Genomic DNA, 72,089 nt, shown 5'->3' on the forward strand with positions numbered 1-72,089 from the left:
TGGAGACGTGGAGTTGGTTGAGGAGACTGACGAGGCGGCTCTCGAGGCAGCCGGTGCCCGCGTCAGATGCGGCCTCGTTGGAGATGCGAGCCTCGCCAAGGAGATCGACAAGGCAGCTCGCCCTGCAGGCGTCGTCGATGCCTTGCAGCGCGTCGGGGCAAACGCCATCGGGCGTGCCGGGCTAGCTACGCTCGCGGGGGAGGAAGAGGGTTCCCGTCCAGAACAGGTCTCTGGACGACGGTGCACCTGGCCCCATGGTGGGCGCCAAATGTCGGGTGGTAGGTGCGACATATGCCAATAGGTGGCTTATCATTGTGGGAGCCAATAAGACGTCGCCGGTGCCTGGAAACGGGATAAGGCGAAGAAATGCACGCTGGCGAATCTTACCCAGGTTCGGGGCTCTCCGACGAGATAACAACCCTAATCCTGCTCTGCGGGGTCTCCGCATGGTCACTAGATCAACAAGTAGCTACAAGAGGCTCCTTGAGCTGTTTGGTGAGAGGAGGAAGAAGGGGCAGGGCTAGCTCTCTTCTCCTCTCGAAGTAGTGTCTAAAACTATCAGAGTCGAACCCTTTGCATGGGTGCCCCGGGGGGTTTATATAGGCCTACCCCCGGGGGTACAATGGTAATCCGGCTGGGCCTGGGCCCAGCCATCAGTGTCCACGCCGGCCGGCTTCTCGGCCAACAGCTGGGGCCCGCTGACTTGTGGGTCCCGCCGGCTGCCGGCTTCCTGGTAGACAGGAAGGCCCCACCGCTTGGGGGTCTTGTCGGGGGCTGGTTACTGTTGCTTCACCCTTGATGACGAGGGCTTGGTCGAGGTAAGCGTGGCTACAATGCCGCTGTCTTATGGGCGCTCACTGTAGCCTTACCTCGTCTTGTCTCCTTAATGAGGCTCATCCCTCGAGGGAGGGAATGATCCGGCTGGGGAGAGCCGGCTTCATCCCTGGCCGACTAGGGGGCATGTGGCCGCCCTCGGATGTCTCTCTGGCAGAAGGGGCCCGCCGCCGGCAGGCCGTACTGTCGGCCCATCGTGGGTGACGTCATGGTCAGCATGGCAACAGTGCCACGCCGGACGGGTCATGGCAGCCCCGTACGGCGTACTGTAGCCATGCGAACCCCAGGATTCGGGGGCGGCACCTTCACTGTAGCCACGCCCCGTCTCATCGCCATTACGCTGGTACAAACTTCAAGGGCCCGATTTAGGTCGCCTATCAGGGGCCGGCTTCTTGGAGTCAGCCATGTGGTGGCCGGCTTTCTTTAGGAGGATTTCTTGGTCGGGCCGCCTCCTGGTAGTCGGTCGATGGGGTAGCCGGCCGGGGGAAGGCGGCCCCGCATCTTGGATGCTCGATGGCTTTATCAGCCTTGTTATTTTTTCAGGAACTAGGGGGAGCCGGCTAGGCTACCCGTGGTCATTTACTCCGACATTCCTTCTAGTATAGATAGTCATTTCCATCGAAGACGGGAAACCTTTCAGAGTGTGAGGATATACCTGCAAGCGACATACTCAAAACTCCAAGGACGTTAGACCTTTAATAAAAAGAGGCAGGGAGAACATGACTCTGATACCAATTGATAGAACCGAGAGTATGTCGACCAAAGGGGGGCGTGAATGGGAGATTCAAATTTTCTTTTGAAATATTTGAAACTTAACCCAATCATAGCAGCAGAATAAAGTATCGAGAGAAAAGTACCGAATTAGTTTTCTTCATCAGAGGCATATTCATCGAGGAAAGCATTTACAACAGTACGAGCTTGATAGATCACATGTTTAACTACAATGAGGGTAATGCAACAAGCAAAGAGATGTAACATAATGAGACAGAGCATAGTTGAACCTGAGTAAATGCAACAGAAAGGCCTCACAAGTAAGACAAAGGTACATGATGGTAATGATCGAATGCAATCGAAGATAAAGATAGTGATGAGCACAGATGCACAGGATGAAGGCCACAAAACAACAATGATGAGGTAAACTATCAGCACAGAGCACGAAGAATAACTGCTGAAAGAAATGCAGTGGAGGAGACAACAGATTTGGTAGACCAGTTCACCCTTCTGCCAAAGGGATACATCTTGTTGTAGGGTCTGCGACTTAACACGGAAGATAAACTCTCTTGAGGTTCTCCTTCAACGCAGAGTTAGTCAAACTCACATTGATTTTACTCGTGGTAGATCCTTGTTGGTGATCTCCAAACCTTCGGTCGACCTTCGCGAACCACAATCACTCTTGGTTGTTGAAGATTAGGCTCAATAAAGACACCAACTCTTCATCACTCGAAAGCCAAACCTATCCGTCTAAAGAGTGCGCAGCTCTCAAGAGTAATAGGTACAAGAACTCTCACTTAGAACTGATGTGATGCTAAACCACTGTCTAAGTTTGGGCCCTTTGTTTTCTCTCGGTGGATCTTAAACTCAAATCACTTGGAGAGGAGTTTATCAAAATGAATCTTCTCAGAAATCTCAAGCGGAGCGAGGTGGCTATTTATAGCCACAGCCTTCCCTGATAGGAAATGACCAAATTAGACATCGGGCTCAGCCAATGGCCGAACAACACGATTCCAACGGCCGGATATGAGCAGAACGGTAACATTTCTTGCGGAGCAAGAAATGCTAACTCATTGGTCCGAGAAAAATCTCTTGCAGTGAAGAAGAACCCTATCTCTTGTTGACGAGTATTTGATTGGAGCAAAAAGAGATTTCTGTCACATCTTTCATAGGTTTTGGCTAAGCATCACAACGGATCTAAGCATTGACAACCTATACCTCTCTTAGTAGTACAGAGGTCCTATGACTCAAATGAAAGAAAGAAGAACAACTACATGAATGCTACGTCTTCACTTAGTCTTCCAGTTCCATCGCCGCAGTCAATTTCTTTGGACGACAGTACTGAATCAAAAGCTTCACTTCAGCAGTAAACCTTCGAGGGGTCGATTTCTTCTCATTAATCTTCTCGACTCTATCACTTCAACAAATATAGATCATTATTCTCTGCAATGCAGAAGTACTTCGATGAAGTTCCTCAAACTCAGCACCAAAGACAACATATTCTTCGGTTGTGTATGGATGTTTCTCTGTGTATGTACTAGCAAAGAAATTAGTCCATACTTGTTTATGTCAACAATCTCCAAAACACAAGGTAGGCAGATCTGGGTGAAAACCCTACTCTTGTCACGTTGCCAAGGTCGGCGATGCCGGCGTTTTTCTATGTCATCCCCTTCTTGTAGGCATCGTCGTGGAGAAGCTCTAGACCTCTATCCGCTAACTCTACGAGAAACCTTAGATCAGTCGATCGGATGACGGCGGCGCTCATGTGTCGTACCCCTATTGAGGGTGTCATTCTTGGAGGTGTGCATAGGCTCGAGGGACCAGTGGACAACATCTGCGGTGGAGCAGTGTTCATCGAGACCCAGCGACGAGATGCACCAAAGTCTCAACAAAGGATGCATGATGATGGATGCGCATAGGGAGGAGGCGTTGTATGGTGCCATGGGGGCGTCGACGGCAGGCCTGGCAAGGTCGATGTATCAATACCTGCTCTGAAGATGGATTGATGTTAAATGGTGGCGACGAATTTTGAGTGCATCCGACCGGTTGTGCCCTAGACGCGATATGTGGCTTGGTCGGGGCCTCCGGCTTTACATGTTAGGCTAGGTGAGAAGTCTGGGTATTCGGCTCACACTTTCTGCACCCCTTCATCAATGGATAGGAGTAGCGACATATGTTGCCAAGATGGTGGCTTCAGACGTATTAATGTATTACTTTGTAAGGTCTTTGTGAATAATTAATAAAGTCGTTGCATGCATCTCTGAGATGCAGAGGCCAGGGGTCATCCTCCTTTTCTAAAAAAACAAGGTCACAGTCTTCCGGTGAGAAGAATTGGTTACATTTTTGTCTCCCACACCAGTGCTTATTAACGTAAATGGTGTATGCAACTATAGAGAAAGAGGCACCACAAGCCCACATGAGAGATTTTCCACACAATTAGACATGCTATTTATTTGTTGGCTTTATTTTCTTGCTATCTCAAAACAAAAACAAGGATTCTCTCATAGTAAAAAATGCTTGGCCTACGAAAATTTTCTATGCACCCTAGGGGGCCCTGGCTTCTGAGGCCCATAGTCCCTGTCTTGCGTTGATTATTGCACCATAAATTCAGATATATTCAATAAAAATTCATGTAAATTTTTAATTCATTCCGGCTTCATGATCTTTTTGCCTCAAAACACAAAAACAATAGAAAACGGGAACTGACCTTTGGCACTGGGTTAACAGGTTAGTCCAAATAGCAATAAGATAAATTCTTTCGAAGAAATATGTAAAAGTGGTATGATAATAGCATGAAATAATAAAAAATTATAGATACATCAAACACATATCAATCACTTTCATTGATTCTTGTTGTTGAGTCAATGTTGTAGGGATGGAGCCTAACATAATGCATACCAAAATCATTGAATACATATACTTATCATCCTTCTCTCGACAAGTAACACAAATACCAGGATCTATTAAGGTAAATACCTAACCATATCTATAACTTCCCCTAGGGTCTCTATTCGCCCCTTATTGCACAACTCATTCATTGAGGGAACGACAATATCTGTCATTCCAACCTGCCATAATAAAATTATTATGGAATTATGCTCTTCTCTAGGCCCATATAGGTGAAGTCTCATGCAGTTGACGTTCTCATAACAACACTAGAGAATTACACTACAATATGATTAATCAACAACCTTTATTGCAAATAAATATGGCACTTGGTAACTAGCCTTCTCTCATATCCGTAGGAACACAAGGGAACCACTCACACCACATCATGGTGATCATGTTCAGTATGGTAATAATAATTATAACAATATGAAAGTAATGATCTTTCACCAATAGAACACAAGGCATCAACTACGATAACAAAAATTATCAACCACAAGTGAAAATAGTGATTCAACACCCATGCGGCCCTCTCCCAACCCTACCACTTGGAGCAGATTGAGTGGAAGGGACACCATGATGCAAATTCCCCCTAGAAATTCGCTCGTGTCACCTTGCCGAGATCTACCCAGATCCTCCGCGGGTGAGCCTTTCTTGGGTGTGTCGCCCGGATCTTCTGTGCCATAACTATAAATAACTACACCAACATCTACATGTGCACCACCAGAAACTCCTCTTAGGCACAATACCATGTCTCAATCTTGTATCTAAAAACCCAAAGAGTATGCTAACAGTACATTAAGGTATGATAAGCTTAGGACATGTGGATTCCTTACTAGTACAAGTGAACAGGTTCACTTGGATGATGCTCTTTCTCATGAGGAACAGAAAAAGGCTATGCATATGAGTACCTAGCACATATTAAAAATAAACCATGACTTCTAGTCCCGCCAAAAAATGCATAATTGTGATCGACTATGAATGCATTTACAAAATTAAAAGTAAATCAGGTGGGAGCATAGATAGGTACAAGGCTATACGAGTTGGAAATCGTTTTAAACAAAGTTTTGGTATAGACTATGAAGATACCTTTAGTCAAGTTGCTAAGTTTGCTATGATTAGACTTGTAAAATCTATTGTTGTATCTAGGGTGTTGTTTATGGAAACTAGATGTTCAAAACATGTTTCTTCATGGTGTTCTTGAGAAATAAGTGTTCACCCGACAACTACCAATATATGAAAGTAAAAGCATGCCTCCGATGTATGGAAGTTCTATAAAGCTTTGTATGGACTAAAGCAAGCCACAAGAGCGTGGTACTCAAGATTGAGCATGAAACTACAACAACTTGGGATTACTCCATCCAAAGTTCATACCTTTATAACAAAGCAAACAATATCATATTTATCCTTACATATGTTGATGGTACGATTCTTGCGACTTCCAGGCCAAAATGTCACTACCTGGCAACTTAGATATCTAAATTTGGAGTTTGCTTCCAACACTACAAAAAAAGACACATTCATGACATTTTGGGCCGAACGAATTTTTTCTATCATGCTTATGACACTTCTATGACGATAATTGTGACAAAACCCGGTATCATCATAGATGTGGTGGGCTCCTACTTCTATGACAAAAAAATCATGATAGAAAATGGGATTTTCATCCTAGGCGGGCTGGAGACGCAGCTGCATGACATTCTTTGGGCTGTCCATGACGGAAAAAACCGTTGTAGAAGCGAGGGCGAGGAAAATATCGGGAGTTCCCGGTTACGGTGGGAGGTTGGGGGCCGAGCGCTGCGCATTTCTCTCGTACACGTACGCGCAAGGGTGCGAGGCATTGGGCTCTAACTGAACCCGAGCAAGGCGTTCGCCTACCGAACTCGAGCGATTGCGCTGGAGGCTACGCGTTACTGAACCCGAGCGATTGATCGATCCCTGGCTGTTAACTGAACCCGATCGAGCGATTCCTTCGCTACTGCTGCTAACTGAAGCCGATCGAACCTGCTGGCTCTTGATGAACAGTGAGCATTGTTGGGGGTTGGATGAACAGTTCCCGGTGGGGTGGATGAACAGGACCCCGTGGGGTTGTAGAGGCCCTTGCCGCTGGATGAACAGGACCCCGATCGAGCCGGTTGGGGCTGGATGAACAGGACGACCCCATGGAGGGCTGGTTGAACAGTAGCCGGTGGAGGGCTGGATGAACAGTAGCCCATGAAGGGGTGATTGAATAGGACCCCGTGGGGAGGGTTGGTTGAACAGTAGCCGGTGGAGGAGTGGTGGAGGGTGGATGAACAGGAGCCTGTGGATGAGCGGTCGCAGGTGGAGGCTGGAGGAGGTCGACGGTGGATGAACAGTAGCCCATGGAGGCTGGAGGAGGTCGGCGGTGGAGATGAACAGTAGCCCGTGGAGTTCCGTTTTGCGGTACGCCACACCCGTCCCGATTAACAGGACCCATGTTTCGACCGTAGCGCTCCAACACAAGTCAATTTCCTCCGTTTTGGGGTACGCCACACCACTCCCGATCAACAGGACCCCGTTTCAACCATAGGCACTCGAACACAAGTCTGTTTCCTCCGTTTTGTGGTACGCCAGACCCCTCCCAATGAACAGGATCCCGTTTGGACCCTAGGTGGTCGAACACAAGGCCGTTTACTCCGTTCTGCGGTACACCATGCCTCATTTCGACCGGCTATTCCATCCAAGCTGGTTGCCTTCCGATGAATACGATGACATAGTTTGTCCGTTCTGACCCATCCGGTTGGCCACCGATGAACAGGATGCCGTCGCTGCCTCTCCATGTACACGATCCCTGGCCGTATGGGCGAGTAGGCATTCAAGACCCCGCCCATATGTACATACATGGCCATATTTACTTTCTTGCACCCTGGCTGTACGTATGTGTACATGTTACGTGCGCGCCTCTACTACAACACGTGCATGCCTCTTCTACGACATGTGCCCTTCCTTACTCGGCCATGGTCCATCGCTGCAGCCTGCAGATAGACCGATCGACAGTATGTACGTACACATTCAAGACCAGAATGACAACACTACATACACTTCGACCAGGTGGGTCCCGACTGTCAGGCACTTCCTTGCGTGCGAAGATGTAGCTGGTGGGTCCCAACAATCAGGTGCAACATTTTTTCATGAAATACAGTGGCCCGTCTGGTGGGTCCTTGCTGTCGGGTGGAGGAATCATTAGTTTGCCCGTAATAAGGAGGCACTTCCTTTCTGCGGCCGTGGACCCAGCTGTCAGCCTCTCCACGTATAGTACTCTTTCGATCGAAGTCATTCCTTGACTACATTGACCACACCGCGCCGAGAGCACCATGGCGATGGACGACGTCAAGGCCTAGGAAGGGGACAACACGGAGCCGGGGAAGACGCGGCAGTGGATGCCCATGCGGAGAGAAGTACGAGGGTTCATTGGTTCGGCTGCAGTGTGAGGCTGTCGTTGCCGCAGAATAACATGGGGTGTGGGTGAGTAGATGGATGGCCTGGCCAGCTGTGGGAGTAGTAGGGGGCGGTGAGGCCTCCGCGGCAGCACAGCCAGCCACGAGACGCAGGAGCACGCAGCATGACCGGCGCTGGTTTGGACGGCTGGAGCAGGAAGACCAGAGGTTGAAGAAGCACTACAGCCATTGGATGGACATCGTACAGTCACTGGTGCTAGAATCGTTGATATTTATTCACTAAGTTGACGAAGACCTCCGTCCGCGTCAACTTAGTAGGCCCACAAGTCAGCCTCCAACTATGGTGGGTCCTAGCTAGCAGGGGGAGTGTTCATTTTTTTGTGCGTAATAAGGAGGCACTTCCTCGCATGCGAAGATATAGCTGGTGGGTCCGAGCTGTTAGTGGGGGGTATGTTTTTTGCGAAATACAGAGGCCCTTCCGGTGGGTCCCATCTGTCAGGTGGAAGAATCATTATTTTTCGCATAATAAGGAGGCATTTCCTCGTGTGCGGCCATGGACCCAGTGAGGGAGTCCTGGATTAGGGGGTATCCAGACAGCCGGACTATATATCTTGCTCGGACTGTTGGACTGTGAAGATACAAGACTGAAGACTTCGTCCCGTGTCCGGATGGGACTCTCCTTTGCGTGGAAGACAAGCTTGGCGATCCGGATATTCTATTTCCTTCTTTGTAACCGACTCCATGTAAACCCTAGCCCTCTCCGGTGTCTATATAAACGGAGGATTTAGTCCTTCGAGACACAATCATAATCTTCATAGGCTAGCTTCTAGGGTTTAGCCTCTACGATCTCGTGGTAGATCAACTCTCGTAACACTCATATCATCGACATCAATCAACCAGGAAGTAGGGTTTTACCTCCATCGAGAGGGCTCGAACCTGGGTAAAACATCGTGTCCCTTGCCTCCTGTTACCATTGGCCTTAGACGCACAGATCGGGACCCCCTACCCGAGATCCACCGGTTTTGACACCGACATTGGTGCTTTCATTGAGAGTTCCTCTGTGTCATCGCTGTGAGGCTCGATGGCTCCCTCAATCGTTAACAACATGGTCCAGAGGGAGACCTTTCTCCCCAGACAGATTTTTGTGTTCGGCGGCTTCGAATAGCGGGCCAATTCATTGGCCATCTGGAGCAGATCGACAGCTATGCCCCCGGCCAACAGGTCAGGTTTGGAAACCTGACCTACACGGCCGATATCGGCGAAGACTTGATCTTCAACGGGTTCGGGCCTGTGGCAGTAGCGCCGGACAGTCACGATGAGCACGGCTTAGACCTGCTGTCGGACAATGCTCGGGATATCGCCCCTCCAGGAACCCTGGACCTAAATCCGGGGCAGATTGCGTCGCCCATGGATGGGTGGATGGACCCCGCCCCGGAGGCCGCACACCCGTTGGTGGTAGAGCCGAACACAGACTTCAGCCCCAAGGACGCCTGTGACACCGGACCCCCGGCCTCGTATCCGGTTGTAGGTTCCAGTCCGCGTGCCTCCAAGCCCGCCGAATCTGGTTGGGCTCCAATAATGGAGTTCACCTCTGTGGATATCTTCCAGCACTCGCCCTTTGGCGACATGCTGAACTCTTTGAAGTCCCTCTCTTTGTCAGGAGACTCTCGGCCGAACTATGTCCGGCTCGAGTGGGAAGCAGGCGACAAAGGAATTTGTTGCCCACCCACCACCCACTTCATTGCCACGATAGAGGATTTAATCGACGTGCTTGACTTTGACTCCAAAGACATCGATGGTATGGACGACGATGCAGGAGAAGAACAGGAACCACCGCCCATGGGGCGGTAGACAGCCACCTCCTCATATGATATATATATGGTGGACACTCTGAAGGAAACCAATGGCGATGAGGCAATGGAGGATAACCCCTCTGGGAAGAAAGCAAAGCACGGGCGTCGTCAGTGCCGCTCCAAGCCCCGCCACAACAATACCGGCACAGGAGACGAAAACAATCCGGATGGTGCCAAAGATGAATACAACCCCGGTGAGCCTGCCTTCGAGCAGGCCGAGAAGGAAGACTGGTAGGTTATCCCAGACGAACAGACGACGGACGGATATCTGGAGGAAGAAATCTACATGCCCCCCTCCTAAGACGAGATTAGCCTCGGCGATGACGAGTTCAGCGTGCCTGAGGACCCCGTGGAGCAGGAGCGCTTCAAGCACCGGCTTATGGTCACTGCAAGGAGCCTAAAAAAGAAGCAGCAATAACTCCAAGCTGATCAAGACCTACTCACAAACAGATGGACCGAAGTCCTGGCAGGTGAGGAATACAGACTCAAACGCGACACGGCTGACCGGCCACTTCGTGGCCAGGATAAAACGACATATCAGCCTGAATACCAGCCCGCACCCCCACGACAATACACTACGGGCCGGGGCAATAGGCAGGACCTGCAAGATATACTGGAAAACAAGGCAGGACAGCCAAGATCGATCTACGGATCACGGGGGCGCGCCCCAACACGTGACGATGATCGTCAAGACGGATACACTATGAACAAATCCGGCCGGGCCGAATACAGCCACCCAGACTCATTCAAACTGCGTAGCCACATAGCCCGGCATAGAGGCGCCACACACCCCTTCTGCTTCACTGACGAAGTGATGGATGATGAATTCCCAGAAGGGTTTAAACCCATAAACATCGAATCATACGATGGCACAACAGACCCCGCAGTATGGATCGAAGATTTCCTTCTCCACATTCACATGGCCCGCGGAGACGATCTACACGCCATCAAGTATCCCCCTTAAACTCAAAGGACCGGCCCGGCATTGGCTAAACAGCCTGCCGGCAAATTCCACTGGCAGTTGGGAAAACCTGCAGGATGCGTTCCTCGACAACTTACAGGGCACATATGTGCGACCACCGGATGCCGATAACCTGAGCCACATTACCCAACCGCCCGGAGAGTCAGCCAGGAAATTCTTGACTCGGTTCCTAACCAAAAAGAACCAAATAGTCGACTGTCCGGACGCTGAAGCCCTGGCGGCCTTTAAGCATAATATGGGTGACGAGTGGCTCGCCCGAAACCTCGGCCAGGAAAAACCAAAGTACATGGCGGCCCTCACGACACTCATCACCCATTTTGCGCGAGCGAGGACAGCTGGCTGGCCCGCAGTAGCACCACGCCTATAAATTCCGGCACCTCAGATGTCCGCGGCAATAACGGCAAGCCACAGCGCAATAGACATAAGCGACGGAACAACGACAACAACACTAAAGACACGGCAGTCAACGCCGGATTCAGTGGCTCCAAATCCGGTCAGCGGAAAAGGCCATTCAAAAGAAACAATCAGGGACCATCCAATCTGGACGTCATACTTGAACGCTCATGCCAAATTCATGGCACCCCGGATAAGCCAGCAAACCACACTAACAGAGACTGCTGGGTGTTCAAACAGGCCGGTAAAATAAACGCCAAAAACAAGGACAACGGGATGCACGGTGACGATGACGAGGAGCCCCAGCGACCGAACACAGGAGGACAGAAGAAATTTCCTCCCCAGGTGAAAACGGTCAACATGATCTACGCCACCCACATTCCCAAACGGGAACGGAAGCGAGCACTACAAGACGTCTATGCGATGGAGCCAGTAGCCCCAAAATTCAACCCATGGTTAGCCTGTCCAATCCTCTTCAATCGTAGGGATCACCCTACCAGCATCCGTCATGGCTAGCCGCATTGGTCCTAGACCCAATCATTGATGGATTCCACCTCTCGCGAGTCCTTATGGATGGCGGCAGCAGCCTGAACCTGCTTTATCAGGACACAGTGTGCAAAATGGGCATCGACCCTTCAAGGATCAAGCCCACCAAAACCACCCTGAAAGGTGTAATTCCAGGAGTAGAGGCCTGTTGCACGAGCTCCATAACACTGGAAGTAGTCTTCGGATCTCCGGGTAACTTCCGAAGCGAGGAGTTAATCTTCGATATCGTCCCTTTCCGCAGTGGTTATCACGCACTACTTGGACGAACCGCATTCGCTCGATTCAATGCGGTACCACACTATGCATACCTCAAGCTCAAGATGCCAGGACCTCGCGGGGTCATAACAGTCAACAGAAACATGGACCGCTCTCTCCGTACAAAAGAGCATACTGCAGCCCTCGCGGTGGAAGTACAATGTGGCCTTCTCTGGCAAACCACCAATCCGGCGACAACAACCCCAAACACCGTCAAGCAAGTCCGGAGTACCCCGCAACAAGATCGCCAGGCACGCCAAGAGCGCGACTAGCAGTCCGGCCTCCGCTCTAGTACCATCAAGGCAGCATTCGTGCCACGCGTACACAATTACACACTAAAAATACCATGGGCATAGGCGGAGGAACAATAAGGGACTCAGTCAAACAGTGCGGCTCAGGCGCAACATACTTTAATAACCCCCCTTTTCTTTACCTTTCAGGATACTGCTTTCGAGCAGCCTCTTCAGAAGAGCCGGATTGTCGGACTTGCACAGGAGAAAAAACCAAGGAGGCAACAGGCTTTGCACACAAAGGGGATACCCAGGTGGAATCTATTCACGATCGTTATACCTGTTTTATATAGCTACATGCAGCCCACCCTTGGATGGGACATGTCAAATAGTCCTATTTACTTCTGCTTAATGCATTCATTGTAAACATACACTTAGACATATTATTTATCAATGGGAGATAATACATAGCGTTAGCTTATTATTCCTATTTGCACATTTTTCTATAAATGTTTATTTAATATTGCATCCGTACACCTTGGTACGTTTAGTTTGCCAGGGCTCCTTATGGCGCCCCATAACACGGCAAGACAAGTCCGGACAATTTCAATAGTGCGGCACCCTAAAATTATAGCACTATATGCATCAGCTCTGAATCATGTCTTGGGTCAATATTTAGGTTTGCCCGGCTCCCTTGTTTTGGTACCTTACATTCCGTTATATCGGCTAAGGTAGCGCAGGGAGAACTACTGCGATTGTGTCCCGGTTCTTCTGGACGAGCACCTCAGTAGAGAAAGCCGAAAACTGACTCGCATGATCCGGCAAGAGCTGGTCCTGTTTGAGAGGTCTTAAAATCGTTAAAGATTTTTCCGCTTTAGGCGAGGTATCGGCTTCGTCCGTTTTAGGCGTATATAGCGCCCCAATTCAGCTTTCCGAATTCTATGGGCTTTGTTGAAATTTAAAATTGTAGACTTCTATGGCTAAGTGAAAGTTATAAAGCCGCATAGTCTGATTGCCTTGTTCGCTACGCCAAACACCTCCTTCAGGGACCAAAAATTTGGATAAAGAGTGTCTGGGTTTTTCTAGGAACACCCCTGTACTAGTTATGTGGGGGCAGAAGCCGACGACTGGCCTACTTTCAGAATTTTATAAATAGCCGCACAGATGGTAATATTTTAAATCAAAAAGCTCTATATAGCGCAAGTAACTTTGTCTTTATATTACAACAACGACAGAAGTACATTTCCTCAAGGATTTTGTCCTTGATACATTCATTGGCCACGAGACGAGCGCCTTTCATAACGCCATCATAATATTTTTGGGACAACCATGCGCCTTGCCCTCCGGCGGCCTGTCCTTCACCAGCTTCTCCGCATCTAGCTTGCCCCAATGCACCTTCGCATGGGCAAAGGCCCGGCGGGGACCCTCAATGCAAACGGATCGCTTGATCACCTCAAGCTGTGGACAGGCGTTTACCATCCGCTTTATCAGGCTGAAGTAGCTGGCAGGCAAGGGCTCACCAGGCCACATCCGGACTATGAAGTCTTTCATAGCCACTTCGGCCGCCCTCTGGAGTTCAACCGATTGCTTCAATTGGTCACTCAGAGGCATCGGGTGTTCGGCTCCAGCATATTGGGACCAGAACAGCTTCTCCGTCGAGCTCCCCTCCTCGGCACAGTAGAACTCCACGGCATTTGATATGTTGCGTGGCAGATCTGCGAATGCCCCTGGAGAGCCCCGAATTCGGGTAAGTAAGAGAAACACCTCCTCCACATGCTTGCTTTGCATAAAGAATGTCTTACCCGCCGCTATCTTCTTGGCCGGCTGGATTTCCTGTTGGGCCTTTTCAGCTTCAGCCTTGGCGTCTTTCATACTCGCAAGGGCCTTTGCAAGATCAGACTCCTTCATCTTGAGGTCACACTCCAAGGACTCGAACTTCTTGCCGAGCTCCTGGAGCTCTTGCTGTACCTTGCCCACCCTAGCATTCTGCTTTTCGCGCTCAATGCGCTCCATGGCCGCTTGGTCTTCAGCCTCGGCCAGCGCTTTCTTTAGGGAAGCCACTTCGGTTGTGGCCCCTATTACAAAGTCACGACGCTTTGTTGTTAGAATCACCAATTTTGTCTATTCTTTATAATATATGAACGGGGTATCACTCACTTTTGTTCTCTTCGAGCTGCCTCTTCGTGAGGCCGAGCTCTCCCTGGGCCTGCTCCAGGTCCCATTTGAGTCCGGCGACCTCGGCCGTGCAGGCAGCAGCAGCAAGCAGCATTGCCTGCTTATTCAAATGCACAACTACTTTAGACTCCTGTGGATTATAATCGACCCTCCGTTTGGTTTTTCGTTCCGAACACCAAACAGTGTATCAGGGGCTACTACCTATTGGATGATAATTTCATACATTTTTGATTACTTACCTCAAAGCCTGTCAGGAGGCTAGTGCAGGCTTCGGTTAGACCGCTCTTGGCGGACAGAACCTTCTGAATCACCGCACTCATAAGAGTACGGTGCTCTTCATCCACGGAAGTGCCACGAAGTGCTTCCAGCAGACTATCCGACACTGTTGGCATAACGGAAGTCATCGGCATGGACGGCTCTCCCTCCTTAGCGAGGGGCCACCTTCCCAAATCTGAAACCATTGGAGGTTCCGGTACAGTATCCGGCTGCGAGCCCGGCTTGCTGCGGCTCTCGTCGGCACAATCCGTGAAGATCATATACCCCGTGTGCCCCGCGTCTGGAATTTTGCCATGGCGCGTCTCCAGAGTCACCTCCCCCTTCTCAGGGAGCCTTTGGGACACCACCTCCGTGTCCTCCGCAGGCCGAGAGGTAGTAGCCGTTGGGAGCGAGTTCATCGCCGAATCACTCAAGGATACCTCGGGATGGACCCTGGACGAACTGCATATACGTGTTCGGCATTATACCAGACTATTAAGCGAAGTCGCACTAAAATACAACACAGTGCGGATACTTACGATCTTACTACGGGCTTCCCCCTGGGCAGCCACTCCTCCTCGCTATAGGAGACCGTGGTGTAGTAATCCGGAAGGGACGCCTGTCCCTTCTTGGGCGTCCTAGCCTCCCCCTCCGGGGTGGCTTTCCTCTTCTTCTACTCCCCTGTGCGGGGAGGCAGAGTTTCCTCGTGTTTCCCCCCGCCTCCGTGGGAGGAATCTGCCTCGTCGTCTTCGGACGACGAGGGTATGACGCCCTTGTGGCGAGGGCCCGTCCTGGTCCCCTGGGCCGCCTTCCTAGGCCCCTCATCCTCTCCGGATGGGACGGCCCTTTCCTCTTCATCCTCCCCTTCGGGGGAGGAGTGTGCCTCGTCGTCTTCGGACGAGGCTTCTAGTACGACCTTAAGCCGGAAACCCTTCCTGGTCCCCGGGGCCTTCTTTTTGGCCTTCTTTTCCATCGCCTTGTAGGGTGCCGGGACTAGCATCTCCGTCAGGAGAGCATCTGCTGGACCTTCTGGCAGTGGAGCCTGACAGTCAATCCGCTCCACCATCTCCACATACTCCTGATTAAATACACACAATGATTTAAGATCCTCCCATGAGTACACTAGGAAAAACTACATCCGGTGATAGTCAGAAGACTCACCGGCCGGGGGAGCCGCGTCGTGTGAAGTCCACGGTCCTCGGATGTGGTAGGAGGTATTTCGGAGGCCTTGAACATCTCCTTCCATGCGTCCTTGTGTGTCATGTCGTAGAGCTTTCCAAGTGTCTGGTGTTCCGCCGGGACGAACTCCCACAGATTAAATGCCCGTCTTTGGCACGGAAGAATCCGGCGGACAAGCATGACCTGGACCATGTTGACAAGCTTGATTTTCTTGTCCTTCATATTCCTATTGTAGTTTTCAAGTCCGGTCAGCTCCGTAGGCTCGCCCCATACTAGACCCTTGTTTTCCAGGAGGTGAGCCGCATGGGAATTCCGGATCCGAAATCGGGGGCTGCCGCCCAGTTGGCGTCACGCGACTCGGTGATGTAGAACCACCCCGATTGCCACCCTTTCACAGTATCCACAAAGGAGCCATCAAGCCAGGTGATGTTGGGCATCTTGCCCACCATGCCGCCTTCGCACTCCGCTTGCCGGCCGCTCACGATCTTTGGCTTCACACAGAAGATTCATAGCCACAAGCCGAAGTGAGGCTTGATGCTGAGGAAGGCCTCGCACACGACGATAAACGCCGAGATGTTGAGGACGAAATTTGGGGCTAGATCATGGAAATTTAGCCCGTAGTAAAACATGAGCCCACGGACGAAGGGATGAAGTGGAAGTCCCAGTCCACGGAAGAAGTGCGTGAGAAACACGACCCTCTCGTGGGGTTCTGGAGTTGGGATGATCTACCCTTCATCCGGTAGCCGGTGCGCGATGTCTGCGCCAAGTATCCGGCCGCCCGGAGCTTCGCAATATGATCCTCCTTCACGGTGGAGGCCACCCACTTGCCTCCTGCTCCGGACATGTTTGGCTGTGCGGAGAAAGAGTGAACTAGGGTGCTGGAGCTCGAGGGTGTGGGAATGGATAAGCATAGGAGGAAGAAGGCATGGGTGAAAATGGGGAATCCTTATCCCTTTATAGAGGCGACTAGAATGGTGCGCCTTCCCACTTTCCCATTGAGAATCGCTTATTTCCCAAGTGCCACGATTGATTGCGCAGTTAGGTGTCCCATACCCGTATTGATGGAAATCCCGTGATAAGGTGACATGATCTCTGCTTTGACAAGACGTGAACCACCTCGCAATATGCGTTATGGCTGGTTGTGGGCAAACGGTTCGAATAATGACCCGACATGGTAGTACTACTAAATCCAGATGGTGGTGCTAGTACTACCAATGTAGTAGTACTATACTACCCGTTTGTCAAATTATTACGTGTTGCTCCTCATAGTGAAGTGACAAGACCCTGCGCCGGAGAGGACACCTGATGTAGGCGCTGTGTTTGGTATACCAAAGTCAGCCTCACTGTCTGCAGTCACTATCATCATGGCTGTACAGCTAGCCTGCTTACAACTAGCCATGTTCGACATAATTTCTCGTGTGTACATGCCCGTGCATTGCACGGAACATCAAGATTGGAGGAGGACGGCGCCGGCAGTGGCCATCGCGCCAGATTTTTCCATGGACTTCTAGTTATGTTGGGGAGGAGATAAGGCTGATTGTGAGAGAGAGGTGTTGTTAGTTAATAGGGAACAAGTGCGGGCATCTTTTTGCAAAACTGCAGAAGTTTGGTTTGTATGCGTCAGATCTACATCCGACGGCTATTGGTGAAAGCTGGAAGGCACAACATCATCACCAACTAAGGACCTCTTTGATTCGCAGGATTTTGAAAACGCTAGAATAAGACGCGGCAATACTTACAAGTTTCAAACGGATATTAGAAATGTTAAGAGAAAAACTACACCTACGAACAGGGAATTACTAGGAAGTTTACGTAAGAACTTTCATTACTTTCGGTGGATGCAGCATTATCTTACAAACTAAAATCCACTGCCCTGAAAAGTCACTAATGGGCAAATAATTTTTTGAGTCTCTAGCCACTTGATGTTTCAAAAACAAATTCAGCTTTTGTGGAGACTTTGTCATTTAGGCTTAGATGCTTGCAGTGATCAGCACGCCATTCATTGTTGCGCCAGAGAATGCCAAACCTCATTACCTTGAGCACACTTGCCTCAAAAACAAAGAACCTAGCCAATTTAATCTCAGATGTGCTACCTCGGTAGTTGATCAAATGAACTCCTGTAAGATGGAGATCAAGGCATTCGATGAGATTGTTATAGTGCAGCACATTTTTCACTTTCGGGTCTTTTTTTATCTGCAAAAGAAGAGAACATATTAGAGCATCTGGCTGTATAAGATTGTCGTGTCATCAAGAGGTACCAATATCATTCGTTCATATAATAGGTTTTTTTCTAAACAAAGCATACGATAGGGTTGGCTGACTAGAGATATTTTTTGACTCTTTCTCTCTCTCTCTTTCCTCTCATTTACCTAGGAGCACATGAAGAGCTTGGGCATTTGTTACCTTCCACTATGTGGCCGATGCCATATTTCTCAAAAGTATGCCACATAATACGCATCGATGTCCAATCAAAATACTTCTGCACCGTTCTAGCAATGTGAGAGAGTTGGAAACGCTATGCACATAGACCCACATGTATAAACAAATCAATCAAACCAACTACACGAGCCTCTCACTCTTCCAAACAAGTGTTTTTTATTGCCTCAGTCCTCTCCCTCTCCCAGGCAAGTGTTTTTTCATTGCATGAGTTAATTTTGCAACAGAGGAAAGTAGGTGATCCAGATTGGGGCACAAGGTGAGCAATGGAGGGGCATCGATGCCAAATGGATCACAAGTGAATTTGGCACGTGTTTTGCCTACATAGTGGGCCATTATAGCCCACTTTTGTACTACCTCGTATTTAGTGTAAAATTTTGACCATAGATTTACCTAAGAAAAGCCAATGCATGTCACCAAAAATTATACCATTCGAAATTATGTTCAAATACGAAACCAACGATATAATTTTTAGTGACATGCATTAACATTTTGTCAATTAAATCTATGGTCAAATTTTGATACTAGAAAATAGGAAGAGTAAACCAGGACGGAGGTAGTACTTGCTCCTAGGGTAACCATAGAGTTACTAGTCTAAGTTACTTGCCACTATGACCAGCCTAGGCTACTATAGTAGTAGTACAAAAAAAAACATGCAGGTGATCACGTGAGAAAAAAATACTAAAAACATTTCTTGCGGCGCAGTGCGTAGATGCAGTTTTGAACACTACACTTGTCATTGTAATTTGGGAAAATTACGAAAAAAATTGAGCTATGTTGCTATTACCGTTTACTAATAGGAAAGAAGTTTCACCTCGATGAGTAGCTTCTCCGTGCACGGAAAGCATGTAAGGAATCCAACAATTTGATCCAGATTGGGGCCGATAGATTTTATTGCCAAGATCTTCACTATGCGCGTAGACTGGGTCAAGCTTGTGGGAATCATTTTCTAGATGACAGTCGTAAATACATCAAAAAGAAATTTAAAAATCTTAATTTCAAGAAGACAGAGAAGAAGATAAGTGTTGTACCTGAACAATTACGGATGCAATAAGAGTTCGGAGAATTTGGTAGATGAGTACACCAACGTTGTCAATTTTGGCGCATCAATGACCCTGATTTTTGTTGGACCTTCTAGATAAGATACGAGCAATCTCTCAAGGAAAGGCGCATTCTCAATGACCATAACGTGGAACAGGTGCAGTGATCTCTTCCAAATTGATGTCTTCTTGCGGGGCCAGCAAGACACATAAATTCATCGGAGATTCGTCGAGGCGATGTGGAGGCTGATGAACACGTGGATCTGCTGAAGATGAAGGTACTCACGCACAGTATAGCTGCGGAGCAGGTACTCCATATCCTTCATCAACATGCCAACATCGAAGAGGTTGAGCTGCTTGAGTTGAGGGAGAAGTAGGGTGTCGGTGTCAAAACCGGAGGATCTCGGGTAGGGGGTCCCGATCTGTGCGTCTAAGGCTAATGGTAACAGGAGGCAAGGGACACGATGTTTCACCCAGGTTCGGGCCCTCTCGATGGAGGTAAAACCCTACTTCCTGTTTGATTGATCTTGATGATATGAGTATTACAAGAGTTGATCTACCACGAGATCGTAGAGGCTAAACCCTAGGAGCTAGCCTATGATGATTATGATTATCTTGATCGTCCCTATATGGACAAAACCCTCCAGTTCATATAGACACCGGAGGTGGCTAGGGTTTACATAGAGTCAGTTACAAAGAAGGAAATCTAATATCCGGATCGCCAAGCTTGTCTTCCATGCAAAGCAGAGTCCCATCTGGACACGGGACGAAGTCTTGAGTCTTGTATCTTCGTGGTCCAATTTTCCGGCCAAAGTATATAGTCCGGCTGTGCGGATACCCCCTAATCCAGGACTCCCTCAGTAGCCCCTAAGCCAGGCTTCAATGACGATGAGTCTGGCACGCAGTTTGTCTTCGGCATTGCAAGGCGGGTTCCATCTCCGAATACTCCAAAGTAATTACCGAACAATTAAATCATGTCCGGATCTGCAAGACGACTTTCACATACCACCGCAGAGAGAATGATCTTTCATAAATATAATCTGCTGACAACTTTAGATGAAGTGACATGACAAAACTGGTCGAGTCATTATTGAATCATCTTCCCACAGCCAGCTACCACACATATAGAGGCGGTTTTCTCTGCACGTCTTGTCGAAGCAGAGATCATGTCCCCTTATTACGGTATTCTCATAAATGCGGGTACGGGTAACCTAACTGCACCATCAATCGTGGCGCTTGGGAAATAAGCGATTTTCAACAGGTGAGTGGGGAGACACACCGTTTTCGTCACCTCTATAAAGGGATAAGGATTCCTCCTTTTTACCCACACCCTCTTCCTCCTCTGCTTATCCATTCTCACACCCTCGAGCTCCAGCGCCCCAGTTCACGCCTTGTCTGCACAGCCAAACATGTCCAGAGCAGGAGGCAAGTGGGTGGCCTCCACCGTGAAGGAGGAGCATATTACAAAGCTCCGGGTGGCCGGATACTTGGCCGCAGATATTGCGCACCGGCTACTGGATGTCGGTGTCAAAACCGGCGGATCTCGGGTAGGGGGTCCCGATCTGTGCGTCAAGGCTGATGGTAACAAGAAGCAAGGGACACAGATGTTTACCCAGGTTCAGGCCCTCTCGGTGGAGGTAAAACCCTACTTCCTGCTTGATTAATATTGATGATATGGGTAGTACAAGAGTAGATCTACCACGAGATCATAGAGGCTAAACGTAAGAGCTAGCCTATGATGGTATGATTGTAATTGTGATCGGCCTTGCAAGGACCAACCTCTCCAGTTTATATAGACACTGGAGAGCCTAGGGTTTACATGGAGTCGGTTACAAGGAAGGAAATATAATATCCGGATCACCAAGCTTGCCTTCCACACAAGGAGAGTCCCATCCGGACACGGGCCGAATTCTTGAGTCTTGTATCTTCACGCTTCAATAGTCCGGACAATGTATACAGTCCGGCTGTCCGGATACCCCCTAATCTAGGACTCCCTCAGTAGCCCCTGAACTAGGCTTCAATGACAATGAGTCCGGCGCACAATATTGTCTTCGGCATTGCAAGGCGGGTTCCTTCTCCGAATACTCCAAAGTACCTGTTACGACGAATAGTGTCCGACCTCCAATCAATGTTGTGCTCCTCGGCTTCAGCGCCTCAGTAATGACCATCTCCACGTGTCGAGCGAATGCGAGGAGTAGAGGCATTTTTGCATTTGCCACCCTCGATCCTCCGGGCCAACCGTCTATTTGAAGGGACAGGGATTCTTAGATCCAAACCTCACTCTCCCTTGAGCTAGCATCCTAGAGCGCTCTGCGAAAAGCCATTACAACATGGCCGGCCGTCGCAACTCTTCTGCTTGCCCTCCTCACTCTAAGTCGGGGGATTGGGGAGAGTGCTCAGTTCCTCGCAGCCGTTCGGTGAAGTTACAAACCCAAGGGTTTCTCCCACCGGCATTCATGGTCCCCGTCCGAGCTGGAATAGCCACCTATGACAGAGGGGAACAAGCTGAGGGATCTCCTAACCTGTCTCCGGAAGAGCGGATATGCCTCATCTCGCATCTGCTGAGGGGTGTCGGGTTTCCTATCCACCCGTTTCTTCACAGGCTCCTGGAGTTCTACGGCCTCCAGTTACACAATCTTACACATGCCTCCATTCTGCACATAGCGGGGTATGCCGCACTTTGCGAGCTGTTTTTAGGCTGCGAACCACACTTCGGATTATGGAGGAAGCTGTTTTGCCTTGTCCCCCGCACCCAGGGAGAGTCCCTATATCAAGTGGGCGGGGCCGAAGTATGGTGCATTGCCGAGACCGGATACCTGTCCGGCACTCCTGAGAAGGCACCAAAAAACTGGCCTTCAGAGTGGTTCCATATAAATGACGTTCCCCTTCCGAATCCAGTTCGGATGGGTCTCCCCAAGTTCAGCAACGCCCCGCCGAGGGCATGCTTAAGCTGGCGCCCCCGGGGCCCTCAAGAAGAGGACACAAGGGAAATATTCCACCCGATGAACAAGATAAAGTTGCTGGCCAAATCTGTACTGATGATAGTTGAGGTCATGGCAATATGCATAAGGCGGTGGGTGCAACTGCTCCAATATCGGGGGAAGCCCATGTGGCATTTCAACGGGTAAGACGACGCCACCCGCTGATGTTGTCAGGGTCCGGACTCCGCTGCCGCTTTGGCAAGGATATTGTCCAATTTGTACAAAGGGGAAGAGGAGGAATTACTCTGCATAAAGACGCGGGACAGATTCTCCATGTACAACCCCCCAGAGTGGGTAAGTTGCCATTCTTTCCCCAGCTTCACTTACTCTAGCGTTCTTCTGCTAAGATTACTTGCATCAATGCTTCTGAGTAGGAACTGAGGAGGGTCGTAGAAGGAATCTTCAGCCCCTCCCCGCAACCAGAGGACCCTAGAAGGGCCCTAGATCCGGGACTCAAAGTCGATCCGTATATTATTGTGGAGCTTGTCAATGGCGTATTTTATCAGGCGAGCTAGGATGGCGCCCTAGTGGCGATTATGGCCGACTACCCTGGACTGCTCCCCACGTCGCGTGTAAGCCGAGCTAAAAAACCCTATCCTCCGAAGAGGACTCCCCCCAGGTATTATAACTTACCTTTGAGGCGTCGTTCTGTTTGCAGAAACGACGGCTGGAGCAAGGGGCCGAGCCCCTAGGGACTCGTCAACCACAGGCGTGTGGATCGGGCAGGCTCAAGAGGAAGGCAGTGAGGGTTGACACACCGCTACAGAGGTAAAGTAATAACCTGTCCTGTAATTATAGAATTTGAAATATGACAACGCCCTTTGTGTCTGGCAGGAAGAGGAATAACCGGACTATATCCGGGGACCCCACCAATCACGCCTCCACTAGCCGGGTTCCAGAACCGCCTTGGGGGGCGGAGGTGGACACGGGACCAGCACCGCATAGCCCCCAGGCGGAGGATGCGGATATGTGTTCGGCCACGAACTCCGAAGTGGAGAGCGCCATGAATCACCGGCGCCGGAGGGCCGTGCTCCGGAACATCTTTTCTGAAGAGGCTTTTAATGCCTTCAATTCGGCGGAGGCATATGTCCGAGCTGCTCGAGGCGGGCTTGCCCAAGCGACAAACCAGTATACCAAAGACATACGGGTAAGAAATTTTGATAAGTATGTATAGTAGTACCCCCTGAGACTTGGAATAGTTGGGACAACTGTTTGAAGGATCAATATATGCACAGGTCCTTGTGGACAAGAATGAACAATTTGCGCGGGAGCTGGAGGCATGCAAGGCCCAACTGACTGATGCGGTAGCCAAGTTAGAGGGATCCCGAAAGGCCCCCTCTGGTAATATTTGTCTCCATTATACGCAGATGTACCAGTTAGTAAATGGCCGGTGCGGTTAGTCTAACAGAAGATTCTGCAGACAATCCCGGGGTGAATCTGGAGGGCGTAATGGGTGACGATTCACATCTCCAACGGCAGCTAAAGGCTGGCGAGCGCGTCCTTACGCAGGTGATGCAAGAGAAGAACAAGCTACAAGATGACAATATTCGTCTGGACGTGGAATTAAAGGATGTCCACGCTGAACTTGCGGACTCCATGAAGGAGAACAAAAAGGTTCGACGCGGCATTTATGGTAAGAGCTCAAGCAAACTGTGTGATAGTTCGGCGAGGAAGTTTTTTGAGAAATTTTTGCCTGCAGGAATGCTAACGGGTCGCCCTGAAGAGGAGATGCCCTCATCTGCAGGTGGTTTGCTGCAAGAACTTGCGCAGTTGCACAAGCATGCTCGGCAAGTTTTGCACGGCGTTGCTCAGGCCTTGTGGCCATCAAGCCTCCTGCCGAATGGCATGGGGGAGCTTGTGGACCTGCTTCAAGGATCCCGGTGGTGCTTCCGTCTGTGGAAGATATCAGCATGCCGGCAAGGAGCAAGAGAAGCCTAGGCAATGGCGAAGACGCGCTACACCAAGCTAGACCCGAACCATATGGCCGAAGTAGGACCGGCGGGGCAAGAAATTCCCGTGAGTATGGTATATGACCAGGTAGCGTTAGCTGCTAAGTATTCTCAACAAGATTGTAGGCTAGATAGCATGTTAGATGGTATAGAGGAGGAGTATAGTCAGTCTCAGTGACTTTGTAATTTAATTGGCATAAATAGCCCCTAGCCGGATTGAAATCATTTGTCATGGCGGACCTTTTCGCTTCAGCCCCCGGATCCTATAGTCCAGGGTGTGTCCGAATACCCGCTCGGTTATACTAGAACCGGGGTATGCGTGGAGACCAGGCGTAGGGGTCATAAGTGCTTGAACAGACAAGTACCCAACTAGTTATGTTATATTGCATGGATAGCAAGAAACATCTTCCAGGGAGAATAGTTCCGCTAGGGGTTTGTGTCGATGCACATGTCCGGACTGCGAATGACGGTGCATGATACAAAGCTTCTGGGTTTTTTTTGTTGTAACCAATGAATACATCCTTTGTTCACCGATCGAATATTCTCTTAAGGAAACTAGCTTTCGGCTTCACCCAGTCTGAGGTACACATCCGGCTTAACCGGCAGTAACGATCACAGAGGTGCTCCCCTTATGCCCTAGCCGATTTATGGGAACGTAGGGCATAAACACAAGAGCCAGGCAACCCAGCTTGGCCACATCTTAAGTCATATCGATGCATATAATGGTGAAGAAAAGGCACATATGGAAAAAGAACGCATATGCGATGGGCAAAAATCCATTTAAAGTAATTAAGTCTAGCTTCCGAATAGGAAGCCCCCAAGTACAGTTTACACACATAGTACGGCCGGAATGATCCGGGAGTCCGCACTGTATTAAATACTTAGTGTGAAGAGAAAAAGGGTCGAGAAAGGAGAGAAAAAGAGATGGAGCATAATTAAAAAGGAGGGGTGAGGAGACAAACACTGAGTTCGGCGTTAGGCGTAGAATCTCTAGAGTCTAGCCGCATTCCATGGGTTCGGCTCGAGTCTGTTATCGGATGCATTGCGTAGACGGTACGCTCCTCCGGTGAAAACTTTGTCAATGACGAAGGGACCTTCCCACTTGGGTTTGAGTTTGCCCTTCTTCTTCTCCGGTAGGCGTAGAACGAGTTCGCCAATATTGTAAGTTTTGGCCCGCATTTCTCTGCTTTGATATCGTCTGGCCTGCTGCTGATAGAATGCGGAGCGGGCTTTTGCGACATCGTGCTCCTCCTCCAGGGCATCCAAATTATCCTTCCGATCTAACTCGGCTTCCTTCTCTTCGTACATGCCTACGCGTGGCGAATCATGTATTATGTCGCAAGGTAGTACTGCTTCCGCACCATACACCATAAAAAATGGTGTATATCCGGTGGTTCGATTTGGTGTGGTCTGCAGCCCCCAGAGTACGGAGTCGAGCTCCTCTACCAGTGCGTATCCAATTCTGTTAAAGATCGCACTAGTCTGGGTTTTATGCCACTCATAATGAGACCATTTGCCCCATTTGACCTGGTCTTTTGTTTGGGGGTGGTAGACGGAAGCGTAGTCGAGATTAATGCCCATTTTGCCGCACCAAGTTTTCACTTCATCGGCTGTGAAATTTGAGCCATTATTAGTGATGATGCTATGGGGGACACCGTACCGGTGTACGACCCCGGATATGAAGTCTATTACTTGTCCGGATTCGGTCATTTTAACTGGTTTGGCTTCGATCCATTTGGTGAATTTGTCCACCATGACCAACAAGTATTTTTTTCTTGTGGCTTCCCCCTTTAACAGGTCCGACCATGTCCAGCCCCCAGACCGCGAAGGGCCAAGTTATGGGGATTATTTGGAGAGCGGTAGGGGGCATATGACTCTGTTTGGCGAAGAGCTGGCAACCGACGTAATGTTGGACAAGGTCCTATGCGTCTGCTCAGGCCGTCGGCCAATAGAAGCCTGTACGGAAGGCTTTGTTAACTAGCGCTCGAGCTGCGGCCTGGTGTCCGCCCAGTCCGGCATGGATTTCAGCCAGGAGTTGCCGCCCTTCCTCTTCGGAGATGCACCTTTAGAGCACTCCGTTCGCGCTTTTCTTGTAGAGTTCCCCTTCGTGGACTTTGTAAGCTTTAGAACACCGAACTATGCAGCGTGCTTTATTTTGGTCATCGGGGAGCTCTTGTCTGTTTAGGTAGGCCAAGAAAGGCTCAGTCCACAAGGCGATTACGGCCATGATTTTGTGGGCCGAAGATGTTATTTCGATGGCAGAGCCTCCGATTGTGTCTGATGGTTCAGAGTCTGGGGGTGTATTCGGATCCGTGCTGGTATTGCCGGACTCCCCTTCCCATACTACGGATGGCTTGAACAGCCTTTGCAGGAATATAATAGGTGGGACAGGATCGTGTTTGGCGCCGATGCGGGCGAGGACGTTCGCTGCTTGATTGTTTTCTCGAGCCACATGGTGGAATTCGAGCCCCTCGAACCGAGCTGACATTTTGAGGACGACATTACGATAGGCCACCATTTTCAGATCCTTGGCATCAAAGTCTCCATTTATTTGTGATATTGCGAGGTTCAAATCCCCGCGCACTTCCAGGCGTTGTATGCCCATAGAGACTGCCATCGGAAGACCATGCAACAGAGCCTCATATTCGGCTGCATTGTTGGAGTCTGTATATGGTATTTGTAGGACGTACTGGACCGTGTCCCCGGTGGGAGACATCAGGACTACCCCTGCTCCCAGTCCGGCCAGCATTTTGGAGCCATCAAAGTGCATGATCCAGTTGGAGTACGCGCCGTACTCTTTAGGGAGTTCGGCTTCTGTCCATTCGGCGACAAAGTTAGCCAGTACTTGTGACTTAATGGCTCGCCATGGTTTGTATGTTATGTCTAACGGGAGGAGCTCGATGGCCCATTTGGCAATCCAGCCCGTAGCGTCACGGTTATTAATTATGTCATTGAGTGGTACTTCGGAGGCGACGGTAATCGAACACTCTTGAAAGTAGTGTCTTCGCTTCCAGGATGCCATGAAGACAACATATGCTATTTTTTGATAGTGTGGGTATCGGGATTTGCATGGGGTGAGGACCGTGGATACGTAATAAACCGGGTTTTGAAGCATAGGTTCACCGATGTTTGGCGCTGTTAGGACTGGATTACTGGCCAATAACGTCTTTATCTCATCTAGTCCGGCCGCGGCTGCATCCGTCCATACAAAGTGTTCGGTGCACCGAAGGAGGCGGTAAAGAGGCAATGCCTTCTCTCCTAGCCTGGATATAAAGCGGCTCAAAGCGGCCACGCATCCAACTAGCTTCTGGATGTGCTTGAGGTCTGTTGGTATAGCCAACTGCGACAGAGCTCAGATTTTTGCTGGATTCGCTTCGATTCCTCTATTGGAAACAATGAAGCCCAGCAGCTTCCCCGAGGGGACACCGAAAACGCATTTTTCTAGATTCAACTTGATGTCGTATGTCCAGAGGTTATCGAATATAAGCATCCAGTCATCTATTAGGGTTTCGACGTGTCTAGTTTTTATGACCACGTCATCCACATATGCTTCCACTATTTTGCTGATTTGTTTTTCCATGCATGTTTGAATCAGGCGTTGATAGGTTGTGTCGGCATTCTTCAGCCCGAAGGGCATAGTGTTGAAGCAAAAAGGTCCATATGGTGTTATAAAAGCTGTTGCAGCTTGGTCAGACTCCATCATCTTTATTTGATGGTATCCGGAGTATGCGTCGAGAAAACACAGTGAGTCGTGTCTAGCTGTGGCATCGATGATTTGATCGATGCGAGGGAGGGGAAAGGGATCCTTGGGGCAAGCCTTGTTGAGGTCTTTGAAGTCGACGCATAAGCGCCAAGATTTGTCCTTTTTTGGTACCATTACCAAATTTGCCAGCCAATCCGGATGTTTAATATATCTGATGAATCCGGCCTCAAGCAACTTGGCTAGCTCTTCACCCATGGCTTGCCATTTGGGTTCTGAAAACCACCTTAGGGTCTGTTTGACCGGTTTGTATCCCTTTAGTATATTGAGGCTGTGTTCGGCCAGCCGGCGTGGGATGCCTGGCATGTCCGAAGGGTGCCAGGCGAAAATGTCCCAATTCTTGCGTAAGAAATCTCGCAGTGCGGAGTCCATCACGGGGCTCAACTGTGTCCCAATGGATGCTGTCTTCGTGGGGTCCGTTGGGTGGACTTGGAATTCAACTATCTCGTCTGCAGGTTTAAATGAGGTGGACTTGGGTCGTTTGCCGAGTATCACATCGTCCCTGTCCACGATGGCTCGCAGTGTTGTTAACTCTTCAACTACTACGGCTTCAGATAATGCTTCCAGGGCTAGTGCTGCGGTTTTATTTTCGGCACGAAGTGCGATGTCCGGATCACTGGCTAGAGTGATGACTCCGTTGGGTCCGGGCATTTTAAGCTTCATGTACCCGTAATGGGGTACAGCTTGAAAGCTTGTAAACGCGTCCCGCCCTTGAAGGGCGTGGTATCCGCTGCTAAAGGGAGCCACTTGTAATGTGATTTCTTCGGACCTGTAATTCTCCGGGGTGCCGAATACCACATCGAGTGTGATTTTTCCCGTGCACCGCGCTTCCCGAGTAGGGATGATTCCCCTGAAGGTTGTGCCGCTTTGCTCAATGCGGCCTTTATCAATTTCCATTTTGCTGAGCGTTTCTTCATAGATCAAGTCTAACCCGCTTCCGCCGTCCATGAGTACTTTGGTGAGCCAAAAGCCGTCCACGATTGGGCTAAGGACCAGAGCGGCCGGTGCCCGGATAGTCTGGAATCGAGGTTCATCACTGGCATTGAAAGTTATAGCAGTGTCGTTCCAGGGGTTTAACTTTGCCACATGGCAAATTTCCGTAGAGCTTCGATGAGCTCGCTTGCGCCTATTGTTGGAGGCAAAAGTCTCAAAGACTGTTAGTACCGTATTGTGTCTTCTGGTAGGATGTTGTTCTGCTTTATGGCTTACAAGAAGATCCTCGCCACTTTTTTCCACCTGCCGGAGTATCCAACATGCCCTAAGGCTATGAGTTGGTATTGTATCCGGAGTACTATGGAGCTTACATGGCCCGTAGAGCCATTCTTCCAATACGGATCCCCGCACTGTTGTGGGCTTTGGTTTCTTGGGGATTGGATCGGATGACTTACGAGAGTTTTTTCGTTTAGTTCGGACAAAGGTCTTGGTGAGAGCAGTACTATCCCAAAATTCTGTCTGGGTCTTCCAAGCGCTCTCCATCTCACAATACTTCCGTACTATGTTTGTCAAGTCCGCGAAGCGTACTATGTCGCGGCGGCTTATAGCATTGAGGAGCCCTTTGTCCGTGTAGTTTTTGCAGAAGAGTGAGATCATGTTCTCCTCGCGGTAGTCCTTGACCTTGTTAAGCGCAAGGAGGAATCTGGCCCAGTAATGGTGTACCGTTTCCTGGAGCTCTTGCCTGATGCGGGAGAAACAGTTTAAGTCCAGATAGATGTTGTTAACAGAATCTGGATTTTGGTCCGATCTAACACCCAAGGGCGCGGGCGGTTCCGAGCTTAACAACTCAGAATCCGGGATACCGCCCAATTCCTTTGACCCAGTGCCCGATTCTAAGTCCGGGGCCTGGGTCATGTTTCCCTTTGAGAAGGTTTTCGGCTCAAGAAGTTCGGCAATCTGAACATAATTCGTCCTCAAAGTTGAGGGACAATCCGCGCATGGTTGCTCCACTATCGCTACCTCATGGGTGGCCGGCGGGGACCTGATGTCCCTTCGGTCAGGTTTAAGCCCAATCCGGTCATAGTTCGTAGCGACTCCCAGAGCGGAGATGCGATTCAAGAGTTCATTAAGGGAGGAGAGCTCCATTGGATCCATCTGTTCGGCAAGTTCCGAACTGACGCGAAGGTTATGATTGATGACCCGAGAGGCCATCATCAGCGCTACCGCTGATGGGGCGGCCATGGTAAAGCCGCCGAGTCAGAGCGTCTGGCCTACAACCAGAGCTCCCTCCGAGGTAATGTCGTCCTTGACGATCAGATGAGCCATCGAGCCTTGCGGCGACGTCACAGAGGAACTGTCAAAGCACCAACGTCGGTGTCAAAGCCGGCGGATCTCGGGTAGGGGGTCCCGATCTGTGCGTCAAGGCTGATGGTAACAGGAAGCAAGGGACACAGATGTTTATCCAGGTTCGGGCCCTCTCGATGGAGGTAAAACCCTACTTCATGCTTGATTAATATTGATGATATGGGTAGTACAAGAGTAGATCTACCACGAGATCGTAGAGGCTAAACCCTAAGAGCTAGTCTATGATGGTATGATTGTAACTATGATCGGCCTTCTAAGGACCAACCTCTCCGGTTTATATAGACACCGGAGAGGCTAGGGTTTACATGGAGTCGGTTACAAGGAAGGAAATATAATATCCGGATCGCCAAGCTTGCCTTCCACGCAAAGGAGAGTCCCATCCGGACACGGGCCGAAGTCTTGAGTCTTGTATCTTCACGCTTCAATAGCCCAGACAATGTATACAGTCTGGCTGTCCGGATACCCCCTAATCCAGGACTCCATCACCGGATGCAAGGCAGATCATTCCAACTCCGGGACCCAACGAGAGGGTCGTGTTTCTCGCCCACTTCGTCCGTGGACTGGGATTTCCACTTCATCCCTTCGTCCGTTGGCTCATGTTTTACTACGGGCTAGATTTCCATGATCTAGCCCCAAATTTCGTCCTCCACATCTCGGCGTTTACCATCGTGTGCGAGGCCTTCCTCCGCATCAAACCTCACTTTGGCTTGTGGCTACGAATCTTCTGCGTGAAGCCGAAGATCGTGAGCAGCCAGCAAGCAGAGTGCGGAGGCGCCATGGTGGGCAGGATGCCCAACGATAGCTGGCTCGATGGCTCCTTCACGGAGACCATAAAGGCGTTGCAATCGGGGTGGTTCTACATCACCGAGCCACGTGACGCCAACTATGCGGCGGCCCCCGAATTCTGATCCGGAATTCCCATGCGGCTCACCTCATGGGAAAGGAAGGGCTTGGCCTAGGGCGAACCTGAGGAGCTGACAGGACTTTAGAACTGCATCAGGACTATGATGGACAAGAAAATCAAGCTTGTCAATGTGGTCCAGGTCATGCTCGTCCGCCGCATTCTTCCGTGCCAAAGATGGGCATTTACTCTGTGGGAGTTCGTTCCGGCCGAACACCAGACACTTCAAGAGCTCTACGGCATGACACACAAGGACGCATGGAAGGTGTTGTTAAAGGCCTCCGAAATACCTCTGTCGGTGTACTAGAGTAGGGGTACCCTAGTATCCCGAACTTGTGCACGGGCAGTTGCAGCGCCCCGCGGCAAGGCTTGCCGGGTGACCGCCAAGGTCCTCCGTGGCTCCTTTGAAGCCATTCAAGAACAAAGTGTTCAAGTCAAAAAGACAAGGCCCCGGCAAGAGGAGCTTGCCGGGAAGGCCAACCAAGGCATCTCAGGGAACTTGCCGCGACGCGCCACGCGTCCCAGCAAGGCCCGGTGAGCGACAAGCCTCCGGGCGCGACAAGACAACGACCGCGGCAAGGCGCTTGCCGCGGCAAGCGGCCACTCCGTACCCACGCTCCAGCACATCCACTAACGTGTCGCCCTGGGCCCTTCCCATGTGCGCGTGGCGAGAGGCGGTGCAGCCAGCGGTGCGCGGTGGCATGTGACGCTGACAAGGTTTCCATCATGGCAAGCGGTGGCGTCCCTGACGGTCCTTTTCTAGACTGTTTGGGCGACGCAGACGGGCATTTAATGCCTTTGTCCCCTGCCGTCAGGGTTAGGTAGGATGCATTGTACAGGTAGCTGTACCAACCACCTCTCTTTTTACGTTTTTACCCTTGTTTACGTTGCCACCTGTCGGTGACCCCTTGAGGATATAAAAGGAGGCCCATGCGCAACGTAGAGGGGGGTTTTCGGCTCAGTTCGAAACCAGAAACATACTCACGCTTGGTCTCGTTAGCAGCTCGAGTGTACTGTAGCACTCAGCGCTCCCAAGCAAGAACACAATACAATCAGACTAGCAGCAGTAGGAGTGTTATCTCTCCGGAGAGCTTTGAAGCTGCGTAAACTGCTCGTGTGCTTCGCCTCGATCTGCTCTTCGTGCGACCTTCGTGCCAAGTGAACAAGAATTATCAGAGTCCGTTGATGGAAGCCTACGTTGATGAGGTGAGAAAGCTAGAAGAGCACTTTGACGGCCTACAAATGGAACATATTCCGAGAGCTCAGAACGACATTGCTGATGGCCTGTCGAAGTGCGCCGCACTTAAGTTACCTGTGGAACCAGGGATCTTTGTGCTCAAGCTGACTCAGCCATCTGTAACGCCATCAACTGGACAGAGCAAGAAGAGGAAGTTGATTTCTGGTGACTATTTTCCGGCAGAGCTCCCCGAAGCCGCCGCCAAGAAAGTCATCAAGATCAACACCAAGGGTGTTGAGGAGCAGTCTGCTCCGGCAAGCCCTAGGGTTTGTTCCGTTGAAGCAAACGCTCCCGACAAGTTTTGCTCCGGCAAGCTTTCCGGGGAACATCAAGCTCCGGCTGAGCCGCAGGTTCTCGCCGTAGAAGCGGATGTTCCCGCCGCAGCAGATGTGCCTTTAGTCCTTGTTGTCGAGCCACAAGCTCCAGCATGGGCACAGCAGATTGTCCATTTCCTTCAGACAGGAGAACTTCCCGAAGAGCAAGAAGAAGCAGAAAGAGTAGCCCGACAGTCAAGTATGTACCAGTTTGTCGATGACACACTGTACAGAAGAAGACTCAACGGTGTGAAATTGAAGTGTATTCATCGGGAAGATGGACAAAAGCTGTTGGCAGAGATACACGGAGGCATATGTGGTCACCACATTGGCGCGAGAGCACTTGTCGGCAAAGCGTTCCGGCAAGGTTTCTTTTGGCCAACAGCCCTCCAGGATGCAACTGCACAAGTAACCAAGTGTGAAGCGTGCCGGTTCCATTCCAAGCAGATACACCAGCCAGCTCAAGCTCTCTAGACGATCCCTTTATCCTGGCCATTTTCGGTCTGGGGGCTCGACATCCTCGGCCCCTTTCCCCGAGCTGTCGGGGGCTTTGAGTACTTGTACGTTGCAATCGACAAGTTCACAAAGTGGCCGGAAGTGGAACCAGTGAGGAAGGTGACGGCACAGTCAGCAGTCAAGTTCTTCAGGTCGATTGTTTGCTGTTTCGGGATCCCTAACAGGATCATCACCGACAATGGCACACAATTCACGAGCCGCACCTTCATGCAGTACGTCCAAGATCTTGGCGCCAAGGTCTGCTTCGCTTCTGTTGCTCATCCAAGAAGCAACGGTCAAGCGGAGAGGGAAAATGCTGAAGTGCTGCGCGGGCTCAAGACCAGAACTTTCGACAGGCTGCGCAAGTGCGGAAGAAACTGGATTGAGGAGCTGCCAGTGGTTCTTTGGTCGATCAGGACGATGCCAAATCGAGCCACTGGCCAGACGCCTTTCGCTCTAGTCTATGGAGCAGAGGCAGTTCTCCCCACGGAACTCGTATATGGATCACCTCGAGTGCTCGCTTATGATGAGCTTGAGCAAGAGCAGCTGCGACAAGATGACACGCTGCTCCTTGAGGAGGACCGTCTTCAGGCTGCTGTACGAGCTGCTCGATACCAGCAAGCTTTGCGCCGCTACCATAGCCGCAAGGTTAATGCCAGAAGTTTCGAGGAAGGCGACCTTGTTCTTCGGCACGTTCAGTCCGCCAAGAATTCCAACAAGTTGATGCCGAAGTGGGAAGGCCCTTACCGGGTGAAACGAGTCACTAGGCCTGGCGCTGTCCGCCTTGAGACCAAAGATGGCATTCCGGTGAGCAACTCCTGGAACATTGAGCATCTTCGTAAGTTTTACCCATAGGGCGCGGTTGCGGGAACCTGTTCCGGCAACCACCTTTTGTACAAGTCTTGCCGATGTTGCATGTAATCCTTTGTACAAAGTCGGGCACAGACCCCGTGCACAAGTAAAGCTCATGTGCTCCGCACATCTTGTCAATTGCATGCTTTCTACTTTTTCTTGCATGCGTTATCTGACACTTTGTGCAGCACCTAACCCCGGTAAGCAATAACGAGCCATAAGGCTCCATATCTTTATTTTCTCTTCTTTCTTTTTCTCAAAAGGAAACGAAGGTTCCCTCGCACACAAGTTTGCCGGGGGGAAAGGAGAAGATAATGGTGTGGACCAGGCGCCGTTCAAGAAGTTTCGCCTTACCGGAAAGCAAACGACAGAAAAGCTAAGTTGCCAAAGTTTGAGCAATTAGTTTTAATTTTTTAAAGTTATCTTCCTCGAACGACCGTGCTTTGTATGGAAAACCTGCGCGCGGAGGAACCAACTCGTAGCTAGTTGCGCCCTTACTTTGTTTCGAGTCCGCTCAACAACTTAAGTGAGCTGCAGCTAGTTGCGACAAGGTTTCTTGTCGGAAGCAGCACCGCCGGCAGGCTGCTGACGTCCCCCACTCAGCGCTCGCGGCCCAGGTGCCTGCACCGACAAGTTCCCTAAAAGCGTAGGGCAAAACATACAAAGGAAGGAATCCAGTAAAGGAAGTAACATAGCAATCGATACCAGAAATAGAGTCATATTACAAGATAGCTTGTCGCAGCTCTAATAGATGGTTCTCATAACATGACCAGCAGCGACAAAGAAAAAGAGAAAACGGGCGACCTAATCTACGCGGTCACCCTCAACCCTCTTGATCTCGCTCACCTTGTCCACAATGGGTGCGACAAGGGCCTTGAGTGCTTCCAGATCAGCATCCGGCGGCAAGGACTTGAGGACGTTGGTGAAGTTGAGGCCTGGGTTGTGGAAGGCCACCTTCATCAGCACTTTCTGAAGAGCTCCTGCACAGATCTTGCATGACTCGTCGGCCAGCTGCTTTGGGATCTTCTCCTGGAGTCGCTGGAGGGCCGTCGCCACGCCTTTGAAGAATAAGCTGAGCTTGGCGCTGGGTTGGAGATGCTCATCGGAGGGATACCCGAGATCCTCCATCCCCAGCTGTGCCAGCTCCCCGTCGATGGCTGCGGCAATATTCACTAGACCCTCGGTCCAGTGCTCCACAGTCTCCCTAAATGCATTTTGGGCGGCAGCCACATTCGCCAACAGCACCTCGTCGGCCTTGATCTTCTCCGACAAGGCCACCTCCCGCTCCCTGGCGCCGTCCAACGTCTGAGTCAATGTGGCCAGCTTCAACTCGAGATCTGCATTGGAATCCTTGGCGGCGCAGAGCTCCTTGCTCCTCTCAGCGAGAAGACCCTGCAGCTCACCATGAGCGGCATCATCCTTCTCGCGCTCACGCTTGAGTGCGGCAAGCTCCTCGCTGCTCGCCTTGAGATCTGCCTCCAGCTGCGCCACCTTCGTCTCCAGCTCCTTCTTGGCAGCCTCAGCAGCTGCGGCAGCATCCTTTGCCTCCTTGAGAGCCCCGCCAATTGCTTGCTCGCGCGCGGCAAGCTCCTCCTCGTGGCTGTCAAGGTTGACCTTGCGCTGCGCCAACTCTCCTTCCTGCGCAAATAGATCCTCGGCGACAAGCCGTTGCTTCTCTTCAGCTTCAGCCTTCTCGAGGAGGAAGGCTTTCCGCTCCTCGAGAAGTTGCACCCACTCCTCTGCCAGGGATCGGAGAGTTTCTTGCCTGAGACCCCGCAGCTCCTCCACGCGCTTCTCGATGTCCACTCCCGCCTTTGCGACAAGTGCTTCTTGGGATGCTAGCTTGGCTTGTCGGGCGCGGTAGAGCGACAGCAGGTTCTGCAGCAGCCGCTCCTCCTCAGGCTCGTCACTGCTGCTGCTTGGCGCGTCGACCAACGTCAGCCCAGTGGAGGCAAGCACCTCTCCATCTAGGATTTCTCCCTCGACCGGCGCCCTAGAACTTGACGCCCAGGGAAGCTTGATGAAGATACCGTCGCCGGCCTTCAAGTAGGCGCCGGGCTGGGGCTCTTCAGAGCCTGGTGCTGCAGTAGCGGCGGAGGGATCGGCGGTCGGTGCAGCGCCTGGCGCTCCTGCGGCCTCGGGGCCATCAGTGCGATCGCCGGATTCCTCGCCAGCTTCTGCGGCGGCAGCTTTGGCGGCCTCTTCGCCGGCGGCATCATCAGCACCGACTTCTCCTTCGGTTTCCATCGGCTCCGTGGCAGATGGATCTGCCGAACGGAAAAAGGAGAAAAGTCAAGCAAATATCCAAACAGAAGATCAGAAGAAGAAGAACCCAAGGGAAGTTTTCAAGCAAGAAGATTACCTGTGCTAGGATCTGCGGTCGCGGTCTCAACCACCGGAGGATCACTGCTGCCGTCCCTTGCTGGAGAACTGTCCCTTGCCGGAGAGTTCTCACTTGCCGGAGAGCGCTCCCTTGCCGGGGAATCCTCCCTTGGCGGTGTAGTCGAAGCAGATGGCGCTTCGGGAGCGGCTTTCGGATTCTCCTGATGAGGCTGCTCTGCTCCTACACAAACCGGCAGTTGAATATCAGCAAAGGAAAGAGCAACCATGCGCGCCTGACAGCATGAAGTAAACCATATACTTACGTGGGGGGCTGCGCTGGGGGCTGCTCTGAGGAATGGTTGCCGGGTTCGACAAGGTGGTCTCGGACATGTCCTCTGCCGTCGCGGTAGGTTCGTTCTCGATGACAATCATCGGGACCTTGGCTCTCTTCGCCGCTCTCTGGGCCAGCGTCCTGAAAAGGAATGGGTTCAGAGTGAAGCAAGTCAGATGCAAGACAAAGCAACAAGATTGAAGAATTACAAGAACACCAAAGAATATTACTCTTCTTCTTCCTCGTCAGAGCTGAGCGCGGAGAGATCGAAGTCCGGCTCACCTCCGGTGCGGCGAGGCGGAGGAGTGGGTTCCCTTGCCCGCTTGGCAGGGGCAGTAGCAGTGGATCGGGAAGACCCCGCTCCAGTTGCCGCAGCGGCGTGAGGCGCTCCCGCGGCAACAGTGCTTGCCGTGGTAGAGCGTGTCGCGCGGCTCGGCGACTGTTGACTCGTTTGCCTCCCTGCTACATCCCCGGCCCTACGGAGACGCCTCCTTGGTGCAGCTGGGGGCTCCGCTTGCGGCAAGCTGTCTAAAGGTTCGGGCCCGACAAGATGCCCCTCACCGGGCTCGCTCGGCTCGTCTTCAGGCCCGACAAGCTCTTCCTCGCCGGCAAACTCCTCGCGCTCGGCATGGCTTGCCGCCTCTGCTGCCTCTGCCTCCTCCACGGTGAACCCGAACTCACCCGCGGCAGCTGCTGCCGCGACCTCTTCCAGCCTGGTGGCGATGCGCTGCATCTCATCATCAGTGGTGTCGCGGGTGAGGCTCTTCTGTTCATCAGCGCGGACCGGCACTTCTACCAAGTCGTCGAAGAATGCCCGCACGACGTCATCCGCAGGTTCTTGCCAAGTTGGGGCGATTCCGTGCGAATCGCACAACGGCATCATTGCGCGGATCCGGTCGAGCGAAGAATTGTTGCACAATGGAACAACACCCCTCAGCAACATGAAGGGATGCTGAGGATCGCGTTTGAATAGCTCCAGGAGCATCGCATCCAGCTCCAGGACGGTGAAGTTGAAGTTGAGGCCCGGGTGCAGCCTCATGATATCCGTCGAGTTCTTGAACTCCCAGGCGGGTCTCCCCCTCTCCTGCAGGAGGGCGATGTGGCGGCGAAGAAAATCTGCGCCAACGGCGCCTATGGTGAGCCCGGCAAGCCTGAGGCAAAGGATCCGGGTGACGGCGATCTTCAGCCTGTCGTCTTCCGGGGCCACGTTGCTCCAATCGTTACCACACACTATTGGGGCTTGGCGCAGGGCAGTAAATGGCTGCTGGTTCTCCTCGACGATCCAGCACCACTCTGCTCTCCACTCCTCCCACTTGCTGCGGAGCTCACCCTCCAGATATGCTTCCTTCTTGCCGACTCTTGAGATCCAAGCGATCCCGCCGGCAAGAGGCTCTCCTCTCTCAACCCGAGGCATGAAGAAGTGGCGGAAAAGGGCTACGTTTGGATGGACTCCGACAAAGTTTTCGCAGAGATGTGCGAAAACTGCCATGGTCAGAACGGCGTTGGGGGTGAAGTCAAGGAGGCGGAGCCCGTAGGTGTGCATAATGTCGCAGAAGAATTCTGAGAAGGGTGGACAGAGCCCGCAGTAGAAGAACAACACGAAAAAGGGGTACCCGCTTGGAGCCAGTTCCGAAGCGGCAGCCGGGAGTACCCTCGTGCGCGGATGCGGTCGCGTCTCCGTCGACCAGAAGAGGTAGTAGTACTCCCTCAGCTCCTACGCACCAAGCTGAGGGGAGAAGATCGCCCGCTCCTTCCGCAGCGCCGCGAGCTGCTGCGCCTCGGTCGACTTCACGCCCTTCCCCTTGTCGGCTTTTGGAGCCATGGCGGAGGTGGTGGGGGAGATCGACGGCGTTGGTGATGCTGGTGGCAATGGGGGCCGAAGCGCTGCTCTCTTTCTGCTTCCTGAAGAAGGGGGGAGCGGCGGAGATTTTTGGAGTTAGAGCAACAACCGGCGAGATGGGCGAACTGCCCCTGTTTCCCCTGCTTATAAAGAGGGAGGAGGCGGACGTTTTGTCCTTCCGAATAAAGAAACCACCCACGATCTCTCCCACGACGCCGCATTCAACGCGTGCCATTCAGGGGGGGCGCGGTGGATACGGAGTAAGATACGGCGTAACCCAGGCCGCGTGTGCCCGTGCCCTGTTTTGGGCCTGGCCCAACAGCGCTCGGCACCGTGTCTGGCCCAGGCCCGGGGGCTCCTGTCGGTGTACTAGAGTAGGGGTACCCTAGTATCCCGAACTTGTGCACGGGCAGTTGCAGCGCCCCGCGGCAAGGCCTGCAGGGTGACCGCCAAGGTCCTCCGTGGCTCCTTTGAAGCCATTCAAGAACAAAGTGTTCAAGTCAAGAAGACAAGGCCCCGGCAAGAGGAGCGTGCCGGGAAGGCCAACCAAGGCATCTTAGGGAACTTGCCGTGACGCGCCACGCGTCCCGGCAAGGCCCGGTGAGCGACAAGCTTCCGGGCGCGACAAGACAACGACCGCGGCAAGGCGCTTGCCACGGCAAGCGGCCACTCCGTACCCACGCTCCAGCACATCCACCAACGTGTCACCCTGGGGCCTTCCCATGCGCGCGTGGCGAGAGGCTGTGCAGCCAGCGGTGCCCGGTGGCATGCGACGCTGACAAGGTTGCCATCGTGGCAAGCGGTGGCGTCCCTGACGGTCCTTTTCTGGACTGTTTGGGCGACGCAGACGGGCATTTAATGCATTTGTCCCCTGCCGTCAGGGTTAGGTAGGATGCACTGTACAGGTAGCTATACCAACCACCTCTCTTTTTACGTTTTTACCCTTGTTTACGTTGCCACCTGTCGGTGACCCCTTGAGCATATAAAAGGAGGCCCATGCGCAACGTAGAGGGGGGTTTTCGGCTCAGTTCGAAACCAGAAACATACTCACGCTCGGTCTCGTTAGCAGCTCGAGTGTACTGTAGCACTCAGCGCTCCCGAGCAAGAACACAATACAATCGGACTAGCAGCAGTGGGAGTGTTATCTCTCCGGAGAGCTCCGAAGCTGGGTAAACTGCTTGTGTGCTTCGCCTCGATCTGCTCTTCGTGCGACCTCCGCCCCCCGCCGAACCGAAAGGGGCTCGGTCCACCGGTCCCATAGGTGTTCGTGGATCAGTTTCCCCGACAACCTCCTCCCACATCCAAGGACCGCGGGCTTCATTCCAGACGGCTCTCCATTCTGGTGAGTTTTCTGACCATCACCAGATGTAGTTTTCCTAGTGTACTCATGGGAGGGTTTTAAGTCATCGTGTGTGTTTAATCAGGAGTACGTGGTCATGGCGGAGCACATCGACTGTTCGGCTCCATTGCCAGAAGATCCAGCAGACACTCTCCTGACGGAGATGCTAGTCCCGGTGCCCTACAAGGTGCCGGAAAAGAAGGCCGAAAAGAAGGCCTCGGGACCAGGAAGGGTCTCCGGCGTAAGGTCGTACCGGACGCCTCATCAGGAGACGACGAGGCACACTCCTCCCCTGAATGGGAGGAGGAAAAAGAAGGGGCCACCCCACCTGAGGAGGCCGAAGGGCCCAAGAGGTTGACCTAGGAGACCAGGAAGGGTCCCCAGCGCAAGGCCGTCGTAAGCTCGTCGTCCGAAGAAAATGAGACGAATTCCTCCCGCGGAGGCAGGGGAAACACGAGGAAACTCCGCCTCCCCACACTGGGGATGAGAAGAAAAGGAAAGCCACCCCAGAGGGGGAGGCTAGGACGCCCAAGAAGGGAAAGGCATCCCTTCCGGATTACTCCACCACAGCCGCCTACAACGAGGAGGAGTGGTTTCCCAGGGGGAAGCCCCTAGTAAGATCGTAAGTATCCGCATTCTGTTGTATTTTAGTGCGACTTCGCTTCATAGTCTGTCATAATGACGAACACGTAAATGCAGTCTGGCCAGGGTCCATCCCGAGGTATCCTCTTCGGATGGGTCTTTGAGTCATTCGGCGATGAACTCACTCCCAACGGCCACTTCCCCTTGGCCCGCGGATGACACGGAGGTGTTGTCCCAAAGGCTCCCAGAGCAGGGGGGCGACTCTGGAGACGCCCAGAGGCGAAATTCCAGACGCTGGGCACACGGGGCGTAAGATCCCCGCGGATTGTGCCGACGGGAGCCTCAGCAAGCCGGGCTCCCAGCCGGACACTATACCGGAACCCCCAAAGGTTCCGGATTTGGGCAGGCAGCCCCTCGCCAAGGAGGGCGAGCCGTCCGTGCTGACAACTTCCGTTACCCCAGAGGCTTCGGATAGTCTGCTGGAAACGCTTCGTGGCGCTTCCATAAATGAAGAGCATCGTAATCTTATGAGTGCGGTGATTCTGAGGGTTCGGTCCGCCAAGAGCGGATTAACCGAAGCCTGCACCAGCCTCCTGATAGGCTTTGAGGTAAGTAATCGAAAATGTTGGAATTATCACCCAATAGGTAGTAGCCCCTGATACTCTGTTTGGTGTTCAGGAAGAAAAGCCAAACGGAGGGTCAATTATAATCCGTAGGAGTCTAATAGTAAGTATTTGTGTGAATAAGCAGGCAGTGCTACTGGTAGCTGTTGCCCGCACAGCGGAGGTCTCCGGACTCAAACGGGACCTGGAGCAGGCCCAGGAGAGCTCAGCCTCACGAAGAGGAAGCTCGAAGAGAACAAAGGTGAGTGATACCCCGTTCACATATCACAAAGAATGGAAAAAATTGGTGATGCTAAAAAAGCATCATGATTTTGTAATAGGGGCCACGACCGAAGTGGCATCCCTGAAGAAAGCGCTGTCCGAGGCCAAAAACAAGGTGGCCATGGAGCGCGTTGAGCGTGAAAAAAAAAATGCTAAGGTGGGCGAGGTACAACAAGAGCTCCAGGAGCTCAGCAAGAAGTTTGAGTCCTTGGAGCATGACCTCGAGACGAAGGAGTCTGAGCTTGCAAAGGCCCTTTTGAGCATGAAAGACGCCAAGGCCGAAGCCGAAAAGGCCCAGCAGGAAATCCATGCGGCCAAGAAGATACCGGTGGGCAAGACATTCTTTATGCAAAGCAAGCATGTGGAGGAGGCACTTCTTTTACTTACCCAAATTCGGAGCTCTCTAGGTCCATTCACAGATCTGCCACGCAGTGTATCAGATGCTGCAAATTTCTACCATGCCGAGGAGGGGAGCTCAACGAAGAAGCTGTTCTGGTCCCAGTATGCTGGAGCCGAACACCCGATGCCTCTGAGTGACCAATTGAAGTAATTGGTTGAACTCCACAGAGCGGCCAAAGTGGCTATGAAAGATTTCATAGTCCGGATGTGGCCTGGTGAGCCCCTGCCCGCCAGCTACTTCGGCCTGATAAAGCAGATGGTAAATGCCTGTCCGCGGCTTGAAGTGATCAAGAGATCCGTTTGCAATGAGGGTGCCCGCCGAGCCTTTGCCCGTGCGAAGGTGCATTGGGGAAAGCTGGATGTGGAGAAGCTGGTGAAGGATGGACCGCTGGAGGGCAAGGCGCATCGCTGTCCCGAAAAATACTATGATGGCGTTATGAAAGGCACTCATCTTGTGGCCGATGAATGTACCAAGGACACGATCTTTGAGTGAATGTACCTCTGTCGTTTTTGTAATATCAAGACGAAGTTATTTGCGCTATATAGCGCTTTGTTGATTTAAAATACTACCTTCTGTGCGGCTCTTTATAAAATTCTGAAAGTAGGCCTGTCGTCGGCTTCCGCCCCCACGTAACTAGTACTGGGGTGTTCGTGGAAAACCCAGACATTCTTTATCCAAATATTTGGTCCCTGAAGGAGGTGTTTGGCGCGGCGAACAAGGCAATCGGACTATGCGGCTTTATAACTTTCACTTAGCCATAGAAGTCTACAATTTTAAATTTTGGCGAAGCCCCTAGAATTCGGAAAGCCGAATTGGGGCGCTATATACGCCTAAGTCGGATGAGGCCGATTCATCACCTAAAGCAGAAAAAATCTTTAAGGATTTTAAGACATCTCGAACAGTGACCAGCTCTGGCCGCATCATGCGAGTCTGTTTTCGGCTTTCTCTACTGAGGTGCTCGTCCGGAAGAACTGGGACACAATCACAGTAGTTCTCCCTCCGCAACCTTAGCCGATATAATGGAATGTAAGGTACCAAAACAAGGGAGCCGGGCAAACCCAACTATTGACCCAAGACATGATTCGGAGCTGTTATAAGTTCGGGGTGCCACACTGTCAAAAAGTGTTCGGACTTATTTTGCCATATTATGGGGCGCCATAAGAAGCCCCTGGCAAACTGAACGTACCAAGGTGTACGGATGCAATATTAAATAAGCATTTATATGAAAAACATGCAGATAGGAATAATAAGCTGACGCTATATATTATCTCTCATTGATGGATGATATGTCTAAGCGTATGTTTACAATGAATGCGGTAAGCAAAAGAAAATAGGACTATTTTACATGTCCTATCCAAGGGCGGGCCGCATGTAGGTATATAAAACAGGTATAACGATAGTGAACAGATTCCACCTGGGTATTCCCTTTGTGCGCAAAGCCTTTGGCCTCCTTGGTTTTCTCTCCTATGAAAGTCCGGTAATCCGGCTCTTCTGAAGAGGCTGCCCTAAAGCTGGGTCCTAAAAGATAAAAAGGGGTTATTAAAGTATATTGCAGCTGTACCGCACTGTTGACTGGGTCGCTATTGCGCCTCCACCTATGCCCATGGTATTTTGAGCGCGTAATTGTGTATGCGCGGCATGAATGTTGCCTTGATGGGGCTGGAGCGGAGGCCGGACTGCTAGTCGCGCTTTTGGCGTGCCTGGCGATCCTATTGCGGGGTACTCTGGACTCGCTTGACGGTTCGGGGTTGTTGTCTCCGGATTGGTGGTTTGCCGGAAAAGGCTGCTTTGTACTTCTGCCGCGAGGGCTGCAGTATGCTCTTCTTTACGGAGAGAGCGGTCCATGTTTCCGTTGACTGTTATGACCCCGCGAGGCCCTGCCATCTTGAGCTTAAGGTATGATAGTGTGGTACCGCATTGAATCAAGCGAATGCGGTTCGTCCAAGCAGTGCTTGATAACCACTACAAAAAGGGACGATGTCAAAGATTAACTCCTTGCTTCGTAAGTTATCCGGAGATCCGAAGACCACCTCCAGTGTTATGGAGCCCGTGCAGCGAGCCTCTACCCCTGGAATTACACCTTTAAAGGTAGTTTTTGTGGGCTTGATTCTTGAAGGGTCGATGCCCATTTTGCGCATTGTGTCCTGATAAAGTAGGTTCAGGCTGCTGCCACCATCCATAAGGACTCCTGTGAGGTGAAATCTGTCAATGATTGGGTCTAGGACCAATGTGGTCGAACCGCCATGATGGATGCTGGTAGGGTGATCCCTACGATCAAAGGTGATCGGATAGGCTGACCATGGGTTGAATTTTGGGGCGACTGGCTCCATTGCATAGATGTCCCATAGTGCTCGCTTCCGTTCCCTCTTGGGGATGTGGGTGGCGTAGATCATATTGACCGTTTTCACCTGGTGAGGAAATTTCTTCTGTCCCCCCGTGTTCGGACGCCGGGGCTCCTCATCATCTTCGCTGTGCAGCCCCTTGTACTTGTTCTCGGAGTTTATTTTACCGGCTTGTTTGAAGACCCAGCAATCTCTGTTAGTGTGGTTTGCTAGCTTATCCGGGGTGCCGTGAATTTGGCACGAGCGATCAAGTATGCGGTCCAGGCTGGACGGTCCCTTATTGTTTCTTTTGAACGACTTTTTCCGCTGGTCGGATTTTGTGTCACTGAATCTGGCGTTGACTGCCGTGTCTTCGGTGTTGTCGCCGTTGTTCCGTCGCTTATGTCTGTTGCACCGTGGCTTGCCTTTATTGTCACAGACATCTGAAGTACCGGAATTTATTGGCGTGGTGCTACTGCAAGCCAACCAACTGTCCTCGCCCGCGCAAAAGCGGGTCATGAGTGTCGTGAGGGCCGCCATGGACTTTGGTTTTTCCTGGCCGAGGTGTCGGGCGAGCCACTCGTCGCGGATATTATGCTTAAAGGCCGCCAAGGCTTCGGCGTCCGGACAGTCGACAATTTGGTTCTTTTTTGTTAGGAACCGAGTCTAGAATTTCCTGGTTGATTCTTCGGGCTGTTGGGTAATGTGACTCAAGTCATCAGCGTCCGGTGGTCGCACGTACGTGCCCTGGAAGTTGTCGAGGAACGCGTCTTCCAGGTTTTCCCAACTATCGACGGAGTTTGCGGGTAGGCTACTTAGCCAGTGTCGGGCCGGTCCTTTGAGCTTAAGGGGAAGATACTTGATGGCGTGTAGATCGTCACCGCGGGCCATGTGAATGTGGAGAAGGAAATCTTTGATCCATACTACGGGGTCTGTTGTGCCATCGTATGATTCAATGTTTACGGTTTTAAACCCTTCTGGCAATTCATGATCCATCACTTCGTTAGTGAAGTAGAGGGGGTGTGCGGCACCTCTATGCCGGGCAATGTGGATGCGCAGTTCGAATGAGTCTGGTTGGTTGTATTCGGCCCGGCCGGACTTGTTGATAGGGTATCCGGCATGACGGTCATCGTCACGTGTTGGGGCGCGCCCCCGCGATCCGTAGATCGATCTTGGCTGTCCTGCCTTGTTTTCCAATATATCTTGCAGGTCATGCCTATTTCCCCGGGACGTAGTGTATTGGCGTGGGCATGCGGGCTGGTATTCGGGATGATACGCCATTTTATCCCGGCCATGAGATGGCCGGTCAGCTGTGTGGCGCTCGAGTCCATATTCCTCGGCTGCCAGGACTTCAGTCCATCTGTCTGTGAGCAGGTCTTGATCAGCTTGGAGCTGCTGCTGCTTCTTTTTCAGGCTCCTCGCAGTGGCCATAAGCCGGCGCTTGAAGCGCTCCTGCTCTATGGGGTCCTCAGGCACGCCGAACTTGTCGTCGCCGAGGCTAATCTCGTATTCGGAGGGGGGCTTGTAGTTGTCCTCATCCGGGTATCTGTCCATTGCCTGTTCGTCTAGGCTGACCTGTCGGTCCTCCTGTTCAGCCTGCTCGAAGGCAGGCTGATCGGGGTTGTATTCATCTTCGGCAGCATCTGGATTGTTTTTGTCTCCTGTGCTGGTATTGCTCTGGTGGGGCTTGGAGCGGTGCCGATGATTCCCATGCTTTGCTTTCTTCCTTGAGGGGTTATCCTCCATAGCCTCATCGCCATTGGTTTTGTTTCAGAGTGTCCTCCATATATATATATATATATATATATATATATATATATATATATATATATATATATATATATATATATATATATATATATATATATATCATATGAGGAGGTGGTTGTCCAGCGCCCCATGGGCGGTGGTTCCTGTTCTTCTCATACATCGTCGTCCAGACCGTCGATATCTTCAGAGTCCAAATCAAGCACATTGGTCACATCATCGACCATGGCTATGAAGTGGGTGGTGGGTGGGCAACGAATTCCCTCGTCACCTGCTTCCCACTCGAGCCAGACATAGTTCGGCCAAGAGTCTCCTGACAAAGAGAGAGACTTTGACGAGTTTAGCATGTCGCCAAAGGGCGAGTGTTGGAAGATATCCACAGCGGTGAACTCCATTATCGGAGCCCAACCAGATTCGATGGGCTCAGGGGTGCGCGGACTAGAACCTACAGCCGGACACGAGTCCGGGGGTCCAGTGTCATAGGCTTCCTTGGGGGTGAAGTCCATGTTCGGCTCTACCGCCGATGAGTGTGCGTCCTACGGGGCAGGGTCCGTCCACCCATCCTCGGAGGATGCAATCTGCCCTGGATTTGGGTTCGGGGCTCCTGCAGGCGCGATATCCCGAGTGTTGTCCGACAGCAAGTCCAAGCCATGCTCGTCGTGACTGTTCGGCGCTCCTGGCGCAGGCCCGAATCCGTTGAAGATCAAGTCTCCGCGGATATCGTCCATGTAGTTCAAGTTTCCGAACCTGACCTGATGGCCAGGGGCGTAGCTGTCGATCTGCTCCATATGGCCGAGCGAATTGTCCCGTAGTGCGAAGCCGCTGAACATGAAGATCTGTCCGGGGAGAAAGATCTCACCCTGGACCGCGTTGTTGGTGATTGAAGGAGCCATCGAGCCTTGCAGCGACGACACAGAGGAACTCTCAATGAAAGCACCAATGTCGGTGTCAAAACCGGCGGATCTCGGGTAGGGGGTCCCGATCTGTGCGTCTAAGGCTAATGGTAATGGGAGGCAAGGGACACGATGTCTTACCCAAGTTCGGGCCCTCTCGATGGAGGTAAAACCCTACTTCCTGCTTGATTGATCTTGATGATATGAGTATCACATGAGTTGATCTACCATGAGATCGTAGAGGCTAAACCTAGGAGCTAGCCTATGATGATTACATAGAGTCGGTTACAAAGAAGGAAATCTAATATCCGGACCGCCAAGCTTGTCTTCCACATAACGAAGAGTCCCATCCGAACACGGGACGAAGTCTTGAGCCTTGTATCTTCGTCATCCAATAGTCCGGCCAAAGGATATAGTCCGGTTGTCCGGATACCCCCTAATCCAGGACTCCCTCAAAGGGCGGGCGCGACATTAATCTGGGGAAGATAGCAGGAGCTGAAGCTAGCACGGTGCAGCGTTGGCATGAGGCGGAGCACGGACGGCGGCAGAGAGCGACATCGTCTAGCTTCAAAGCTAAGCTCCTCGAGTTGATCTACGGCGGGAGATAAGAACCACTCGTTGAACTTGGCTTGGACCTTGTAGTTGGTACTGAACATGCAGATGTCAAGGCTTCTGGCTGGCCCAGGGTGTGATGAAAGGATCTTAGAGACTACGGCCATGCATTTGCATTCCACATCGCAGAGGCAGCTATCGACAATGAGTTGAGGGGAAAGTGGCGCCAGAGGGGGCGCCACCACTGGGAGAGTAGGGTGGTCCGCACGGAAAATTTGGTGGGGAGGAAACCGATGATGATGATCAGCATGTCATCGGGGAGGCTGCTGATGAAGTCCAGGCCGAACCGGATGCGGTTTTGCGTTGAGCCGCCTCCGCTTGTTGGCTGCCTCGCCGTCCATCTCAGCCGGCGGCAACGCCGGTGTACATGTGTGCTGATGTGTGTTGTGTGCTGGGTGTGCGTGAGTGCGTCCTTCTATGCATGCCGCCGCGCAGTGGTGAAGTGTGCGCAAGTGCATCCGTCACGCGGAAGAAGTGTGCCCTCAATTTACTAGCGTGCGGGGTGCTACCCAGAGTGGTTTCAACTTTGTTTAGTTTCAACCGTAGTCCTTTAGATAAGTAAGAGTGTCGAACCCAGCAAGGAGTAGAAGGAAACGACAAGCGGTTTTTAGTAAGGTATTCTCTGCAAGCACTGAAATTATCGGTAACAGATAGTTTTGTGATAAGGTAATTCATAACGGGTAACAAGTAACAAAAGTAACTAAGGTGCAGCAAGGTGGCTGTCAGGACCCCGACTCAATGGCACACCGATCTAGCATGTAACACCTCATATCACTTTGCGGCCTCACGCACGGTATTCCCACGGGTGTCGCCTTACCAGGCCCGGGACCGTTTGCGCCTTTTGGCACACGTATATGACAGTGTCGCTAGCATCCATATGACAAGGAGCCCGGGCTGACATGGCTAGTCGTGAACCCAAAGTGGCACTAACTTACAGGGACAGGCATACATGACCCAACAACGAATGTGTCAGTCAACAGCAAGTGAATCCGGGCTGTAGCAGCTGGGCTAGCAGGACTCCAGAGAATCTGGGCTGTAGCATGCTAATAGGACTCCGATAGACACCGGGTGACATTTCCCCGAAGGGACAGACACAGGAATGAAGAAGGACACATGCCGGCCAGCCTAAGTGTTCCGGAGCAGTAGCAAGCTATCATGGCTCAGTGGAAGCACTAGGAGACATTTCCTGGTAAGAGAGGCTACCAAGGATAAACAACTAGGTTGTCAGATCCCACACATACCAAGCATTTCAATAACATACACACAATATGCTCGATATGTGCAAATACAACATGTCATGACAACATGACTCTACGACTCAAGTATTTTATTCAATAGGCTCCGAGGAGCGAGATATTACAAACATGGGTCTCTCGACCCAGCATTCAGAGCATACAAGTCAAAGCACAAGCGGAAGCTCAACATGTCTGAGTAGAGACATCTACAAATGAAAAAGGCTGAGAAGCCTGACTATCTACTAGTTCCTACAGAGGGCACAAGATCGTAGCTGAGGTAACAAGCTAAACATCGAAGTCCACGTGGAACTACTAGTGAGACTGAAGTCTCTCTGCAAAACATAAAATAGGCAAACGTGAGTACAAATGGACCCAGCAAGACATACATCAGAACTATCTACATATGCATCATTATCAACAAAAGGGGGGTGGTGGAGTTTGACTGCAGCAAGCTAGATTTGACTCGGTGGCTAACCTGAACTACAACCGCAAGTAACCCTTTTGAGGTGGCATACACAAGTCCACATATTCACCATATCAATACACCACTATGGATCCTCTCCCGTTTCCCTACGAGAACGCCATCCATAGCACTCACGCTTATCTTGCATATTTTAGAGTATCCACTTTCACTTGTCTATGAACTGTACAGGCAACCCAGAAGTCCTTTTCCGCGGACACGGCTATTCGAATAGATCATATTAACCCTGCAGGGGTGTACTTCTTCACACACGCTCTCGCCACTTACCACCATGTACACATCGTGTATCTCGGAAACCTTCAAGCGGAAGCCTGGCGAGGGAGTCGACCACGACCTGACTAACCACACAAGTCTCTCGTCCAGGTTTATCACCTATTCGGGTTCCATCCGCAAGGAGATCCGGCCGGGGTGTCGCTCACGGCCCCAAACGATGTGAGCAGGGTTCCCAAGCCCACCATCCGGTTGCCACTTGGTACATCGTGCCACTGTGCCTAGTCTGTCCCAAGCCCACCTGTACCGGGTGCCACTTGGTAGACTACTAACACTACCTACAAACACCAGAAACTAGTTTCAACTCCTGGGCAGAGATCAAGTTGATTAATAAGTCGAGAGGGGCACTTAAGCATTCCAATGTGTGGTAGTAACTGTTCATGGATCACGAACACAGAACTCAGTTCCTGAGGACGGCTGCAATGAGACAACCCACCATGTACTCCTACATGGCCTCTCACCGCTACCTTTACCAAATCGTATTCACACACTTAGCTCACACACAGTAGGACATGTTCAGCACCATTCAAATTCATCCCTGATGAATCAGAACTGACACAACTCTAAGCAATAGCAGGCATGACAGACAAGCATGAATGAGTAGGCACATCAGGGCTCAAACAAATCCTACTCATGCTAGTTGGTTTCATCTATTTACTGTGGCAATGACAGGTCATGCAGAGGAAAGGGGTTCAACTACCGCAGCACATAACAGTTGAAATGTTGTTGTCCTAATGCAGTAAAAGAGACCAGGAGCGAGAGAGTGGGATTGTATCGGAATGAACAAGGGGGTTTTGCTTGCCTGGCACTTCTGAAGATAGAAATAGTTCTTCATCGGTGTCATTGATCTCATCGTCGGTATCACGTCTATCGAGAGGGGACAAATACCGGCAACACAGAAGGAACACAATCAATGCAATGCAACAATATGATGCATGAGGGTGACATGGCAATATGCTGTGGTTTGAGCTAATGCAACTAGCAACCAGATTAAATGAAGTTGGTTTGAATCCAAGATTCAAATTCAAACTCCATATGTGGATATTTAAATGCCATTTATATGATTTGTGCTAAACAGCAGATATAAGTTGATCTAACATGCATGAAAATGGTACAGATGGATAGATTGGATTTTTTTGATCATTTTTCATATATAAATTATTTCATTCTGAGCTACGGTTGATTTTATATGATTTTTAGAAGTGTTGGGCATTTTCTGGAATTTCCTGATTATTTTTTAAAACCAGAAAATCATTAATTGCGTCAGCACTGTGTCATGCCTGCGTCAGCAGTCAACTGGGTTGACCCAGGTCAAACCTGACGTGTGGGGACCACACGTCAGCGACATAGGGCTAATCCCGGTCAAACCCTGCGCTGGCTGGGGTTTGACCAGGCCTGGGGCCCACTGTAAGTGGCTGTGAGGTAGCTAATTAAGGGATTAGCCTCTAATGACGGAGCCACGTCATCGTCGCCGGATTAAGCAACGGCGACCATATCTCGCGGCAGAGGCTCGTCGGAGTTGCTCTGGCTCGCGCTACAAGCGGCCGTTTGCGACGCGGTTTGGCCCTACGGCGAGCTGGTGTTAGCGCGCATCTGGTGGAGCAAAGGGGGGAAGCTAGGGTGGCCTGAGCTCACCGGAAATGAGCTTGGGGCGGCGGCCGGAGCACGGCCAGGTGCACGCGGGGTGCTGCGGTGCACGACAGGAGCTTCGGGCGGCGGCATTGGCCTTCTGGGAGTCTTATGAGCTTGGTGGTATACGCGGGCGGGAGCTGCGGTGGCTAGAGGGACGACGGCGACATGGCCGGCGGCGGTGAGGTCTCGGCCTCGGCGGCTGACTTAGCTACGGCACATGAACGACGAAACGAAGAGGGGGAAACGACGGTGGTGCTCATAGAGGATCCGGCGGAGGCGTCATCAAGCTCGGGGAAGGTCCAACGTGGGCAGAACAGCGACGGCGATCTCCGGTGCTGGAGGTTGAAGACGATGGCGATGGCGGCTCCACAGGGCGTCCAGAGACGCACGGCTTGGCGGGGAGGACGAGGGCTACGGCGCGGAGCTTTCGGACCCGTCGGAGAGGCGAGGCCGTGGCAGTGGGCGCGGCAACAGCGAGCGGCAACGACGGGGCGTTCGGGCGGAAAGAACAGAGGAGGGGGAGAGCGTACGGGGGAGAGAGAGGGAGAGCCTGACGGCTCTGGGGATCGCGTGGTGTCGTCCAGACGCGTCGAGGAGGAGCCAGGCAGGCAGGGAGGGAGGAGGTGGAGGCCTCGGGCGCGCTGGCGTCGACACGCCTCTACCTACTGGCAGAGGTTGAAGACGACCGCTTCGCCCTGGTGGGCTGGGCCTCAGCTACAGTGCTGGGCCAGCTGGGCTGCCAGGTGAGCGCTAGGTAAGTTATCTCTCTCTGGTTTCTCTATTTTATTTTATTTTTGTTTATGTTTTCTCTTTCTTTTATTTTGTTTTGAATTAGTAAAAATACTAATCCATTTTGTAAAATCCTGAAAATAATTGTGGGCAGAGTTTGGATTATTTCCAGCAACCCAAAATTAGTTTCAGAATTATTAGAGCATTTAAAAATATTTATAGGACTCAAATGCTCCAATTCAAAAACCATACGAGTTAATTCAAGATCCAGAATGTCCTAGAAATATCATCATTTTTGGCAGAGGTTTTCACCTTTGTCAGAAATCATGAACATTTTCAAGGGGCATCTTGGGTTCTTTGAAAAAGATTTTGGATTGAACCTAGTTGAGTTCCATTTTGTGCTAGGGTTTGAACATCCCCATTTCAAGTTTAACTGAAATTTAAGCATGATGCAAACACACTAATACATGCACTGACTAGGGTTGTGACAACTCACCCCCACTAAACAAGAATCTCGTCCCGAGATTCAAGCGTAGGGTAAGATGAAGGAGGGGACACAAACTAACACAATCTTCACGATCCAGATGTCCTTCTCGAGAGTGTTGATTCATTGCATCACCTTGATCGCGACGTCTTGCTTTGAGAACTACATCCAACATAACAACGACAAGAGAAGGAGAATTCTAAAAGGATCGATCTTCTTGAGGTTCAAACAACTTAGGATCATCTTAATGATCACAAGATCAACTCACGAAATGGGACATAGAAACAACTCTGGAGCTGAGAGGCAAAACATGCATCAGGAGGGACGGAAGAAACAATTTGACGAGGGTTTCAGAATAGCGAGGAAGAATTGCCATGATTCCATAACGGTGCACCTTAGGGAAGGTGACTCGTAGAATTATTCCCTCAAGTGGCAAAAGGAATTACTTTTGATACATAGATCATTGAAACTCTTTATACCAGCTTAAGCCAAATCTTGAGCAATCTTTTGGAGGAGTTTGATATAATGACACACTCGGACTAGAATGGATGATGTGGATTACCTTGTTGAAGACAATGCAAGGAATGATTTTGCTTATCATCGGAAATGGATGGAACCCATGGTAGGATCGCACAAAGGATGTGCAAGCTGGGAACAAAATGCAAATGCTAGGAATGATTCTAGTAACTGGGGAGAAACTCAACAGTAGAGAGTGATTCCACTATTGAAAAGTTATAGTATAACCGAGGAAACTGAGAGCAATCCCAGTTAGTGCCGATGATAACACCTAGTGCTTGTGCGTGCTCTCAAGAACTTGAGCACTTCCATATTCATCAAGGTTTTACCAATATCCATGTCAAGGATCCTGGCAACACAACATACTACCATGACGAATGGTGATGGAGGATGCAGATGCAAAGGAATATAACACTTTCTCAGATTTCATCTTAGCGAGGCCAAGGGGACAAAAATCTGAATAATCGACCGAGAGACATTTAGCACTCCACTTCTAATGTTCTCCTTGATGTGCTAGCATAATCCATTCATAGATATGGTTTGATATCTAGAACATCAAGTAAAAGGTCGGACTTCGGAACACCAAATCCATAAGGAACAACTTTCGGAGTGAATCCTATGAAATCCTTATGGGGAGGTGGCCAACTTCCTCAATCAAGATACTACAATAATGGGTCTTCTGGCTGGGTGTGTTGGCCACGACATCCACTTTACCGGGTTACAGAGAGGCCAATATTATAGTTCTTGGGAAACGTTCCAACCATCATATCTGCCTGAGATTCAGATCTGGTTGGTGCCAGGATATTCCAGACTAATCGAGTCTAGAAAGAAAAATGAAAGTTTGCAACACAAATCGATGAGACGGCGTTGCGAGATTCTCGGGAAATGGACTGCGGTAGTAAGCTCCAAAACATGAGCTGGTTCTGCTACAAACATGTGAACACGATGTCCCAGACAATCATGTCCATGTAGTAGTCTTATAATGAAACACTACCGAGTTCAGGTTGGGGAACCATCATCCAGGATATCGAAGTCCTTACATAAGTCCGGATTAGCTCTTATGAAGGAACTCCTTCTCCTTGAACAAATCAGTCAGTGGCTTGGTGTGCTAAGGATACATATAGAATGAAGCTTGCAAGTCTCCAAACCACAGAGTACTTCGCACGAATGCATGACTGATTTGGAGTGATTCCAAAGGAGGCAAAACAAACTTTCTCGAATTCATGGCGGCAACTTTCACCAAATACACGTGGATCAGAGGTAGTCACTTCTTTCATCCGAACATATGCTTCATGAACGAAACACGAAGAAATGTTTACACAAGTTCCCAACACTAGCTGGATGTTCAACACGGATCATGGAGAAGATAACAATGTTGTTGATGGGCTCAACAACAATTCATCTATGTTTCCATATAAGTGGAGTTCCACAATTATGTGAACAATGTGATAGCATTGGTCAGACCCAAAAGATATAATGGTGTATGCTCAAGGGATCAACCACGAGTAAGACAACATTACGAATATCGTTGGTTCTGATTTGATTTGACGATGGCCCACACTCAAATCAAGGTTTGGTCAAGGCGATAGGTTCAACAACTGATCACGAGGATCAATCGATGAAGAAATCATCTTTCTACAACAAACACACAAACACAAGATATCCCTTTGGAAATGAACTAAGTTGGGCAAGCTTTTATCTTCCAACTCTCCAAGTTGTTGTTCAGCTTAACCAACTAGCTCAGGGGTATCCAACACAGATTCTTGGAGAAGGGGTGGTTTATAAGAAACCAACTTGATCACGGGCTCAACATAGTAGTCAGGAGACAACCTGGTGATACTTCTGAGAAGATATTCAGAATATCACGAACCACTGATATGTTGTAAGCTCGAGAACAATCTTGTTTTTCAGGGCAAGACGATGTGATCACGAGAGTGATGGATTGACACAATCCTATCTCATTAATCGAGGAGTGCACCAGGGAAAATGGACTAGGTCGCACGATAATTCTTAGGATGATGATTCAATAACCAACACGCTAGGAATGAGAATATTGTCCATTAACTACCAAGCAATGGTGTTGCTAGGAGTATTGATTTCACACATCACGATTCACTTGTCGGCATTCCGGTTACAAGAACACGGAATCGAGGAATGAACAATGATGGCAAGAAGTATCACTGTATCAAGAGTGCATAGGAGGGTGTGCAATTCCCATGACATTCTTGATGTAAAGGTGGTAATACTCCAAGGTAGGACAGAACAAGAGCTAGATTAGCATTTTGATCTGTGGAACACAACTGTTTTGACCCAATCCTAGAAATGGATAAGGTACCGGAGTTTGTTTCTCCTAGTCATTCCGGAATAGAATGGCTTGACGGACCACAAGAATAATAGGCATTGATAAACATGATTGCACAACTACTCCTTACTATCAATTGATAGACGAGGATCAGAATACAACTAAAGGGGGACAAATCAAAAGAACATACGATTTTCTAAGTTGTGGATGCACAGATTAGTATGTCGAACCAAGTTCAACAGGTTTCTTTCGGATAACCCATGCAGAGAGGTAGGTTTGGCAGAATCGTAATATAGAAGGGGGAACTCATCGTGAGCACTCTTGTTGTGATCTTTTGGTTCCCAAACTTCTGCCATATTGGTTCATGGTATTGGAAGAAGGAAATACCACGGACCTAGAGGACTATCGCAAAGGTTACTAATAACCTAAAGGAACTAGCAAATACTACCAACAAGAAGTAGGTAGGGTGGATCTCGGGTTCAAGAACCCAGGAATAGAATGCCTACTAACTAGGTGGCATCACGGGATGCTTTCAAGAATGACGGCCAGAATCATCACATTGGGAACACAAATCATGGCTAAATTACTAGGTGATACTCTAGACATCTAGGGTCATAATAATAGCTCCAACATATACGTCGAGGCAATATAGCATTGTTTAGTGTGGTTAATCTGGCCCAAAGGAACATCGGAACGGTAAGAAGGGATTTGCAAATGCATGAGACTGTTTAGAAAGCTGGGATGACTCGGACAGCATAACGGCTGTAAATGCTCAAAAGAATTTTAGACATGCTACAAAAATGGTGGCATCGCCACTCAGAAGCACAATATCAAGGTTTCGAGATCAACAATTAACATACGGAAGTAGTAGGAACTTAACTGAGGCTTGAAACCAACAATCCTATAAGTCTACGGATTAGTAACACGTGATCCTGATAGAAAGAAGAGAAAGCCTAGTTCCTTAACCCCGTAGGAAGATAAGATGACTCGGGTCAGAAGGACATAAGGTATAAGGAGTAAAGAGAGCCTTACGTTCCCAACCACAATCAATTCCCTTATATAACTAAAGCATTTCTAGACTCAACTTCGACCAGTTTGGCTTGGTAATCCTACAGGCAGTCAAGCTCTGATACCAAAACTGTCAGGACCCCGACTCAATGGCACACCGATCTAGCATGTAACCCCTCATATCACTTTGCCCCCTCATGCACGGTATTCCCACGGGTGTCACCTTACCAGGCCCGAGACCGTTTCCGCCTTTTGGCACACGTATATGACAGTGTCGCTAGCATCCATATGACAAGGAGCCCGGGCTGACATGGCTAGTCGTGAAACCAAAGTGGCACTAACTTACAGGGACAGGCATACATGACCCAACAACGAACATGTCGGTCAACAGCGAGTGAATCCGGGCTGTAGCGGCTGGGCTAGCAGGACTCCAGAGAATCTGGGCTGTAGTGGGCTAACAGGACTCCGATAGACACCGCATGACATTTCCCCGAAGGGACAGACACAGGAACGAAGAAGAACACATGCCGGCCAACCTAAGTGTTCCGGAGCAGTAGCAAGCTACCATGGCTCAGTGGAAGCACTAGGAGACATTTCTCGGTAAGAGAGGCTACCAAGGATAAACAACTAGGTTGTCAGATCCCACACATACCAAGCATTTCAATAACATACACACAATATGCTCGATATGTGCAAATACAACATGGCATCACAACATGACTCTACAACTCAAGTATTTTATTCAATAGGCTCCGAGGAGCGAGATATTACAAACATGGGTCTCTCGACCCAGCATTCAGAGCATACAAGTCAAAGCATAAGAGGAAGCTCAACATGTCTGAGTACAGACATCTACAAATGAAAAAGGCTGAGAAGCCTGACTATCTACTAGTTCCTGCCGAGGGCACAAGATCATAGCTAAGGTAACAAGCTAAACGTCGAAGTCCACGTGGAACTACTAGTGAGACTGAAGTCTCTGTGCAAAACATAAAATAGGCAAACGTGAGTACAAATGTACCCAGCAAGACTTACATCAGAACTATCTACATATGCATCATTGTCAACAAAAGGGGGGTGGTGGAGTTTGACTGCAGCAAGCCAACTTTGACTCGGTGGCTAACCTGAACTACAACAGCAAGTAACTCTTTTGAGGTGGTGCACACGAGTCCACATATTCACCATATCAATACACCACTATGGATACGCTCCTGTTTCCCTACGAGAACGCCATCCATAGCACTCACGCTTATCTTGCGTATTTTAGAGTATCCACTTTCACTTGTCTATGAACTGTACAGGCAACCCAGAAGTCCTTTTCCGTGGACACGGCTATTCGAATAGATCATATTAACCCTGCAGGGGTGTACTTCTTCACACACGCTCTCGCCACTTACCACCATGTACACGTCGTGTATCTCGGCAACCTTCAAGCGGAAGCCTGGCGAGGGAGTCGGCCATGACCTGACTAACCACACAAGTCTCTCGTCCAGGTTTATCGCCTATTCGGGTTCCATCCGCAAGGAGATCCGGCCGGGGTGTCGCTCACGACCCCAAATGATGTGAGCAGGGTTCCCAAGCCCACCATCCGGTTGCCACTTGGTGCATCGTGCCACTGTGCCTAGTCTGTCCCAAGCCCACCTGTACCGGGTGCCACTTGGTAGACTACTAACACTACCTACAAACACCAGAAACTAGTTGCAACTCCTGGATAGAGATCAGGTTAATTAATAAGTCGAGAGGGGCACTTAAGCATTCCAATGTGTGGTAGTAACTGTTCATGGATCACGAACATAGAACTCAGTTCCTGAGGACAGCTGCAATGAGACAACCAACCATGTACTCCTACATGGCCTCTCACCGCTACCTTTACGAAATCGTATTCACACACTTAGCTCACACACAGTAGGACATGTTCAGACAAGCATGAATGAGTAGGCACATCGGGGCTCAAACAAATCCTACTCATGCTAGTGGGTTTCATCTATTTACTGTGGCAATGACATGTCATGCAGAGGAAAGGGGTTCAACTACCGCAGCACATAACAGTTGAATCTTTGTTGTCCTAATGCAGTAAAAGAGAGCAGGAGCGAGAGAGTGGGATTGTATCGGAATGAACAAGGGGGTTTTGCTTGCCTGGCACTTCTGAAGATAGAAATAGTTCTTCATCGGTGTCATCGATCTCATCGTCGGTATCACGTCTATCGAGAGGGGACAAACACCGGCAACACAGAAGGAACACAATCAATGCAATGCAACAATATGATGCATGAGTGTCACATGGCAATATGCTATGGTTTAAGCTAATGCAACTAGCAACCAGATTAAATGAAGTTGGTTTGGATCGAAGATTGAAATTCAAAATCCATATGTGGATATTTAAATGCCATTTATATGATTTGTGCTAAACAGCAGCTATAAGTTGTTCTAACATGCATGAAAATGGTACAGATGGATAGATTGGATTTTTCTGATCATTTTTCATATATAAATTATTTCATTCTGAGCTACGGTTGATTTTATATGATTTTTAGAAGTGTTGGGCATTTCCTGGAATTTCTTGATTATTTTTTAAAACCAGAAAATCATTAATTGCGTTAGCAATGTGTCATGCCTGCGTCAGCAGTCAACTGGGTTGACCCAGGTCAAACCTGACGTGTGGGGACCACACGTCAGCGACACAGGGCTAATCCCGGTCAAAACCTGCGCTGGCTGGGGTTTGACCAGGCCTGGGGCGCACTGTCAGTGGCTGTGAGGTGGCTAATTAAGGGATTAGCCTCTAATGACGGAGCCACGTCATCGTCGCCGAATTAAGCACCGGCGACCATATCTCGCAGCAGAGGCTCACCGGAGTTGCTCGGGCTCGCGCTACAGGAGGCCGTTTGCGATGCGATTTGGCCCTACGCCGTGCTGGTGTTAGCGCGCATCTGGTGGAGCAAAGGGGGGAAGCTAGGGTGGCCTGAGCTCGCCGGAAGCGAGCTCGGGGCGGCGGCCGGAGCACAGCTAGGTGCACGCGGGGTGCTGCGGTGCACGACAGGAGCTTCGGGCGGCGGCATTGGCCTTCTGGGAGTCTTATGAGCTTGGTGGTATACGCGAGCGGGAGCTGCGGTGGCTAGAGCGACGACGGTGACATGGCCGGCGGCGGTGAGGTCTCGGCCTCGGCGGCTGACTTAGCTACGGCATGTGAACAATGAAACGAAGAGGGGGATACGACGATGGTGCTCACAGAGGATCCGGCAGAGGCGTCATCAAGCTCGGGGAAGGTTCAACGCGGGCAGAACGGCTACGGCGATCTCTAGTGCTAGAGGTTGAAGACGACGGCGATGGCGGCTCCATAGGGCGTCCGGAGACGCACGGCTTGGGGGGAGGACGAGGGCTACGGCACGGGGCTTTTGGACCCGTCGGAGAGGCAAGGCCGTGGCGGTGGGCGCGGCAACAGCGGGCGGCTGCGACGGGGCATTCTGGCAGAAAGAACAGAGGAGGGGGAGAGCGTTCGAGGAGAGAGAGGGAGAGCCTAATGGCTCTGGGGGTCACGTGGCATCGTCCAGACACATCGAGGAGGAGCCAGGCAGGCAGGGAGGAAGGAGGTGGAGGCCTCGGGCGCGCTGGCGTTGACACACCTCTGCCTACTGGCAGAGGTTGAAGAAGACCGCTTCGCCCTAGTGGGCTGGGCCTCAGCCATAGTGTTGGGCCAGCTGGGCTGCCAGGTGAGCGCCAGGTAAGATCTCTCTCTCTGGTTTCTCTATTTTATTTTATTTTTGTTTCTATTTTCTATTTTTTTATTCTGTTTTGAATTAGTAAAAATACTAATCCATTTTGTAAAATCCTGAAAATAATTGTGGGCAGAGTTTGGATTATTTCCAGCAGCCCAAAATTAGTTTCAGAATTATTAGAGCATTTAAAAATATTTATAGGATTTAAATGCTCCAATTCAAATACCATACGAGTTAATTCAAGATCCAGAATGACCTAGAAATATCATCATTTTTGGCAGAGGTTTTCACCTTTGTCAGAAATCATGAACATTTTCAAGGGGCATCTTGGGTTCTTTGAAAAAGATTTTGGATTGAACCTAGTTGAGTTCCATTTGGTGCTAAGGTTTGAACATCCCCGTTTCAAGTTTAACTGAAATTTAAACATGATGCAAACACTCTAATACATGCACTGACTAGGGTTGTGACAGTGGCCCAATCCATTTTGTAGCAAAGGACAAGCCTGGACAAACTCTTATATAAAGCAAAGTGCTCCCGAGGACACATGGGAATTTTTGTTAAGCTAGTTTTCATCATGCTCATATGATTCACGTTCGTTACTTTGATAATTTTATATGTGGGTGGACCGGTGCTTGGGTATTGCCCTTCCTTGGACAAGCATCCCACTTATGATTAACCCCTCTCGCAAGCATCCAAAACAATGAAAGAAAAATTAAGGTAAACCTAACCATAGCATGAAACATATGGATCCAAATCAGCCCCTTACAAAGCAATGCATAAACTAGGGTTTAAGCTTCTATCACTCTAGCAACCCATCATCTACTTGTTACTTCCCAATGCCTTCCCCTAGGATGAAATCATGGTGAACTGTCATGTCGTCGATGTTCACATAACACCACTAGAGGAGATACAACATACATCTCATCAAAATATCGAACAAATACCAAATTCATAAGATTACTTATAACAAGACTTCTCCCATGTCCTGAGGAACAAACATAACTACTCACAAATCATATTCATGTTCACAATTAGGGGGGTATTAATACTCATTAAGGATCTAAACATATAATCTTCCACCGAATAAACCAACTAGCATCAACTACAAGGAGTAATCAACACTACTAGCAACCCACAGGTACCAATCTGAGGTTTTGAGACTGATCGGATACAAGAGATGATCAAGGGTTTGAGAGGAGATGGTGCTGGTGAAGATGTTGATGGAGATTGACCCCCTTTCGATGAGTGAGTCGATGGTGATGATGATGGCAGTGATTTCCCCCTCCCGGAGGGATGTTTCCCCGATAGAACAGCTCCACCGGAGCCCTAGATTGGTCCTGCCCAGGTTCCATCTTGAGACGGCTGCGCTTCATCCCGAAAGCTTCCTTATGATTGTTTCCAGGGCAAAAGACAACATATAGTAGAAGATGGACGTCGGGGGCCTGCCAGGTGGCCCACGAGGCAAGGGGTCGCGCCCAGGTGGTAGGGCGTGCCCTCCACCCTCATGGCTGGTGGGTGGCCCCCCTCTGGTGCTTTCTTCGCCCAATATTTTTAATATATTCCAAAACTGACTTTCTTGGAGTTTCAGGAATTTTGGAGTTGTGCAGAATAGGTCTCTAATATTTGCTCCTTTTCCAGCCCAGAATTCTAGCTGCCGGCATTCTCCCTCTTCATGTGAACCTTATAAAATAAGAGAGAAAAGGCATAAGTATTCTGATATAATGTGTAGTAATAGCCCATAATGCAATAAACATCGATATAAAAGCATGATGCAAAATGGACATATCAACTTCCCCAAGCTTAGACCTTGCTTGTCCTCAAGCGGAAGACGATATCAAAAAATATTTCCCCATGTTTAGAGATAGAGGTGTTGATAAAATAAAATACGAACATGAGGGCATCATGATCATCTTTAGAACAACAAAATATATATTGTCAGATGATTTCTTATGCTTAATTAACAATCTATTCACAATGTAAAGTATGAATCAGAAACTTCATTGAAAACTAACAAACTATGATCTCAGTCATTGAAGCAATTGCAATTTATCATAACATCAGAAAGCGTCAATATAAGAGCTTTTTAGCAAGTCCACATACTCAACTATCATTTAGTCTTTCACAATTGCTAACACTCACGCGATACTTATGGGTACAAAGTTTAAATCGGACACAGAGAAAGATAGGGGCTTATAGCTTCGCCTCCCAAAGTTTTACCTCAAGGGTAATGTCAACAATAATACTTTATGAAAGCCTACGTCCAAGTGGATATATAAATCAGGATCTTTCCAACGCATAGTGCTTGCAAAAGGATAAAATGTCAAAAGGGAAAGGTGAAGATCACCATGACTCTTGTATGAAGGTAGAAGGTAAAAATAAAAGATAGGCCCTTCGCAGAGGGAAGCAGAGGTTGTCATGTGCTTTTATGGTTGGATGCAGAAAATCTTAATGCAAAAGAACGTCACTTTATATTGCCACTTGTGATAGGGACCTTTATTATGCATTCCGTCATTTTTATTTCTTCCATATCACAAGCTCGTATAAAGCTTATTTTCTTCACACTAATAGATCATACATATTTAGAGAGCAATTTTTATTGCTTGCACCGATGACAACTTACTTGAAGGATCTTACTCAATCCATAGGTAGGTATGGTGGACTCTCATGGCAAAATTGGGTTTAGGGATGTTTGGAAGCACAAGTAGTATCTCTACTTGGTGCAAAGAATTTGACTAGCATGAGGAGGAAAGGCAAGCTCAGCATGTTGGATGATCCATGACAATTTAACTTATTCGGATATAAGAAAACATAACCCATTACGTTGTCTTCCTTGTCCAACATTAAATTTTTAGCATGTCATATTTTAACGAGTGCTCACAATCATAAAAGATGTCCATGATAGTATGTTTGTCAACTCTCAACAACTTTTATTCATCATACTCTTCATATCTGAAGTCATTACTTTCCATAAGATCAATATGATCTTTTTATTTCTTTTTATTCTTTCTTTAATTCCCTCAAGATCATAGCAAGATAGCAAAAGCCCTCAACTCAAAACTACTCTTTATTATATAGCTCGCGGTCCTGATTGCATAGATAGAGATCAAAACAAAACTCAAAGCTAGATCATACTAAAACTTTATTCTACTAGATCAAGATATAACCAAAAGGATTGAACTAAGAAAAATGGTAAAGATAGGAGTGTGATGGTGATACGATACCGGGGCACCTCCCCCAAGCTTGGCAGTTGCCAAGGGGAGTGCCCATACCCATGTATTTATGTGCCTTTCTTCGGAGGTGGTGATGTGATATTCTTGGTGATGATGCCCTTCGGGATATGATTCTCATCCTTGAACTTATTAACTTGCTGCTTAAGATCCATTATTATCTTACGGAGTTCACCCGTGACGATTAAAGCTTTATTCACCCATCGATGTTTCATAGCTGCGGGAGAAAAGGCAACACTCTTTTTCATATTTTCATAAGAAAGAAATCTAGAATTGGGAGGGATGACCGAATTTGGAATTGCTAAGCTCTGAAGTTCCTCCATCATGAATCTGGCTTGGAGATGAGAGGTAACTTCTTGATCCTCCTCCATGGCATCTACCCTTTTCAAGTAGGCCTCCATCTCTTCCTCCGATGATGGCCCAAAGTAGTCAGCATCGCTGTTTGCTCTTGGCCTGGTATCGGATGAGATACCCAACTCTCCCCGGCTAACTCTTGAGAAGACATCCTGCCCTAAATCTGCCGCAAAAACAACTCAACACAAAAACAGAGGATTCTGCCGTGGTACAGTGGTCAAAACCTTCGGGAGATTCTATAATGATTTTTTACTAACCAAAGGAAGTATCGTGCAAGAAAACGGAGTCCTGAGGGCACACAAGGTGGCCACGAGGCAGGGGGTGTGCCCAGGGGGTAGGGTGCGCCCTCCACCCTCGTGGATGCCTCGTGTCTCTTTTGGACTACTTTTAATTTCCCTAATTTTTTAAATAATCCAAAACGGAGAAAAATTGCTATTTGAACAGTTTTGGAGTTGGTTTACTTACCGTACCACATACCTATTCCTTTTTGGAGTTTGAAACATTCTGGAAAGTGTCCCTTATGTACTCCTCGGGGGTTACGGTATCAATAACATTGGTTTCATCATTTATGGGATTACTTGAGATATAATGTTTGATTCTTTGACCGTTTACCACCTTTGGATTTCTGACTTCGACGTTGTTGATTTTGATGGCACCGAAACGATAGACTTCCTTGATAATGTAAGGACCTTCCCATTTAGAGAGAAGTTTTCCTGCAAAAAATCTTAAATGAGAGTTGTATAGCAAAACATAATCACCTACATTAAACTCATGCTTTTAACTTTTTCTTTAAACAATTTGGAGTTATCATAGGCCCGGGTTCTCGATTCATCAAGTGAGCTAATGTCAAATAACCTCTTCTCACCGGCAAGTTTGAAATCATAATTGAGCTCTTTAATAGCCCAATATGCCTTATGTTCTAGTTCAAGAGGTAAGTGACATGCTTTTCCATAAACCATTTTATATGGAGACATACCCATATGATTTTTGTAAGCGGTTCTATAGGCCCATAATACATCATCAAGTTTCTTGGACCAATTCTTTCAAGATCTATTAACAGTCTTTTGCAAGATCAATTTAATCTCTTTATTACTCAATTCCACTTGACGACTAGACTGAGAGTGGTATGGAGATGCAATTCTATGATTAACATCATACTTAACAAGCATTTTACGAAAAGCACCATGAATAAAATGTGACCATCACTCATTAAATATCTAGGGACTCCAAACCTCGGAAAAATAACTTCTTTAAGCATCTTAATGGAGGTGTTATGATCAACACTACTCCCTCCGTCCGAAAATACTTGTCATCAAAATGGATAAAAAGAGATGTATCTAGAACTAATATACATCTAGATACATCCCCTTTTGTTCATTTTGATGACAAGTATTTCCGGACGGAGGGAGTACTTGTTGGAATAGCTTCTACTCACTTAGTAACGTAATCAACAGCAACTAAAATATGTGTATACCCATTAGAGGACGGAAAAGGTCCCATATAATCAAAACCCCAAACATCAAATGGTTCAATAACAAGTGAATAGTTCATAGGCATTTCTTGACGTCTACTGATATTAGCAATTCTTTGACATTAATCGCAAGACAAGACAAACTTATGAGCATCTTTGAAGAGAGTAGGCGAATAAAAACCGGGTTGCAATACCTTATGTGCAGTTCTATCTCCAGCTTGGTGTCCTCCGTAAGCCTTGGAGTGACACTGTCGTAGGATCTGTTCCTGTTCATGCTCAGTTACACAACGTCTAATAACACCATCTACTCATTTATAAATGTGTGGGTCATCCCAAAAGTAATGTCTTAAATAATAGAAAAACTTTTTCTTTTGCTAGTATGTGAAACTAGGTGGTATAAATTGAGCAACAATGTAATTAGCATAATCAGCATACCATGGAGCAGTACGAGAAGCATTTATGACAACTAATTGTTCACCAGGAAAGCTATCATCAATAGGTAGTGGGTCATCAAGAACATTCTCTAACCTAGACAAGTTGTCTGCAACGGGGTTCTCAACTCCCTTTCTATCAATAATATGCAAATCAAATTCTTGTAGCAAAAGAACCCATCTAATAAGTCTAGGTTTACCATCTTTCTCCAATTTTATGTTGTGCTGGCATAGAGTGGGACTAATGCCCTTAAGATCGTCAAGAGTATATCCAATAGCAGCATGGTGCTTCTTCAGAGTGTTCAATAATTTATCTTCTTCATGCTCTGAAAGGTTAGCACTAATAATAACAGGATATATCTTCTTTTCATCAAGATAAGCATATTTAAGAGAATCAGGTAATTGTTTAAGCTCAGACACGGGATCACCCTTGGGTGGAGGATCCCCTAGGATTTCAACAAGCAAGTTGTGTTTCAAAATAGGTCCCTGTTTAAAGAATATTTCATCTATTTTCCTTCTTTCATTCATAAACACATCATTTTCATGGTCTAGCAAATATTTTTCTAAAGGATCATTAGGAGGCACGGCAATAGAAGCAAGACCAATAATTTCAACTTTACTAGGCAATTCTTTATCATGGGGTTGTCTACAAAATTTAGCAAAATTAAAATCATGAGACATATCACCTAAACTGACAATAACAATATCCTTTTCATAGTCTATCATAACATTCACAGTTTTCAAGAAGGGTCTACCAAATAAAATGGGACAAAAGTCATCTTGTGGGGAACCAAGAACAAGAAAATCAGTAGGATATTTAATTTTCCCACACAAGACTTCAACATCTCTAAAAATCCCAAACGGTGAAATAGTGTCTCTATCAGCAAGCTTAATTGTAACATCAATACCTTCTATCTCAGCACGTGCAATATCATGCATAATTTCTTTGTATAAGGAATGAGGTATTGCACTCACACTAGCACCCATGTCACATAAGCCCTGATAACAATGATCTCCTAGTTTAACATAAACAACAGGCATGCCAACAATAGGTTTATGTTTATTTTTAGTATCGGGTCTAGCAATTCTAGAAGCTTCATCACATAAGTAACATGCCCATTAATATTATCGACCAAGAGATCTTTAACCATAGCAATACTAGGTTCAACTTCAATTTGTTCAAGGGGTGTAGGTGTTCTAGCATTCCTCTTACGAACCACAATTGAAGCTTTAGCGTGATCCTTTATTCTAACAGGAAAAGGTGGTTTCTCAATATAAGCGGTAGGAACAATAGGATCAACATTATAAGTGATAGTTTTTTCTTAATAGGTTCTACTACCTTTACTTCAATGGCAGGTTGATATTTAAACCACTTCTCCTTAGGGAGATCAACATGAGCAGCAAAAGATTCACAGAAAGAAGCTACTATCTCTGAGTCAAGTTCATATTTAATTCTAAATTCACGGAAAGCATCGGCATCCATAAAAGATTTAACACAATCAAACTTAGGATTTCTACCTGACTCCTTACCTTCATCGAGTTCTCAATCTTCAGAGTTGCATTTACTTCTTTCCAATAAATCCCATTTGAATTAAATAGTATTCATCATAAAGGAACAAGTACAAGAAGTATCGAGCATGGAGCGATCATTATGAGAAAGCCGAGCATAATTTTTTGAATAATAATTTCTCTTAAGAGCTCATGATTGGGGCATGAATATAACATTGACTTAATCCTCCCCCAAGCTTGAGCGATACTTTCTCCTTCACAAGGCCAAAAATTATATATATAATTATGATCATGATGAACCTGATGCTTAGGATAAAACTTCTGATGAAATTCCAATTTCAATCGGTTGTAGTTCCATGATCCAATATCATCACATAGCCTATACCATGTCAATTAATTTCCCTTCAAAGATAAAGGGAAGACCTTCTTCTTGACAACATCCTCGGGCATACCTGCAAGCTTAAATAATCCACAAACTTCATCCACATAGATTAGCTGCATACCGGGATGTAATGTTCCATCTCCTGTATAAGGATTAGCTAGCATTTTCTCTATCATAACTGAACGAATTTCAAAGTAAATATTTTCAGTAGGTTGAGGAGCAACTCTTTGCACTTCTGGTCAAGGTGAAGTTACCCCAAACAAGCCTCTCAAAGGATTATTTTCCATAGTAACAAGTGATAGTAAATTTCAGCACACCATATAAATGTTTCCTTACCAAATTCCACTTACCAAAGGCACTTCACTCCCCGGCAACGGCGCCACAAAAGAGTCTTGATGACCCACAAGTATAGGGGATCTATCGTAGTTCTTTTGGTAAGTAAGAGTAGCAAACCCAACGAGGAGCAGAACAAAATGACAAGCGGTTTTTAGTAAGGTATTCTCTGCAAGCACTGAAATTATCTGTAATAGATAGTTTTGTGATAAGGTAATACATAATGGGTAACAAGTAACAAAATTAACTGAGGTGCAGCAAGGTGGCCCAATCCTTTTTGTAGCAAAGGACTAGCCTGGACAAACACTTATATAAAGCAAAGCGCTTCCGAGGACACATGGGAATTTCTGTCAAGCTAGTTTTCATGATGCTCATATGATTCGCGTTCGTTACTTTGATAATTTGATATGTGGGTGGACCGGTGCTTGGGTACTGCCCTTCCTTGCACAGGCATCCAACTAATTATTAACCCCTCTCGCAGGCATCCGCAACTACGAAAGAAGAATTAAGGTAAACCTAACAATAGCATGAAACATATGGATCGAAATCTGCCCCTTACGAAGCAACACATAAACTAGGGTTTAAGCTTCTGTCACTTGAGAAACCCATCATCTACTTATTACTTCCCAATGCCTTCCCTTAGGCCCAAATCATGGTGAAGTGTCATATAGTTGACGTTCACATAACACCACTAGAGGAGAGACAACATACATCTCATCAAAATATCAAACTAATGCAAACTTCACATGATTACTTATAACAAGACTTCTCCAATGTCCTTAGGAACAAACGTAACTACTCACGGATCCTATTCATGTTCATAATCACAGGGGTATTAATATGCATTAAGGATCTGAACATATGATCTTCCACCGAATGAACCAACTAGCATCAACAACAAGGAGTAATCAACACTACTAGCAAACCACAGGTATCAATCTGAGGTTTTGTGACAAAGATCAGATACAAGAGATGAACTAGGATTTGAGAGGAGATGGTGCTGGTGAAGATGTTGATGGAGATTGACCCCCTCTTGATGAGAGGGTCAATGGCGATGACGATGGCGGTGATTTCCCCCTCCCGGAGGGATGTTTCCCAGGCAGAACAGCTCTGCGAGAGCCCTAGATTGGTCCTGCCCAGGTTCCGCCTCGAGACTGCGGTGCTTCATCCCGAAAGCGTCCTTATGATTTATTTCCAGGGAAAAAGACACCATATATCAGAAGTTGGATGTGGCTGGTGGGTGGCCCCCCTCTGGTGCTTTCTTCGCCCAATATTTTCAATATATTCCAAAACTGACTTTTGTGGAGTTTCAGGGCTTTTGGAGTTGTGTAGAATAGGTCTCTTATATTTGCTCCTTTTCCAGCCCAGAATTCCAGCTACCGGCATTCTCCCTCTTCGTGTAAACGTTATAAAATAAGAGAGAAAAGGCATAATTATTGTGATATAATGTGTAGTAACGGCCCATAATGCAATAAATATCGATATAAAAGCATGATGCGAAATGGATGTATCAGTTGACCGGTCAACTAAACAATATACACAACTATATGCTCACACAGTGACCGTATAACCCCTCGGTATAGAGAGTTCGAGTGAGAGGGGAGGCCCATAAGAGATAGCGGAGAGAGAGAAGGAGCTACTCCCTCCGTTCAATAATGTAGTGCCTACAGTTTTTAAGTCAAACTTTTTTAATGTTGACCAAGTTTATAAAGATACTAGTATCTACAATACCAAAGAGAAATGATAGTATGAAGTAAGTACATGTTGTGATGAATCTAATGATCTTTCCAGATGTAAATGTTTTTCTCCACATATACCTGGTCAAACTTTTCGGAGGTTTGACTTTTCAAAACATCCATATGCTTATGGACGTGAGAGAGTACCTAACTAGAGAGAGAGTGTGTGTAAAATAGAAAGAGTGACTGAAAAAAGTGTGTGTGCGTGTGTGAAAGAGACATGGACAACACACGATAAAAGTAGAGAAAGCGTGTGTGTGTATTATGCAAACATATCACACATGCATCTTTGACAGCGGAAAAAGGTGAGGAGATAGTGTGTGGTTGTTTGCAACCAACACTACTAGGAAAAGGCCTACTAATGGCGCACCGGTTTTGCCTACTAATGGCGCACTACCGGTGCGCCATTAGTAGCACGCCACTAGTATTTTTTACTAATGGTGCACCACTGGTGCGCCATTAGTATCTGGTATACTAATGGCGCACCACACGGTGCGCCATTAGTATAGCCCACGGTGCGCCATTAGTATCTGGTATACTAATGGTGCACCACGTAGAAGTGCGCCATTAGTAACTTTTTTTTCAATTTTTTTTCAGAATTTTTTTTTCAATTTTTTTAAAATGTTTTTTTTCAACTTTTTTTCCGTTTTTTTCGTAATCTCGGGTCAATATGCTTAATCTCAGGTCAAATCGCACTCCATGGTCAAACTTCCCGAAAGGTTACCCATCCTCACACTACTCCAGCCCAAGCACGCTTAACTTTAGAGTTCTATCCAACCCCAACAACAGCTCACTTCACAGGCAGTTGTTGATATATCTAGCATATCAATCCTATTATACCTTGTTGATGTCTAGGACTTTGTTCATGTTCATGACTATGATGAAATTTTGAAAAATACTTCAAACTTCCCGGTCATATTACGTATCATTTTTTGAAAAACAATTCAAAAAAAATTCAAAACCAATTTTTTTTGAATTTTTTTGAATTTTTTTGCCTCTAGATCTTGAAAGCCCCATAGTTTTTTTTCTGTTAGGTTTTTGGGGATTTTGAAAATGTTTAACGAGGTTCCCCTAGTTAAATTTGGATGTCACTTTTCGAGTAGATGCTTTTTCATATAAAAAAACTTTTTAATCCGAGTTCGTATGCAAAAGTTATGCCCATTTTACAAATTTCCAGAGAGATTTTGCAAATAAAGTCGAAATTCATATTTGTAAATTTTCCCAACAACTAGACCACATATTACATGAGAAACTTATTTTCTTTTATTTTTTTTGACATTTCCATCATTTTCTTTTATTTATTTTTAAAACTGAAAAGGCGGTCCACCGGGGGGGGGTGCATTCGTTGTTGGGCCAAGTTAGTAATGGCGCATCGTGGGGTGGTGCGCCATTACTAGTTTAACTAGTAATGGCGCACCACGCCCACGGTGCGCCATTACTAGTTTTGAAAAAAAATTGATTTTTTTTTGATTTTTTTTGAAAAAACAGGTGCGCCATTACTAACAATTTTTTTTAATTTCTTTTGTACTTTTTTTTTAAACTACTAATGGCGCACCGTGAGTGTGGTGCACCATTACTATGTCAAATACTAATGGCGCACCACCCCCACGTTGCGCCATTAGTAGTTTTGAAAAAATTAAAAAAAAATTACTAATGGCGCACCGTGGGATGTGGTGCGCCATTAGTATTTGCACACTAATGGCGCACCAACACATGGTGCGCCATTAGTATTTAGTAATGGCGCACCACATGTATAGTGCGCCATTAGTATCAATCCTATCTATAGCCCTTTTCCTAGTAGTGCAAAAGAGAAAGACCCCTAGCACGTGGCCAATAGGGGTATGACAAACAAGGGAGAGTGGTCAAGAGAGACATACGAAGAAAATGCAGACATGGGGAGGAGAGAGTGTGTGTTTGTCATAGAGAGATCCTCTGGAGATCGTGATGGGACTACATGGGTGGGAGATCAAGTGACAAGGTGTGTGCGCGATAGAAGATACCCTGAGAGATATCGAGATAGACGTTTGGATGGAAGGAGACAATACGTGTGTTCCTGATGGCTAGTGAGAGATAGTCATACTTAGGGGGGGAGTGCATGCGCATATGATGGTGTGAGGGATTATAATAGTTAGGGGGGTGTGTGTCACATAGAGAGAAAACAAGGGCGGAGAGTGTTAGATGGGTCTATGTAGCACGAGTGAAACATGTGTATGTGTGAACCAGGGAGATATATAGTTTGAGAGAGATAGAGGAGCCCTGATAAGGATGAGTGGTGCATCAGATAGCTGAGAGGGGGAAAGAGTTATTCCATTCGTTGGATAATGCAGTGCATATAATTTTTTAGAAGTCGAACTTAGGAAACTTTGGCCAGGTTTACGCAAATACAATACCAAAGATACATCATACGAAACTCCATCTGATGATGAATCTAATGGTATATTTTTGTCGTTCTGGATGTAAATGTCTTTCTCCACGTACATGGTCAAACTTTGTGATGTTTGACTTTTCAATAAATCTATATGCTATGGACCGAGGAGAATGCTTAAGTCCTGAGGGATCAAGTGCATGTGAAGGAGAATGAGTGAGTGTGCAAAAAGAGTATGTGTGTGAAAGAGAAAGATGTCGGATATCGGGTTCCGGCTAAACCCTTAAGGTTCGAACTCTGGGGTGCGCGCGAAGATCTTCCCCCTACCGATCCACGTCCCAATGCCTCGCCCTCAATCTAGGCTACATGATGAAAAACTCAAGGGACACAAGGTTTATACTAGTTGGGGCCATCGTTCCAGTGTAATACCCTACTCTACTTTGTGGTGTGGTGGATTGCCTCAGGGGCTGAAGATGAACAGTACAGAGGAAGAACAGCCTCGCGAGGGGTGTTCTTGAGCTGGAGCGGTGTTCTACTTGGGTGGATCTCTCTAGACTCTCGATCCGATCTCCCCTACTGTGGTGGTGTCTATCTCTATTTATAGAGGCCCTGGTCCTCTTCCCAAATTTCGAGAGGGAATGG

This window comes from Triticum aestivum, chromosome 6B, assembly GCF_018294505.1.
Source record: "Triticum aestivum cultivar Chinese Spring chromosome 6B, IWGSC CS RefSeq v2.1, whole genome shotgun sequence".
NCBI classification, from domain to species: domain Eukaryota; kingdom Viridiplantae; phylum Streptophyta; class Magnoliopsida; order Poales; family Poaceae; genus Triticum; species Triticum aestivum.